Source organism: Anomaloglossus baeobatrachus, unplaced genomic scaffold (assembly GCF_048569485.1).
Source record: "Anomaloglossus baeobatrachus isolate aAnoBae1 unplaced genomic scaffold, aAnoBae1.hap1 Scaffold_125, whole genome shotgun sequence".
In the NCBI taxonomy this organism is placed as follows: Eukaryota; Metazoa; Chordata; class Amphibia; order Anura; family Aromobatidae; genus Anomaloglossus; species Anomaloglossus baeobatrachus.
The window spans coordinates 460539-532627 of NW_027441895.1; positions in this window are offsets into that span (position 1 = coordinate 460539).

Genomic DNA, 72089 nt, shown 5'->3' on the forward strand with positions numbered 1-72089 from the left:
GATTCCATGCGAAACCGCCTGGTTCTCACATGTCTGTTGAGCAATTTGAGGTCCAAAACGGGACGGAATGAGCCGTCCTTTTTTGGCACCACGAACAGGTTGGAGTAAAAACCGCGACCGCGTTCCTGAAGGGGAACGGGGATCAGCACTCCTTCTGACTTCAGAGTGTCCACCGCCTGAAAAAGCGCAACGGTTCGCTCGGGGGGCGGAGATGTTCTGAAAAAGCGAGTCAGAGGACGAGAGCTGAACTCTATCCTGTAACTGTGAGACAGAATGTCTCTCACCCATCGGTCTTGGACATGTGGCCACCAGGCGTCGCAAAAGCGGGAGAGCCTGCCACCGACCGAGAATGCGGTTTGGGGCAGCCGAGAGTCATGAGGAGGCCGCCTTGGAGACGGTGCCTCCGGCGGTCTTTGGAGGACGTGACTTAGACCGCCATGCAGAAGAGTTTCTCTGGCTCTTCTGTGGCCTGTTGGACGAGGAGGATTGGGATCTGGCTGAGGGCCGAAAGGACCGAAACCTCGCTTGAACTTTCCGTTGCTGAGGTCTGTTTGGTTTGGGCTGGGGCAAGGACGAGTCCTTTCCCTTGGATTGCTTAATAATTTCATCCAATCGCTCGCCAAACAGTCGGTCGCCAGAAAACGGCAAACCGGTCAAGAACTTTTTGGAAGCAGAGTCTGCCTTCCATTCGCGTAGCCACATGGCCCTGCGGACTGCCACAGAATTGGCGGATGCTACCCCTGTACGGCTAGACGAGTCCAGGACAGCATTCATGGCGTAGGATGCAAATACTGACGCCTGAGAGGTCAAAGATGCTACTTGTGGCGCAGCGGTACGGGTGACCGCATTAATCTCAGACAGACAAGCTGAGATAGCCTGGAGTGCCCACACTGCTGCAAAGGCTGGGGCAAAAGACGCGCCTATGGCTTCATAGATGGATTTGAGTAGGAGCTCTATCTGCCTGTCTGTGGCATCCTTGAGCGATGCACCGTCAGCCACTGCTACTACGGATCTAGCCGCCAGTCTAGAGACTGGAGGATCCACCTTGGGACATTGAGCCCAACCCTTAACCACGTCAGAGGGGAAGGGGTAACGTGTGTCATTAAGGCGTTTAGTAAAGCGCTTGTCCGGGAAAGCCCTGTGCTTCTGGACAGCATCTCTAAAGTTAGAGTGATCGAAGAAAGCACTCCGTGTACGTTTAGGAAACCTAAACTGGTGTTTCTCCTGTTGTGAAGCCGACTCCTCTACAAGCGGAGTTGGAGGAGAAAGATCTAGCACCTGGTTGATGGACGCTATAAGGTCATTTACTATGGCGTCCCCTTCAGGTGTATCAAGATTGAGAGCAACGTCAGGGTCAGAGTCCTGGGCTGCGACCTCCGTCTCATCCTCTATGGAATCCTCAAGCTGAGACCCCGAACAGCGTGATGAAGTCGGGGAAGATTCTAAGCGAGCCCGCTTAGCTGGTCTGGGACTGCGGTCCGTGCCGGAGTCCTCCACGTAATAACTAGAGGCCACACCAGGAGCACGCTTCGTCGCAGACCGAGAGGGGCCTGGGGGTGATCCCGCAGTGCCCGGGGCCTGTGTAAGGGCCGGTCTGGACTGCAAAGCCTCTAGAAACTTAGCAGACCATTTATCCATAGACTGAGTCATGGAATGTGAAAGCGACTCAGAGAGTTTGTCAGCTAAAACGGCAAACTCTGTCCCTGCTATCTGGACAGGGGGAGCTGGCAGTTCTACCTGGGCCGAGGGACCCCCTAGTGTCTCAGGCTCCGGCTGAGCGAGTGCCCCAGTGCCCGAGCATTGCTCACAGTGAGGGTAGGTGGAACCTGCAGGTAGCATAGCCGCACAAGAGGTACAGGTAGCAAAATAACCCTGTGTCTTGGCACCCTTGCTCCTTGTGAACGACATGCTGTTGTCTCCCAGGAGCGTGATCACTGAGGGTATATAGCCACAAGCTAATGGTACAGCCGAACCGGAAAATGTATACAAATATAATGTATCTATATACAGTTCAGCACTCTAGGGGGACCAGCACCGGGTGACCGGTGTGGCTTACCGACCGCTCCAGCGGTGTGTGGCCACCAGATTCCCTGCCTCGGGTCTCCCAGAGCTGCTGCCAGAAGTCCTCCACCGGCAGAATGTGTTAAAACATGGCTGTCGGCGTTCACAGGGGAGGAGGGAGCCGTGGGCGTAACTTACAAAAGTGCGGGAATCTGGTGCCCCAGAGTGATTAGTGAGGGGGGAGGAGGACAGCTACGTGTGCTCCAGCCCTCACTGTCGGCGTCAGACCGACCGTCCCGCCCTTACCCCTGACTGGCAGGCCCGGGGGCGGGAGTTTAATGCACTAGGCCGCAAAAGCCGGGGACTAAAGTAAAAACCGCGGCCGGCAAGCAGGCACGGTCGGCGCGGTAGTCCCGGTCAAAAATCAACACCGCAGTCGCTGCAGCGTCTGAGGCCAAGGTGCTCCATGCGCTGTCCCAAAGGGGACACAGAGTACCTGTAGATGCAGGGCCCTGTCCCTGACGATACTCAGTCTCCTGTCCAGCAGATTCCCCCAGGGGCTGTGGAGGGAGCCCGGTCCCAGTGCCTGGATGACCGGTTATGGATCCCACTTCACCCAGAGCCCCTAAGGGATGGGGAAGGAAAACGGCATGTGGGCTCCAGCCTGTGTAGCCGCAATGGGTACCTCAACCTTAACAACACCGCCGACTCAGTGGGGTGAGAAGGAAGCATGCCGGGGGCCCTGTTAGGGGCCCTCTTTTCTTCCATCCGATATAATCAGCAGCTGCTGCTGACTAAAATGTGGAGCATTGTGTGAATGTGTGCCTCCTTCAACACAAAGCATAAAAACTGATGGGCCCGTGATGCACGGGAGAGTGTATAGGCAGAGGGGAGGGGTTACACTTTTTAAAGTGTAATACTTTGTGTGGCCTCCGGAGGCAGAAGCTATACACCCCAATTGTCTGGGTCTCCCAATGGAGCGACAAAGAAAATTCCAACCGGCAAAAGTTAAGTTTTTTGGTCTTCGCAAATTTTGAGCAAAATGCAATACCAGGGAGTCAAAACGCAGCATCTGCGAAAAAATGGTTCAGCTAAAAATGCAAACAAATAAGCCATTAGTGAGCTCCATATCCCGAAAAATGGGAACACTATAAGTTGCAGAAAATGGCGCTGAAAGTGCTCCAATTTTTTAGACAAACCTTTTTTTAACCCCTTAGATAAAAGTAAACCTAAACATGTTTGGTATCAACGAACTCATACCAACCTGAAGTATCACACCCACCCATCAGTTTTACCATAAAGTGAACACGGTGAATAAAGTACCCCATAAACCATTGTCCAATCACACTTTTTTGTAATTTTTCCGCACGTGGAAATTTTTTTGCTGTTTTCCAGTACCATATATGTTAAAACTCATGGTTTCACTTAAAAGACCAATACGTCCCGCAAAAAACAAGCCCTCTTATGGCAAGATTGACGGGAAAAATAAAAAAGTTACGACTCTCGGAAAAAGGGGAGCAAAAAACAAAAACGGAAAAATCGTCCAGGGGTTAGGGGGTTAAAGGTGTGAGTCCGTGAGCGCATCAGGGACATTGAGAAAACAAAGACTCTGCATGAGACGGAACACCTAAAATCCCTACCAAAACATTTCCAATTGTACCATAAATCTGACTCAAGCAAATTAATTATAAAGGCCATAGATCAGAGGTTAGAGGTGGTAACCTATTTAAGGCCCTTGCGCAACTTGAGTCACTTTATTTATAGATTGGACACAAGGACTCCTATTGGGCTCAATGAGAGCTTTGGCTGCTTTCTTTAATTGGGTATTTTTATGTGGTGTGAGAATGGGACTGTTTGTGTTAAAATTATTTTTAATAGTTTTTTTTATCCATAATTTAGAGGTCTGTATATGCTAAAACCATACCTGTGGTGGTCTGCAAATTTTGAGGTACTTCACGCGACCCGCTCAGTAACTTAGATGTTGATTTTGATTGGGTCTTTTCCCTGAATGAAGTGCCTATGAGAAAATAAGAAAAAAGATTATTATCTAAGAAAAGTGGAGAAAAACATTGTACAACAATTTAATTATAGTTTGGATACAACTAATATTTAATACATTTACTCAATAATTTAGTTTCTTGCATTTCTTGATTTTGCTTGCCTAATGGCATGTCATTTTTAATTTTGAATATCATATTTCTGTTTACACAACTACATAAACACCATGCACTTTTTTGTTTGTCTATTGATTAGTGATGGACAGACCCGGACTGTAAAATTTAGGATCCGAGCGATTTTAAAAATACCCGAGTACCGGACCCGGGCCTGGAGTTCTCAGGGAACTCCGGATAATGATCCGGAACCTTTGGAAATAAAAAATAAATAAAGGAAAATTAAATAAAATAAGATTAAAGCAGGCGCGTTATAACAATAGCAGCCCACAGCCACCCAGGATTGTCACATCCATTATATGTGACAATCCTGGCACTTTACCCGGCTCTTCCCGATTGCACTGGTGCGGTGGCAATCAGGCTAATAAGGGGTTAATAACTGCTCACAGCTGCCACTAAGCTCTAGATTAGTAATGGCAGGGTCTATGAAAACCCTACCCCCATTACTAATCTGGAAGTGAAAAGAAATAAACACAAACACAAAATAAGATAAAAACAATACCCTATTTCACTCCTTTATTAACCCCAAAAACACGCAGGTCTGTGGTAATCCACACGAGGGCCCATGACTATTTCAATTGCCTTTCTACACCGCCATCGGAGGCCCCGTAACGCGATTATGGGAAGCCGATGGTTGCCATGGTAGCACAGGGTTATGTGATGACTCCTGTCGCTATCATGACTCACATCCTGTTACAGCCGGCTGGCTTTAACAGGACAGCAGCATTTCAGCTGATCAGAGCTCTGCCGCTCTGATCAGCAGAAATGAACAAGCGATCAGACGGCTAATCCTTACCCCTAGAGAGACTATTAAAATAAAAAAAAGTAAAAAAAAAGTTTTATAGAATTAAAAAAACTACTAAATGTTTAAATCATTCTCCATTCGCCCCACTAAAAATCAAAGGGTTAAAAAAATATACTCATTTGGTATCGCAGAGTTCAGAAATGCCCAGTCTATCAAAATATAAAATGAATCAATTAGATCGGTAGATGGCGTAGCCGTAAAAAAAAATCCAACTGGCAAAGTTACGTTTTTTGGTCTTCGCAAATTTTCAGCAAAATGCAATACCAGGGAGTCAAAACGTAGCATCTGCGCAAAAATGGTACAGCTAAAAATGCAAACAAATAAGCCATCAGTGAGCCCCATATCCCGAAAAATGAGAACACTACAAGTTGCAGAAAATGCCGCAGAAAGTGCTCCAATTTTTTGGACAAACCTTTTTTTAACCCCTTATATAAAAGTAAACCTAAACATGTTTAGTATCAACGAACTCATACCAACCTGAAGTATCACACCCACCCATCAGTTTTACCATACAGTGAACACGGTGAATAAAGTACCCCATAAACCATTGTCCAATCACACTTTTTTGTAATTTTTCCGCACGTGGAAATTTTGTGCTGTTTTCCAGTACCATATATGGTAAAACTCATGGTTTAACTTAAAAGACCAATACGTCCTGCAAAAAACAAGCCCTCTTATGGCAAGATTGACGGGAAAAATAAAAAAGTTATGACTCTCGGAAAAAGGGGAGCAAAAAACAAAAACGGAAAAATCGTCCAGGGGTTAGGGGGTTAAAGGTGGGAGTCCGTGAGCACATCAGGGACATTGAGAAAACAAAGACTCTGCATGAGACGGAACACCTATAAACCCTACCAAAACATTTCCAATTGTACCATGAATCTGACTCAAGCAAATTAAAGGAGTTGTCCGACATTAGCTTATCAAAAAATTTTGAGTTTATCTGTGCTGTATTGTCATATAAAACACCCCTATATTGTTATTTTTTGTTTTCTAACTTTTGTTCCACTTGAATTATCCCTTTATTCTCTGCAGTTCTTTGTTTACATTTTGCTCTAGCAAACTGACCACTTCCTGTGCAAAACCTCAGTTAGAGCTGGCACTGCCCGGCCTCAGTGTCCAGCCCCGTCCCCTGCCCGCCCCCTGCACACACATTCCCTGTCAGTATTCTACCCTAGCACCTGATCTGTTATCACTCTAGCAATGAAAATAACAGCCCCACATCGGGCTCTGTGCCACACACACACACACACACACACACACACACACATCGGGCTCTGCGCCACACACATCAGGCTCTGCAACCCTCACCCACACACACACACACACACACACGGCGCTCTGTACCGACCTCCCCCTCACCATCGTTCTGTACCGACCCCTACCCCCATAGGGAACACATGTAGGCTACATTCACATGACCGTTCCGTTTTTGCGGTCCGCAAAAAATGGCCAATTTTTTCACGGATACATCCATGTGTCATCCGTGTGCCTTCCGTTTTTTTTGCAGACCGCAAAAAACGGAAGCAGCAAGAAAGATAAATAGATGAGTAGATATAGAGATGAATAGATAGATATAGAGACTGAGAGATAGAGGGATGAATGAATGAACAAAGGGATAGACAGATAGATAGGTAGATAGATGAGAAAGACATATAATGTCCTACCCCTTGCATTTTCTAAGCTGGCACCCTTTAGTGACTTTCATGTGGCACTAAAGTGTGCTTAGCCTTGTATTTATCCAAAAAATAAATAAAAAATAATTAAAAAAAAAAACAAACGACAATGGGTCCCCCATACTTTAGTAGCCAGCTAGGGTAAAGCAGATGGCTGCAGCCTACAAACCACAGCTGGCAGCTTCAGCTTGGCTGGTAATCTAAAACAGAGGGCACCCCATGCTGTTATTTTAAATTAAATAAATAATTTAAAACAAAAAACATGGGGTCCCCCCAAATTGGATCACCAGCCAAGGTAAAGCAGACAGCTGTGGTCTGGTATTCTCAGACTAGGGAGGCCCACTGTTATTGGACACTCCCCAGCCTAAAATTAGCAGGCCACAGCCGCCCCAGAAGTGGCACATCCATTAGATGTGCCAACCCTGGTGCTTCGCCCCAACTCATCCCGTGCCCTGGTGCGGTGGCAAACGGGGTAATATATGGGGTTGATGCCAAATGTGTAATGTCACCTGGCATCAAGCACTGGGATTAGTGATGTCACGCGTCTATCAGATATCCGACATCAGAAACCCAGTCAGTAATAAAAAAAAAATAGACAACAAAAAAAAAAGTTTTATTTGAAAATACACTCATCAAAACATTCCCTCATTCACCAATTTATTCAAAAGAAAAACAAATCCAGGTCCAGCATAATCCAATAAGGGGGTCCCATGACAATCCATACCATAGTCAATGTCCCAGTCAATGAAGAACAGAATGTTCCTCATTGGCTGGGAGAGTAATGCAGTGACCTGAGCTAACATCAATAGCCCAGGTCACTGCAGGGGATGCCGAGCGCTGCTGTCAGGAGGTTAAATGAAATCATTACCTGCGGTGACGATCTTCGCTTCACTCCTGTCAGCGCTGTCCCTGACTTCTATGCCCGCCGCGTTCTCAGCATTATCGCCCGAGACGTCACCGCTAGTGACGTGAGAACGCAGCGGCATAGAAGCCAGTGACAGCGCTGACAGGAGTGAAGCGAAGATTGTCACAGCAGGCAATGATGTCATCTAACATCCTGATGGCAGCGCTCGTTATCCCCGCGGCTGCCTGCGCTGCAATGTGAGAGGCTGCTGAGCCTGCAATGAAGGCAGCCGCGGAGTATATCCTACAAGACTCAGTAGGAACACTGAAAAGCAGCAGATCCAAATGACAACCCCACTGGCATAACAATACAACAACCTGCAACCTCACGCTCCCTTTCTGAAGTAGAACAACAACTCCCAGCATACCCACACAACCCATCGGTATGCACCAAAGCGCACATTGCAGCTTTTTTTTTTTTGCTGCGTTTTTGTGGTGACTACAGATGCAGCATGTCAATTCTTTCTGTGTGTTTGAGCCCTTCCAGTCAATAGAATTGACTTTAAAAATACACTGGGCAAAAACGCAAAAAAATGCACGCCAGGGGTATGTTTTTTGGGACCAAAACCGTGCATCTTTGTGGTCTCCACAAAGATGCAGCATGCGCACATGGCAAATTGCTGCCCGTTAGTGTTTCCACACATTAGGAAATCCCTTTCATGACCCCCATAAAGTATGATCCCAACAAAAGTGCCCCCCAAACACTGTATGATACACCCAAAGTGAATTCCTGCACAGTACCCTCCACGCACAGTTTGATGATTCTACATCACCTCCCACCCAGCAAAGCATAATACACCCACAACAACCCCAACACAGTACGATGGCCCCAACACAGCCCTTCATACAGTAGAATGGCCCCTTTATATTCTATAACGGTCTGCACACAGTATAATGGGCCCCACATAGCCTTCCAAATAGTATAATGGCTACCATATAGGCCTTTAAACAGAATGAGGCTATGTGCGCACGCTGCATCTTTGTGGTGACCACAAAGATTCATGTTTTTAGGCCCAAAAAAACGCACTCTCGGCATGTATTATTTGCCACGTTTTACTGCGTTTTTGCTCAGTGTGTTTTTTAAGTCATCTATTGATTGGAAGAGCTCAAAAACCGCAGGAAAAAATGCAGTAAGAATTGACATGCTGCATCTTTGTGGTCACCACAAAGATGCAGCCAAAAAAAAAGCTGCAAAGTGTGAACAGAAAAACTGAAATCACATAGACTTTTCTGGGAAGGAAATGCAGGAAGTTTTGTTACCAAAACTGCACTCAAAAAACGCAGTGTGCATACAAGGCCTGTTACCCACACAGCCCTCCAGTGGTGCCCCTATAGCAATCAAAAATGTATAATGGCCTACATATAATAATAATATATAATATTTATTCATTTATATAGCGCTATTAATTCCACAGCGCTTTACATACATTGGCAACACTGTCCCCATTGGACTGCAATGTGAGAGGCTGCTGAGCCTGCAATGAAGGCAGCCGCGGGGCTGGAGCGGGTACACAGACTGCACGGGCACTCCTGCTATTCTGAGCAGGGGGCCTGGTGCTGACGTTGACACCGTGGGCGGGGAGAGTACGGGGTGCGGAGGAATGTGTGGGAGGGTGCAGGGAAGAGGTGCGGGGACCCCACGCACTGTACTCGCCCAACAGGGCGGCAACATGCTGTTCTAGATTTGCATGTCAACATGGTCCTGCCCATGTTGACATGAAATGACCGGAAGCAGCAAAATCGCGGCAGGAGCGATCACATGACCGCTCTGAGCCGGGGGAGAAAGGCTGACAGCAGGGCAGGTAAGTGATCACTAGCTACTTACCTGCCCCAATGTAGCCCAATAGGGTAATAATGAAGAAAAGTCAAAATAAGCCGGATAACCCCTTTAATTATAAAGGCCATAGATCAGAGGTTAGAGGTGGTAACCTATTTAAGGCCCTTGCGCAACTTGAGTCATTGGATTTATAGATTGGACACAAGGACTACTATTGGGCTCAATGAGAGCTTTGACTGCTTTCTTTAATTGGGTATTTTTATGTGGTGTGAGAATGGGACTGTTTGTGTTAAATTATTTTTTAATTGTTTCTTTTTCTTTTTATCCATAATTTAGAGATCTGTATATGCTAAAACCATACCTGAGGTGGTCTGCAAATTTTGAGGTACTTCACGCGACCCGCTCAGTGACTTAGATGTTGACTTTGATTGGGTCTTTTCCCTGAATGAAGTGCCTATGAGAAAATAAGAAAAACGATTATTATCTAAGAAAAGTGGAGAAAAACATTGTACAACAATTTAATCATAGTTAGGATACAACTAATATTTAATACATTTACTCAATAATTTAGTTTTTTGCATTTCTTGATTTTGCTTGCCTTATGGCATGTCATTTTTAATTTTGCATATAATATTTCTGTTTACACAACAACATGAACACTATGCACTTTTTTGTTTGTCTATTGATTAGTGATGGACAGACCCGGACTGTAAAATTTAGAATCCGAGAGGTTTTAAAAATACCCGAATACTGGACCCGGGCCTGGAGTTCTCAGGGAACTCCGGATAAAGATCCGGAACCTTTGGAAATAAAAAATAAAAAAAGGAAAAATAAAGAAAATAAGAATAAAGCAGGCGCGTTATAACAATAGCAGCCCACAGCCCACAGCCACTCAGGATTGTCACATCCATTAGATGTGACAATCCTGGCACTCTACCCGATTCTTCCCGATTCCCCTGGTGCGGTGGCAATCAGGCTAATAAGGGGTTAATAACAGCTCACATCTGCCACTAAGCCCTAGATTAGCAATGGCAGGGTCTATGAAAACCCTACCCCCATTACTAATCTGTAAGTGAAAATAAATAAACACAAAATAAGATAAAAACAACACCCTCTTTCACTCCTTTATTAACCCCAAAAACACCCAGGTCTGATGTCATCCACACGAGGTCCCATAACGATTCCAGATCTGCTACATCTGAAGTGACAGTGCGTGGGCATAGAATATGACCACCCGCTATGATCTTAAGGCAGAGAATGAGTTGCAGCGATGTGTGGTGACGTAACTTAGGTTATTTGCGGTCACAGCTGGAGCTGCCCATTGTCATCCACCTATGATCGCAGGTAACCTGACCTCAGGTGACCTCATTGAACTGAGTGACCACTACTATCCATAAAAGTGGCGTAATACTTTGGCAAAATTACTCCCAGAAATAAAATGTGAGTCAGAAATACATTCAGGCATCTTCCGCATGCTGTTGCCATTCAGTTTCAACAATTTTCCATCCATTGCAATATTTTTACAGCCCTCGCAGGCCTATTTCCAACGTCCTCTGGAAAATTATTCGAGTTTCCCATTGACTTGGATTGGGTTCGTTATTCGGTATGAATACACAAATGTAGAAATTATTGGATTTGAACAATCCGAACCCGAATATTTTAGCATTCGCCCATATCTAGTCATCACTAATGATAATTTTAAGGATGTCTAAAACTGATCAACTGGGAAAAGGTTGTTGCATTACTCGTAAATCAAATGCCATGTCCTTCTTCAATTTGTCCAATTATTAATACCAGGTTTTGGTTAAAATGAGGCTACCATTTCAAGGTTAATTTTTCATCAAGGAGAAACTACGCTGAAAATCTATCTTTTGAATCATGTGCATTGAATATTTTTTTGGTATGGTATCAGAAGACTCAGAAGGAAAAATGTATGTAACAAAATTAAAACATTGTCGTCCATTTGGCTTATCCCTAATCTATTAATTTTACACTAGGTGGTAAGATAGATGACATCTTTATTATCTGGAGGGGTACCGGTCCTGAACTGCAGAGCTTCATGACTTGGTTGAACAATAACCCATATAACATCAAACTAACCTATAAGGCAGATCGGGAGGCAATTGTTTTTCTGGACTATAATATAAGAATGGGGTACCAGACAGAAAAGGGTTCTCCACGGGTACAATTATTATCAACAAGTAAGAGGGAAGAATCTTTTGCCTCACAGATACATTTCATCTCCAAGTTAACAGTCAGAGGGGGGCGATCAGGCAGATCTTGAACAAACACTGGTCGTTACTGAAGACCGACTAGAGTTTGAACGACGTTTTACTCATCGCCCACTCTTACCTGTTAGAAGGGGGAAAAGCCTAAAGGATATGCTGGTGAAGAACCATTACGTACCTAGGGTGGTATCTCGCATTGAGAAAGGGAGTCCCAAATTTGGTTGTTTTCCTTTTGTCTGCCCAGAGATGTTGTCAGCTTGGGATGGACCTAAAGAGTATAAAATAAAAAGTTACAAATCATGCAGTAAAAGTCACGTTATCTATTATGCAGTATGTGGCTGTAGCCTAATTTATATTGGGTTAACATCAAGGGAACAACGCGTCCGCACGAGGGAACATGTTAGGGACATAATTGCGGTGTGTGATGTTGTGGATCTTGATTCCCTGAGGATGATCCAGAGACATTTCAAGCTGTGCCATGACTGTGGTCCCACAGGATTGAAAATTTGTGGTATCGCAAGGTCCATTTAGAATCTAGGGGTATATATATATACACATATTACTATATGAATTTTGTCTCTGCATGATATAGGGACATTAGAAAATCTTTTAAGGACTATACATGGTCATATTCTTTAGGCTAAGGCTGATTCTCCTTATGTTTGGATGATTTTCTTACCACCCTGGTCGTGCCCTTTCACTTGCCAGTAGTAGATATGGTCTCGTTGGGTGCGCATGTGCGGGGCTGCCTCAGCATGAGTCCCCACCAAGGGAGCTTCCTTAGAAGGATGCATGGGTTAACTGACGTTAGTGGAAGTATTCTTCCGATCCACGCTTCCCCTGGAATGACTGGATGAGGCGGACTCTATGTGCGGCGTCCCACCCCCTGCACGCGCCCAAACAGCGACGATCTCGCCCAAGACACCACATAATAAAACATGCACATTACACTTTCCTCAAGCGAGGAAGCCAGGTGAGAAACGCGTGTCAGGGCTACTCAAAACATCCAGTTATAAGTGCACTTTATAGGTGAGTCCGGATCACGATGATTCATGGCTGTTAGCTCTATCGGTAATAGTAATGGTAGCCTTTGAGGCTTAGGCTGCGTTACATGGGTGATATTAGATTTTTGTGTTGTTATAGCGCCACCAGGTGGCCATCTGTATTAGTACATGCAGTGGTACCTGCAATGTATTTCAATGACCCCGATCCTGCTGTACCGGAAGTCGCCGGATCCTGATAGACAGAATCCTGTTTTTTGTACTGAGCATGCCCAGAAAGCAGCTTGGCATGGTCAATACAGAAATCTCCCTCTCTCTCAGACAGAAGACCAGGATCGTGAAGGGGTGAGAGGGAGTAATAAAGATGGAGTCCCTAAGTGTGTCTGTGTATTTATTTCTAATAAAGTGTCTGTGTATTTTTTTCTAATAAAGTATTTTTTCTGTGTGATGTCTTTTTTTTAACCCTTTATTGGAGATTCTTAATGGCCGGGTCAAACTTGGCCTGACATTAGCAATCTCAGGCTTTATATATATATATATATTTATATTTAGGTCATATAAGCAGTGGGGGTTAGCAGCCAGTAGCTGCTTGGGTTACCTTAGCAATAGAAAATGCAGCGGGATTCCACACATTTTATTTTTTTTACCCCCTAACCCTAGAGTTAGGGTTATGTGTTTGGGGTTTTTGTTTATTTTTTAATGAATTTAAAAAAAAAAATACTCATGGGCTACCGAGAACCCGAGCATTTTAGTGCTCACTCATCCCTACTTCTAACCATACAGCCAGCAGATCAAGTAATCTGATCAGCTGACTCCAGTGTTGGCCGATTACTTGTTCTGGGTCCCCCTGCATCCATCGCAGCGTGTGCTGCCTGTGAGGTCAGCTGAATTCGGCCGACACTGGAGTCAGCTGATCTGAACTCTGTTGAACTCCAGCCCGAACACTCTGCGATAGATGCAGGGGGACACAGAACAAGTAATCGGGCAACACTGGAGTCAGCTGATCTGAACTCAGCTGAACTCATGACCACACAGCCCGAACATGGTCACACGTGATCGGCAGCAGGCAGTGATTGCTGTTAACCTGCATCCATCACAGCGTGTGCGGGCTGTGAGATCAGGAGTTCAGCTTATTCCCGATCAGCTGACTCCAGTGCCAGCCGATAAATTCTGTGTTCCCCTTCATCCATCACAAGTAGAAGTAGAAGCATACAATAAAATAACAATTGCGGTTGCATGCGTTGCACATTCAATCCACAGGATCCGGTCATATGCGGTTTGCATCCTGTCAAATGTGAAAGTAGCCTTACAGCTGGAGCAGGAAGAAGAAAGACAAGATGGCAGACTTACTTTGGGAGCTTACAGGAAGAAATCGCACAGACCAATTTTTGGGGCTCCACTCAAGGGGATCTGGGGCTGAGAAAAAAAGGAGACCGTCAGCTGATGATGAAATAGCTAGCAAAGTTATTGATCATTATCTCAAACCCATTGCCTCCTCTCTCTAGTCCGGCATTTCCTCTCTGCGGCGATCGCCATCCTCCTTCTTCTGAGGCCCATGTGCATGACGCGTCGTACATCATGCTCACTAGCTGGCATTGAGGTCCTGCGCAGGCGCACTTTGATCTGCCCTGCTCAAAGCAGATCCATGTATTGTAGTGCATATGCGTAAGAGATCTTTAACCCCTTAACGATCTGGTGGCTATCATGATAGCACAGGGTCATGTGATGACTCCTGTAGCTCACATGACTCAGGTCCTGTAAGAAAAAGCCAAATATTGGCTGTTACAAGAGATGATAATTTCTCCCAGTCTAAATTGTGCTGCTCTGATTGGGATAAATAAATGAGTGATCAGACAGCTGATCCTAATAGCCCCCTAGGGGTACTAGTCAAATTTAAAAAAAAATGTAAGAAAAAGTTTTGAAAAAGTAAAAAAAAAAGTAAAAACACCTAAAAGTTTAAATCATCCCTCTTTTGCCCCACTGAAAAATAAAGGGTTAAAAAAAATATATTCACACATTTGGTATCGCTGTCTTCAGCCTGATCTATCAAAATATAAAATCATTTGTTCTGATTTTTAAACGGCGTAGCAGCAAAAAAATTCCAAATGCCAAAATTACGCTTTTTGGTTGCCACAAATCTTAAGCAAAATGCAATAACAGGCAATGAACACATAGCATCTGCGCAAAAATGATACTGTTAAAAACGTCAGCTCGAGATACTAAAAAAAGCCACCACTGAGCCATAGATTTAAAAAAATGAGAACGCTATGGGTCTCAGAAAATGGCGCAAAACGTCTGTCACTTTTTTCGGACAAACTTCTGATTATTTTTTTAACCCCTTAGATTAAAGTAAACCTATTCATGTTTGGTGTCTACAAACTTGCAGTAACCTCAGGCATCACAGCAGCACATCAGGTTTACCATATAGTGAACACAGTGAATAAAATGTCTCAAAAACAATAGAGCAATCACACTTTTTTTTGCAATTTCTCCACATTTGGATTTTTTTTGCCATTTTACAGTACACTGCATGGTAAAACTCACAGTTTCATTTAAAATTACAGCTCATTCTGCAAAAAATGAGCCCTCACATGACCATATTGACTGAAAAATAAAAAAGTTACGTCTGTCAGAAGAATGGCAAACCCCCCACAAATACCGAAAAGTGTAAAGTCGGCCGGTCGTGAAGGGGTTAATCTTTCCTCGCGCCTGCACATTACAGTACTTTCATTAGCAGGGCAGATGAATGCGCCTGCGCAGGACCGCAATGTCGGCTCGTGTGGATGACGTAGACACATCATCCACACCGGACTGGGAAGAAGGAGGCCGAAGATCGCAGCAGAGAGGATGCGTCAGACCTGAAAGAGGAGGCACCGCACTGGAGAGCTGCGACACCCATTGGACTGGACCCACCCTAGGTGAGTATTATAAAAGTACTTTTTCCGTTTTACAGAGCGGCCTAGGCTCTTATATACAGTATTTTGGAATGCTGTATATAAGAACTCAGTGGTATTGGACACAGCTTGTAGTCCCCAAATCTGGTGACAGATTCCCATTAAAAAATCGGAAGGAACACAAACTTACACAATAAATCACCAACATATTTGTGCTTCTAAGGGCGTGATTTATTACGCCCAGTATCCATGCCAGAAAATCTACATAGGAATGACCACAAGAGACTTAACCTCTTACAGACATTGGACGTACTGGGTACATCGTAGATAATGGCGGTGTAATCATCGTCGGCTGCTGCTGCAGTCAACCGGCACCGATTTCCGCACATATATGCTGATCTGAACAGCAGACATGTGTAGCTTACAAGCAAGGGTGGATCCACGAATCACCCATGCCTTTTAATCTTTTAGACCGCGCTGTCAATTACTGACAGCGCAATGTAAATGGCCATGGCAGGGAAATTTCCTTTCCTCTACGCTATCGGAGTCCCCGTGACGCGATCACGGGAAACCGATGGTTGCCATGGTAGCACAGGGTTATGTCATGACTCATGTCGCTATCATGACTCACATCCTGTTACAGCCGGCTGGTTGTAACAGGACAGCAGCATTTCAGCTGATCAGAGCTCTGCCGCTCTGATCAGCAGAAATGAACAAGCGATCAGACAGCTAATCCTTACCCCTAGGGGGACTATTAAAATAAAAAAAGTTTAAAAAAAAGTTTTAAAGAATTAAAAAAAACAACTAAAAATTTAAATCACTCCCCATTCGCCCCACTAAAAATCAAAGGGTTAAAAAAATAATAAATATACACTCATTTGGTATCACAGAGTTCAGAAATGCCCAGTCTATCAAAATCTAAAATGAATTAATACAATCGGTAGACGGCGTAGCCGTACAAAAAAAATACCAACCGGCAAAGTTAAGTTTTTTGGTCTTCGCAAATTTTGAGCAAGATGCAATACCAGGGAGTCAAAACGTAGCATCTGCGCAAAAATGGTTCGGCTAAAAATGCAAACAAATAAGCCATCAGTGAGCCCCATATACCTAAAAATGAGAACACTACAAGTTGCAGAAAATGGCGCTGAAAGTGCTCCAATTTTTTGGACAAACCTTTTTTTAACCCCTTAGATAAAAGTAAACCTAAACATGTTTAGTATCAACGAACTCATACCAACCTGAAGTATCACACCCACCCATCAGTTTTACCATAAAGTGAACACGGTGAATAAAGTACCCCATAAACCATTGTCCAATCACACTTTTTTGTAATTTTTCCGCACGTGGAAATTTTTTGCTGTTTTCCAGTACCATATATGTTAAAACTCATGGTTTCACTTAAAAGACCAATACGTCCTGCAAAAAACAAGCCCTCTTATGGCAAGATTGACGGGAAAAATAAAAAAGTTACGACTCTCGGAAAAAGGGGAGCAAAAAACAAAAACGGAAAAATCGTCCAGAGGTTAGGGGGTTAAAGGTGTGAGTCCGTGAGCACATCAGGGACATTGAGAAAACAAAGACTCTGCATGAGACGGAACACCTAAAATCCCTACCAAAACATTTCCAATTGTACCATAAATCTGACTCAAGCAAATTAATTATAAAGGCCATAGATCAGAGGTTAGAGGTGGTAACCTATTTAAGGCCCTTGCGCAACTTGAGTCACTGGATTTATAGATTGGACACAAGGACTCCTATTGGGCTCAATGAGAGCTTTGGCTGCTTTCTTTAATTGGGTATTTTTATGTGGTGTGAGAATGGGACTGTTTGTGTTAAAATTATTTTTAATAGTTTTTTTATCCATAATTTAGAGGTCTGTATATGCTAAAACCATACCTGTGGTGGTCTGCAAATTTTGAGGTACTTCACTCGACCCGCTCAGTAACTTAGATGTTGATTTTGATTGGGTCTTTTCCCTGAATGAAGTGCCTATGAGAAAATAAGAAAAAAGATTATTATCTAAGAAGAAGGGAATTTTGTTTACTTACCGTAAATTCCTTTTCTTCTAGCTCCAATTGGGAGACCCAGACAATTGGGTGTATAGCTATTGCCTCTGGAGGCCACACAAAGTATTACACTTAAAAGTGTAAGGCCCCTCCCCTTCTGGCTATACACCCCCAGTGGGATCACTGGCTCACCAGTTTTAGTGCCAAAGCAAGAAGGAGGAAAGCCAATAACTGGTTTAAAGACCAATTCAATCCGAGGAAACATCGGAGAACTGAACCATACCACATGAACAACATGTGTACCCGAAAAAACAGAAAAAACCCAGAGAAAACAGGGCGGGTGCTGGGTCTCCCAATTGGAGCTAGAAGAAAAGGAATTTACGGTAAGTAAACAAAATTCCCTTCTTCTTTTTCGCTCCTAATTGGGAGACCCAGACAATTGGGACGTCCAAAAGCAGTCCCTGGGTGGGTAAAAGAATACCTCGTGATAGGGCCGTCAAACAGCCCTTTCCTACAGGTGGGCAATTGCCGCCTGAAGGACTTGTCTACCTAGGCTGGCGTCTGCCGAAGCGTAGGTATGCACCTGAAAATGCTTGGTAAAAGTATGCAGACCCAATCAGGTAGGTGCCTGACACACCTGCTGAGCCGTAGCCTGGTGCCGTAATGTCCAGGATGCACCCACGGCTCTGGTAGAATGGGCCTTCGGCCTTGAGAGAACCAGAAGCCCAGTAGAACTGTAGGTTTCAAGAATTGGTTCCTCGATCCCCCGAGCAAGGGTGGATTTGGAAGCTTGCGACTGTTTACGCCGACCAGCGACAAGGACAAAGAGTGCATCCGGGTGGCGCAGGAGCGCCATGCGGGAAGTAGAACCTGAGTGCTCTCACCAGAACCAACAGATGCAAATCTTTCTGAAATTGATGGACTGGACGAGGACACAAAGAAGGTGAGGTGATATCCTGATTGATATGAAAGTGGGATACCACCTTAGGGAGAAATTCCGGAACCGGACGCAGAACTACCCTGTCCTGGTGAAGGACCAGGAAGGGAGTTTGTATGAGAGCGTTGCTAGCTCGGAAACTCTCCTAAGAGACGAGACCGTTACTAGAAGGCCACTTCCCGTGAAAAGCGGGAAGGGAGACATCCTTCAAAGGCTCGAAAGGCGGCATCTGGAGAGCAATTAGAACCTTGTTCAGATCTCAGGGCTCTAACGGCCGCTTGTACGGAGTGCTGAGAAGACAAACTCCCCGTAGGAACGTACGTACCTGAGGAAGTTGTCGTTTCTGAAAAAATACAGATAGCGCTGAGACTTGTCCCTAAAGGGAACTGAGCGACAACCCATTTTCCTACCTAGATTGCAGGAAGGAAGGAAACATAGACGATGCAACCGGCCAGGGAGAAACACCCTGCGCCGAGCACCGAGATAAGAAAATCTTCCACGTCCTGTGGTCAATCTTGGCGGACGTTGGTATGCTAGCCTGTCTCATGGTGGCAACCACGTCCTGAGGTAATCCTGACGACACTAGGTTCCAGGACTCATACCACAACATCCTCGGCCAATTTGTAGCGACGAGGATGGCGCGGCCGCAGTCGGTCTTGATCTAGCGCAGTACTCTGGGCAACAATGCCAGAGGTGGCACCTAAGGTAGCTGGAACTGCGACCAATGCTGAACTAAGGCGTTTGCCGCCAGAGCTCGATGATTGTGAAACCGTGCCATGAAGCTGGCACATTGTTGTTGTGCCGTGACGCCATTAGATCGACGTCCGGCCTCTGTCAGCGGCGCCAGATCTCCTGAAACCCGTCCGGGTGAGGAGACCATACTCTTTCGGCCACACCTCAGCGACTTAGGAAGTCAGCTTCCTAGTTCCCACACTTGGGATGTGAATTGTGGATATGGTGGATGCCGTGTCTTCCACCCACATCAGAACCTGCCGGACTTCCTGGAAGGCTTGCCGGTTGCGCGTTCTTCCTTGGTGGTTGATGTATGCCACCGCTGTGGAGCTGTCCGACTGAAGTCGGATATGCTTGCTTTCCAGCCGCTGTTGGAAGGTTTGTAGGGCAAGATACACTGCTCTGTGTTCAAGAACATTGATCTGAAGGGTGGACTCTTGCTGAGTCCACGTACCCTGAGCGCTGTAGTGGAGAAAAACTGCTCCCCACCCTGATAGACTCGCGTCTGTCGTAACTATCGCCCAGGATGGGGATAGGAAGGACCTTCTTTTTGACCAAGAGGTGGGAAGAAGCCACCACCGTAGAGATTCCTTGGCCGCCTGAGAAAGAACGACGACTCTGTTGAGGGACGTCGACTCCTCGTCCCATTGGCGGAGAATGTCCTATTGTAGTGGACGCAGTAAAACTGCGCGAAAGGAACTGCCTCCATTGCTACCATCTTACGTAGGAAGTGCATGAGGCGTCTCAATGTGTGCGACTGGTTCTTAAAGAAGAGCTTGCAGCCCGTAGTGAATGCTGTTTGTCTAGCGGAAGCTTCACTATCGCTGAGAGAGTAAGAAACTCTATGCCTAGATATGTTATCGATAGGGCCGGGGTCGGATCTGACTTTAAAAAGTTGATGATCCACCCAAAAACTCTAGAGAGTCTCCAGCGCAACGTTCGGGCAGTGTTGGCATGTTTCCTAAGAGAGTGCCTTGACAAGTAGATCGTCTAAATACGGGATCACAGAGTGACCCTGAGAGTGCAGGACTGTGACTACTGCTGCCCTGACCTTGGCGAAGACCAGTGGGACTGTCGCTAGCCGGAAGGTAGAGCTACGAACAGAAGGTGTTCGTCTCCTATAACGAAGCGTAGAAACGCTAGTGCTCTGGATCAATCGGCACGTGTGGATAAGCATCCTTGATGCCTAATGATGCTAGGAAATATCCTTGGGACCTTGAGGCGATGACATGGCGGAGGGATTCCATCCGGAACCGCCTGGTGTCCACGAGCTTGTTGAGCATTCTTAGATCCAGAACGGGACGGAACGGCCCGTTGTTATAGGTACCGCAAAGAATTTGGGGTAAAAACCGTGACCTTGTTCCTGAAGAGGAACGGGGGTCATCACTCTTTCTGCCTATAGAGTGCACCCTGTTTGCAGAAGAGCAGCGGCTCGGCCGGGAGTGGAGAAATTCTGAAGAATCGAGTTGGAGGACGAGAAGTGAGCTCTATCCTGTACCCGTGAGACAGAATGTCTCACACTCAATGGTCATTGACCTATGGCAGCTAAATATCGCCAAGGCGGGAGAGCCTGCTACCGACCGAGGCCGCAAGTCATGAGGAAGCCGCCTTGGAAGCGGGTTTTCAGACTGTCGCTTTTTTGGGCGTGACTGAGCCCGCTAAGAATCTGAGCTCCTCTGATCCTTTTGAGTCCACATTGGACGAGGAAAAATGGGACCTGCCCGAGCCTCGAAAAGGCCGAAAACCCCGACTGCCTCTTGCTCTGTTGGGGTTTGTTGTGTCCGGGCTGAGGAAAGGATGAATCCTTACCCCTGGACTGTTTAATGGTTACATCCAACGCTCACCAAACAGTCGGTCAGCAGAAAAAGGCAACTGGTTAGGCAACCTTTTTTGGAAGCAGAATCTGCCTTCCATTCACTTAACGAGCAGACCAGGCTCTGCTTAAAAACACGGAGTAGCGGAGGCTACCGCCGCACGGTTCGCAGAGTCCAGGACAACCTGAATCGCGTAAGAAACAAATGCAGACATTTGAGAGGTTAAGGATGCCACCTGCGGCACAGATGTACGTGTAACCGTGTCAATCTGTGTAAGACAAGCTGAAATAGCTTGGAGTGCCAAAAGGGAGAGAATGCCGGAGCCAACGGTGCGCCGACAGCCTCATAGATGGCTTTCGACCAGAGATCCATCTGTCTGTCAGTGGCATCTTTGAGTGCAGTTCCATCTCCCATTGCAACTATGGATCTAGCTACCAGCCTGGAGATTGGAGGATGCCGCTTGGGACACTGGGTCCAGTCCTTGACCAAGTCAGGGGACAGGGATAACGTGTATCCTAAGCCGTTTGGAGAAGCGCATATCTGGATAAGCGTGGTGTTCCTGGACTGCCTCTCTGAAGGCAGAGTGGTCCAGAAAAATACGTGAAGCTGACTCCTCCCTGGAGGAGCTGTGAGAAATAACCCACATTCTATAGATGGACGCTATAAGATTATTTACTATGGCGTCACGATCAGGTGTATCCAGATTGAGAGCGGTCTCAGGATCAGAATCCTGAGCCGCTACTTCCGCCTCATTACACAGCGAGTCCTTCTGCTAGGACCCTGATGAAACCGAGGCCGCTCATAGTGAGCCCGCTTAGGCTGTCTGGGACTGACGTCCGTGCAGAGCCGTGACTCTGGGATGCGTGTGACATTCCCGGAGCTGTTAGTTGTTCACACTGAGGGGGGCCATGGATCAATGATTCAACAGTGCCCATATTGTGAGAGACATGTCCGGACTGCTAGGCTTCTAGTATCATAGCCATAGTCTCAGAAAAACTGTCAGTAAATACTGCAGACACCGTCCTCATCCCCTGGCCATTAGTGCATACAATGGGAGTCTATGTAACCTGCCGGCCGTATAGCCGTACATGCTGTACCAGCTGTATAGAAAAAACATGTGGTTCTGCACCTTTGTTTTACACAGAGAATATGCTGATAACTCCTCCGCATAATCCAGGAGGGTATATACAACGTGCGACCAAACAGTGCAATGTATATAGTACAAGCATATCTATAAGTGCACTTCTGCACTAGTGGGGTTAGCACCACAGGTGCTGCTTAACGCCTGTTGCAGCGATTGTGTGACTATCAGAATGCCAGGGTCTTCCACACTTGTCTCTGTATTACAGAAACTGACACTAATGGCTGCCGGCGTCCTTGTAGAGAAGGAAGCCGTGGGCGTGCCTGAGAAAGTGCGGGAATCCGGATTCATGCACACAGTGAGAGGGGTGGAGTATGCAAAACATACTCCAGCTCTCAGCGCTGCAGTGCTATGCAGCGTCACGCCCCTACCCTGACTGTCAGGGCTGTGGGCGGTAACGAAGGGAGACTAGGCCCAGAAGCCGGGGACTCGAGTTGACAGCGCGGCCGCCGTAAAAGCGCGGGCCGCGCTGAAGTCCCCGGCGCACCACAAGTGCCAGCCGCGCCGCAGTCCCAGCGGCCGGCGCGACCTATTGTAGAAGTGGCCAGCGTCCCGCCCCTCTCCTGACTGGCAGGTCTGGGGGCGGGAACGAACGGAAGCAGGCCGCAAAAGCCGGGGACTCTAGTTATCAGCGCGGCCGCCGTAAAAGCGCGGGCCGCGCTGAAGTCCCCGGCGCACCACAAGTGCCAGCCGCGCCGCAGTCCCAGCGGCCGGCGCGACCTATTCTAGAAGTGGCCAGCGTCCCGCCCCTCTCCTGACTGGCAGGTCTGGGGGCGGGAACGAACGGAAGCAGGCCGCAAAAGCCGGGGACTCTAGTTATCAGCGCGGCCGCCGTAAAAGCGCAGGCCGCGCTGAAGTCCCCGGCGCACTACAAGTGCCAGCCGCGCCGCAGTCCCAGCGGCCGGCGCGACCAATTCCCATAAGTGAGCCTGCTTCAGCGAAGCTGAATGAGGCCATGGCACAGGCGCCGCAGCGCTGATGTCCCCCGGCGCACTACAACACCCAGCATGCTGCGGTGTGAGCGCCAAATGCACGGGGACACAGAGTACCTTGAGGAAGCAGGGGCATGTCCCTGATGTACTCCGCTCCATCCAGCATCTTCTCCAGGGGCTGTAGATGGAGCACGGTCTCAGTGCCTGGAGACCGGTAAATCCCACTTCACCCAGAGCCCTGTAAAAAGGGATGGGGAAGGAATCAGCATGTGGGCTCCTGCCGCCGTACCCGCAATGGGTACCTCAACCTTACAAACACCTCCGACATACAGTGGGGTGAGAAGGGAGCATGCTGGGGACCCTTAGTATGGGCCCTCTTTTCTTCCATCCGACATAGTCAGCAGCTGCTGCTGACTAAAAAGTGGAGCTATGCGTGGATGTGTTGCCTCCTTCGCACAAAGCACAAAACTGGTGAGCCAGTGATCCCACTGGGGGTGTATAGCCAGAAGGGGAGGGGCCTTACACTTTTAAGTGTAATACTTTGTGTGGCCTCCAGAGGCAATAGCTATACACCCAATTGTCTGGGTCTCCCAATTAGGAGCGAAAAAGAAAAGTGGAGAAAAACATTGTACAACAATTTAATTATAGTTTGGATACAACTAATATTTAATACATTTACTCAATAATTTAGTTTCTTGCATTTCTTGATTTTGCTTGCCTTATGGCATGTCATTTTTAATTTTGAATATCATATTTCTGTTTACACAACTACATAAACACCATGCACTTTTTTGTTTGTCTATTGATTAGTGATGGACAGACCCGGACTGTAAAATTTAGGATCCGAGCGATTTTAAAAATACCCGAGTACCGGACCTGGGCCTGGAGTTCTCAGGGAACTCCGGATAATGATCCGGAACCTTTGGAAATAAAAAATAAATAAAGGAAAATTAAATAAAATAAGATTAAAGCAGGCGCGTTATAACAATAGCAGCCCACAGCCACCCAGGATTGTCACATCCATTATATGTGACAATCCTGGCACTTTACCTGGCTCTTCCCGATTGCACTGGTGCGGTGGCAATCAGGCTAATAAGGGGTTAATAACAGCTCACAGCTGCCACTAAGCTCTAGATTAGTAATGGCAGGGTCTATGAAAACCCTACCCCCATTACTAATCTGGAAGTGAAAAGAAATAAACACAAACACAAAATAAGATAAAAACAATACCCTATTTCACTCCTTTATTAACCCCAAAAACACGCAGGTCTGTGGTAATCCACACGAGGGCCCATGACTATTCCAATTGCCTTTCTACACCGCCATCGGAGGCCCCGTAACGCAATTATGGGAAGCCGATGGTTGCCATGGTAGCACAGGGTTATGTGATGACTCCTGTCGTTATCATGACTCACATCCTGTTACAGCCGGCTGGCTTTAACAGGACAGCAGCATTTCAGCTGATCAGAGCTCTGCCGCTCTGATCAGCAGAAATGAACAAGCGATCAGACGGCTAATCCTTACCCCTTGAGAGACTATTAAAATAAAAAAAAGTAAAAAAAAAGTTTTATAGAATTAAAAAAACTACTAAAAGTTTAAATCATTCTCCATTCGCCCCACTAAAAATCAAAGGGTTAAAAAAATATACACTCATTTGGTATCGCAGAGTTCAGAAATGCCCAGTCTATCAAAATATAAAATGAATCAATTAGATCGGTAGATGGCGTAGCCGTAAAAAAAAATCCACCTGGGAAAGTTATGTTTTTTGGTCTTCGCAAATTTTCAGCAAAATGCAATACCAAGGAGTCAAAACGTAGCATCTGCGCAAAAATGGTACAGCTAAAAATGCAAACAAATAAGCCATCAGTGAGCCCCATATCCCGAAAAATGAGAACACTACAAGTTGCAGAAAATGCCGCAGAAAGTGCTCCAATTTTTTGGACAAACCTTTTTTTAACCCCTTATATAAAAGTAAACCTAAACATGTTTGGTATCAACGAACGCATACCAACCTGAAGTATCACACCCACCCATCAGTTTTACCATACAGTGAACACGGTGAATAAAGTACCCCATAAACCATTGTCCAATCACACTTTTTTGTAATTTTTCCGCACGTGGAAATTTTGTGCTGTTTTCCAGTACCATATATGGTAAAACTCATGGTTTCACTTAAAAGACCAATACGTCCTGCAAAAAACAAGCCCTCTTATGGCAAGATTGACGGGAAAAATAAAAAAGTTATGACTCTCGGAAAAAGGGGAGCAAAAAACAAAAACGGAAAAATCGTCCAGGGGTTAGGGGGTTAAAGGTGGGAGTCCGTGAGCACATCAGGGACATTGAGAAAACAAAGACTCTGCATGAGACGGAACACCTATAAACCCTACCAAAACATTTCCAATTGTACCATAAATCTGACTCAAGCAAATTAAAGGAGTTGTCCGACATTAGCTTACCAAAAAATTTTGAGTTTATCTGTGCTGTATTGTCATATAAAACACCCCTATATTGTTATTTTTTGTTTTCTAACTTTTGTTCCACTTGAATTATCCCTTTATTCTCTGCAGTTCTTTGTTTACATTTTGCTCTAGCAAACTGACCACTTCCTGTGCAAAACCTAAGTCAGAGCTGGCACTGCCCGGCCTCAGTGTCCAGCCCTGTCCCCTGCACACACATTCCCTGTCAGTATTCTACCCCAGCACCTGATCTGTTATCACTCTAGCAATGAAAATAACAGCCCCACATCGGGCTCTGTGCCACACACACACACACACACACACACATACATCGGGCTCTGCGCCACACACATCAGGCTCTGCAACCCTCACCCACACATACACACACACACACACACACACACACACACGGCGCTCTGTACCGACCTCCCCCTCACCATCGTTCTGTACCGACCCCTACCCCCATAGGGAACACATGTAGGCTACATTCACATGACCGTTCCGTTTTTGCGGTCCGCAAAAAATGGCCAATTTTTTCACGGATACATCCGTGTGTCATCCGTGTGCCTTCCGTTTTTTTTGCAGACCGCAAAAAACGGAAGCAGCAAGAAAGATAAATAGATGAGTAGATATAGAGATGAATAGATAGATACAGAGACAGATAGATAGGTAGATAGATGAGAAAGACATATAATGTCCTACCCCTTGCATATTCTAAGCTGGCACCCTTTAGTGACTTTCATGTGGCACTAAAGTGTGCTTAGCCTTGTATTTATCCAAAAAATAAATAAAAAATAATTAAAAAAAAAAACAAACGACAATGGGTCCCCCATACTTTAGTAGCCAGCTAGGGTAAAGCAGATGGCTGCAGCCTGCAAACCACAGCTGGCAGCTTCAGCTTGGCTGGTAATCTAAAACAGAGGGCACCCCATGCTGTTATTTTAAATTAAATAAATAATTTAAAACAAAAAAACATGGGGTCCCCCCAAATTGGATCACCAGCCAAGGTAAAGCAGACAGCTGTGGTCTGGTATTCTCAGACTAGGGAGGCCCACTGTTATTGGACACTCCCCAGCCTAAAATTAGCAGGCCACAGCCGCCCCAGAAGTGGCACATCCATTAGATGTGCCAATCCTGGTGCTTCGCCCCAACTCATCCCGTGCCCTGGTGCGGTGGCAAACGGGGTAATATATGGGGTTGATGCCAAATGTGTAATGTCACCTGGCATCAAGCACTGGGATTAGTGATGTCACGCGTCTATCAGATATCCGACATCAGAAACCCAGTCAGTAATAAAAAAAAATAGACAACAAAAAAAAAAGTTTTATTTAAAAATACACTCCTCAAAACATTCCCTCATTCACCAATTTATTCAAAAGAAAAACAAATCCAGGTCCAGCATAATCCAATAAGGGGGTCCCATGACAATCCATACCATAGTCAATGTCCCAGTCAATGAAGAACAGAATGTTCCTCATTGGCTGGGAGAGTAATGCAGTGACCTGAGCTAACATCAATAGCCCAGGTCACTGCAGGGGATGCCGAGCGCTGCTGTCAGGAGGTTAAATGAAATCATTACCTGCGGTGACGATCTTCGCTTCACTCCTGTCAGCGCTGTCCCTGACTTCTATGCCCGCCGCGTTCTCAGCATTATCGCCCGAGACGTCACCGCTAGTGACGTGAGAACGCAGCGGCATAGAAGCCAGTGACAGCGCTGACAGGAGTGAAGCGAAGATTGTCACAGCAGGCAATGATGTCATCTAACATCCTGATGGCAGCGCTCGTTATCCCCGCGGCTGTCTGCGCTGCAATGTGAGAGGCTGCTGAGCCTGCAATGAAGGCAGCCGCGGAGTATATCCTACAAGACTCAGTAGGAACACTGAAAAGCAGCAGATCCAAATGACAACCCCACTGGCATAACAATACAACAACCTGCAACCTCACGCTCCCTTTCTGAAGTAGAACAACAACTCCCAGCATACCCACACAACCCATCGGTATGCACCAAAGCGCACATTGCAGCTTTTTTTTTTTTTTGCTGCGTTTTTGTGGTGACTACAGATGCAGCATATCAATTCTTTCTGTGTTTTTGAGCCCTTCCAGTCAATAGAATTGACTTTAAAAATACACTGGGCAAAAACGCAAAAAAATGCACGCCAGGGGTATGTTTTTTGGGACCAAAACCGTGCATCTTTGTGGTCTCCACAAAGATGCAGCATGCGCACATGGCAAATTGCTGCCCGTTAGTGTTTCCACACATTAGGAAATCCCTTTCATGACCCCCATAAAGTATGATCCCAACAAAAGTGCCCCCCAAACACTGTATGATACACCCAAAGTGAATTCCTGCACAGTACCCTCCACGCACAGTTTGATGATTCTACATCACCTCCCACCCAGCAAAGCATAATACACCCACAAAAACCCCAACACAGTACGATGGCCCCAACACAGCCCTTCATACAGTAGAATGGCCCCTTTATATTCTATAACGGTCTGCACACAGTATAATGGTCCCCACATAGCCTTCCAAATAGTATAATGGCTACCATATAGGCCTTTAAACAGAATGACATGCTGCATCTTTGTGGTCACCACAAAGATGCAGCCAAAAAAAGAAGGGAATTTTGTTACTTACCGTAAATTCCTTTTCTTCTAGCTCCTATTGGGAGACCCAGACGATTGGGTGTATAGCACTGCCTCCGGAGGCCACACAAAGCATTACACTAAAAAGTGTAAGGCCCCTCCCCTTCTGGCTATACACCCCCCGTGGGATCACGGGCTGCTCAGTTTTAGTGCTAAAGCAAGAAGGAGGAAAGCCAATAACTGGTTTAAACAAATTCACTCCGAAGTAACATCGGAGAACTGAAAACCGTTCAACATGAACAACATGTGTACCCGAAAAAAACCAACAATCCCGAAGGACAACAGGGCGGGTGCTGGGTCTCCCAATAGGAGCTAGAAGAAAAGGAATTTACGGTAAGTAACAAAATTCCCTTCTTCTTCGGCGCTCCATTGGGAGACCCAGACGATTGGGACGTCCAAAAGCAGTCCCTGGGTGGGTAAAGAAATACCTCATGTTAGAGCTGCAAAGACAGCCTTCCCCTACGGGGAGGTAACTGCCGCCTGCAGGACTCTTCTACCTAGGCTGGCGTCCGCCGAAGCATAGGTATGCACCTGATAATGTTTGGTGAAAGTGTGCAGACTCGACCAGGTAGCTGCCTGGCACACCTGTTGAGCCGTAGCCTGGTGTCGTAATGCCCAGGACGCACCCACGGCTCTGGTAGAGTGGGCCTTCAGCCCTGATGGAACCGGAAGCCCAGCAGAACGGTAGGCTTCAAGAATTGGTTCTTTGATCCATCGAGCCAGGGTGGCTTTTGAAGCCTGCGACCCTTTGCGCTTACCAGCGACAAGGACAAAGCCGTGCGGGAAATGTAGATTCTGAGTGCTCTCACCAGATCTAACAAATGTAAATCCTTTTCATACCGAAGAACTGGATGAGGACAAAAGGAAGGCAAGGAGATATCCTGATTAAGATGAAAAGAGGATACCACCTTAGGGAGAAACTCCTGAATGGGGCGCAGCACTACCTTGTCCTGGTGGAACACCAGGAAGGGAGCCTTGGATGACAGCGCTGCTAGCTCAGACACTCTCCCAAGACCGCCACTAGAAAGACCACTTTCTGTGAGAGACGAGAAAGTGAAACATCCCTCAGAGGCTCGAAGGGCGGCTTCTGGAAAGCAACTAGTACCCTGTTTAGATCCCATGGATCTAACGGCCGCCTGTACGGAGGGACGATATGACAAACCCACTGCAGGAACGTGCGCACCTGAGAAAGTCGTGCTAGACGCTTCTGAAAAAACACGGATAGTGCCGAGACTTGCCCTTTAAGGGAGCCGAGCGACAAGCCCTTTTCCAACCCAGATTGCAGGAAGGAAAGAAAAGTAGGTAACGCGAATGGCCAGGGGGATACTCCTTGTGCAGAGCACCAGGATAAGAAAATCCTCCACGTTCTGTGGTAGATCTTAGCAGAAGTGGACTTCCTAGCCTGTCTCATGGTGGCAACGACTCCTTGGGATAATCCTGAAGACGCTAGGATCCAGGACTCAATGGCCACACAGTCCGGTTCAGGGCCACAGAATTCCGATGGAAAAACGGCCCTTGGGACAGTAAGTCTGGTCGGTCTGGTAGTGCCCACGGTTGGCCGACCGTGAGATGCCACAGATCCGGGTACCACGACCTCCTCGGCCAGTCTGGGGCGACGAGTATGACGCGGCTGCAATCGGATCTGATCTTGCGTAGCACTCTGGGCAAGAGTGCCAGAGGTGGGAACACATAAGGGAGCCGGAACTGCGACCAATCTTGCACTAAGGCGTCTGCCGCCAGAGCTCTTTGATCGCGAGACCGCGCCATGAACGTCGGGACCTTGTTGTTGTGCCGCGACGCCATTAGGTCGACGTCCGGCACCCCCCAGCGGCGACAGATTTCCTGAAACACGTCCGGGTGAAGGGACCATTCCCCTGCGTCCATACCCTGGCGACTGAGGAAGTCTGCTTCCCAGTTTTCCACGCCCGGGATGTGAACCGCTGATATGGTGGATGCTCTGTCCTCCACCCACAACAGAATCCGCCGGACTTCCTGGAAGGCTTGCCGACTGCGTGTCCCTCCCTGGTGGTTGATGTATGCCACCGCTGTGGAGTTGTCCGACTGAATTCGGATCTGCTTTCCTTCCAGCCACTGCTGGAAGGCTAGTAGGGCTAGATACACTGCCCTGATTTCCAGAACATTTATCCGAAGGGTGGACTCCTGCTGAGTCCACGTCCCTTGAGCCCTGTGGTGGAGAAAAACTGCTCCCCACCCTGACAGACTCGCGTCTGTCGTGACCACTGCCCAGGATGGGGGCAGGAATGATCTTCCCTGTGATAATGAGGTGGGAAGACGCCACCATTGCAGAGAGTCCTTGGCCGTCTGGGAAAGGGAGACTTTCCTGTCCAGGGAAGTTGACTTCCCGTCCCATTGGCGGAGAATGTCCCATTGAAGTGGGCGCAGATGAAACTGTGCAAACGGGACTGCCTCCATTGCTGCCACCATCTTCCCTAGGAAGTGCATGAGGCGCCTTAAGGAGTGTGACTGACCATGAAGGAGAGACTGTACCCCTGTCTGTAGTGACCGCTGCTTGTCCAGCGGAAGCTTCACTATCGCTGAGAGAGTATGAAACTCCATGCCAAGATACGTTAGTGATTGAGTCGGTGACAGATTTGACTTTGAAAAGTTGATGATCCACCCGAAAGTCTGGAGAGTCTCCAGCGCAACATTCAGGCTGTGTTGGCATGCCTCTTGAGAGGGTGCTTTGACAAGTAGATCGTCCAAGTAAGGGATCACCGAGTGTCCCTGGGAGTGCAAGACTGCTACCACTGCCGCCATGACCTTGGTGAAAACCCGTGGGTCTGTCGCCAGACCAAATGGCAGAGCTACGAACTGGAGATGTTCGTGTCCTATCACAAAACGTAGAAAACGTTGGTGCTCTGTAGCAATCGGCACGTGGAGATAAGCATCTTTGATGTCTATTGATGCGAGGAAATCTCCTTGAGACATTGAGGCAATGACGGAGCGGAGGGATTCCATCCGGAACCGCCTGGCGTTCACATGCTTATTGAGCAGCTTTAGGTCCAGAACAGGACGGAACGAGCCGTCCTTTTTTGGAACCACGAAGAGATTGGAGTAAAAACCTTGCCCTTGTTCCTGAAGAGGAAGAGGGATCACCACTCCTTCTGCTCTTAGTGAGCCCACCGCCTGCAGAAGAGCATCTGCTCGGTCGGGATGTGGGGAAGTTCTGAAGAACCGAGGCGGAGGACGAGAACTGAACTCTATCCTGTACCCGTGAGACAAAATGTCTGTTACCCACCGGTCCTTGACCTGTGGCAGCCAAATGTCGCAAAAGCGGGAGAGCCTGCCACCGACCGAGGATGCGGAGGGAGGAGGCCGAAAGTCATGAGGCAGCCGCCTTGGAAGCGGTTCCTCCGGTTGCTTTCTTGGGGCGTGAGTGAGCCCGCCAGGAATCTGAGCCCCTTTGCTCCTTCTGAGTCCCTTTGGACGAGGAGGATTGGGCCTTGCCGGAGCCTCGAAAGGACCGAAACCTCGACTGCCACCTCCTTTGTTGAGGTTTGCTTGATCTGGGCTGGGGTAAGGAGGAGTCTTTACCCTTGGACTGTTTAATGATTTCAGCCAATTGCTCACCAAACAGTCTGTCTACAGATAGTGGCAAGCTGGTTAAACATTTTTTGGAAGCAGAATCCGCTTTCCATTCTTTTAACCACAAGGCTCTGCGCAAAACCACCGAGTTGGCAGACGCCATTGAGGTACGGCTCGTAGAGTCCAGGACAGCGTTGATAGCATAGGTCGCAAACGCAGACATTTGCGAAGTTAAGGACTCCACTTGCGGCACTGCTGGACGTATGATAGAGTCCACCTGTGCCAGACCAGCTGAAATAGCTTGGAGTGCCCACACGGCCGCGAATGCTGGAGCAAACGACGCGCCGATAGCTTCATAGACAGATTTCAACCAAAGGTCCATCTGTCTGTCATTGGCATCTTTAAGTGAAGCCCCATCCTCCACTGCAACTATGGATCTAGCCGCAAGCCTGGAGATTGGGGGATCCACCTTTGGACACTGGGTCCAGCGTTTGACCACGTCAGGGGGAAAGGGATAACGTGTATCCTTAAGACGTTTGGAGAAACGCTTGTCTGGATAAGCATGGTGTTTCTGGACTGATTCTCTGAAGTCAGCGTGGTCCAGAAAAGTACTCAGTTTACGCTTGGGATACCTGAAATGGAACTTCTCCTGCTGTGCAGCTGCCTCTTCTGCTGAAGGGGCTGGGGGAGAAATATCCAACAGTCTATTGATGGCCGCTATAAGGTCATTTACCATGGCGTCACCATCAGGAGTATCCAGATTGAGAGCGGTCTCAGGATTAGACTCCTGATCACCCTCCTCTGTCTCATCACGCAGAGACTCTTCTCGCTGAGACCCTGATCCGCGTGATGACGTGGAGGGTCTCTCCCAGCGAGCTCGCTTAGGCTGCCTGGGACTGTCATCTGAGTCAGAGCCTTCAGCCTGAGATGCCTGGGACCCCCTTGAAGCACGGATTAACTCCAACTGAGGGGGACCGGGGAACATTGACGCAGCAGTGTCCATGGTCTGAGTAACTGGCCTGGCCTGCAAGGTCTCTAGGATTTTTGTCATAGTGACAGACATCTTGTCAGCAAAAACTGCAAACTCTGTCCCCGTCACCGGGACAGGGTTCACCGGTGACTCTGCCTGGGCCACTACCACCATAGACTCCGGCTGACGAAGTGGCACAGGGACCGAACATTGCACACAATGGGGGTCTTTGGAACCTGCCGGTAGATCAGCCCCACAAGCGGCACAAGCAGCGTATACAGCCTGTGTCTTGGCACCCTTGCGTTTTGCGGATGACATGTTGTCGTCTCCTCAGAGCAATATAGGGTATACAGCCAAGAAGCGACCTTACAGTGCAATATATATATATATATATGGTACAGAGAAAAAAGTACACCAATAGAACACTGTGGCACTAGTGGGGCCAGCACTAATGTGCTGCTTACCGCCCGCTTAACGCGGGTGTGTGGTCGCCAGAACTCCCTTGTCTGGGTCTCCCAGAGCCTGTGTCCGTTCTCCAGCCAGACTGCATGTAGGAATGGCTGCCGGCGTCCTGTGGAGAGGGGCGGGCCCTGGGCGTGCTGCAGACAAAGAGCGGGAACTGGCGTCCCACTGTGCCCAGTGAGAGGGCTGGAGTATGTAAATAAGACTCCAGCCCTCAGCGCTGACTATCGTACAGCGTCTCTCCCTTGCCCTGATTGACAGGGTGGGGGCGGGAACGAAGCGGAGCTAGGCCGCAAAAGCCGGGGACTAGATTTATAAGCGCCGCCGTCGTAAAAGCACGGTCGGCGCTAAGTCCCCGGCGCACCACAAGTCTCAGCCGCGCCGCCGCTCCAGGGGCGGCCGGCGCGGCAGTCCCCAACACATAAAGTCCCTCAGAGAAACTGCAGTGACTGTAACCCCAGCGCGCAGCGCTACTGTCCCCGGCGCACTAGCACACCCAGCAAGTCTGGAGTGTGCGCGGCCTGTCCATACGGGGACACAGAGTACCTGAATGTTGCAGGGCCTTGTCCCTGAATGGTACCCAGCTCCGTATCCAGCAGGTTCTACGGGTCTGTGGATGGAGCCCGGCCTCAGGGCTTGGGGGCCGGTAAGATCCCACTTCCTCAGAGCCCCTCAGGGGGATGGGGAAGGAAAGCAGCATGTGGGCTCCAGCCTCCGTACCCACAATGGGTACCTCAACCTTAACAAACACCGCCAATAGGAATGGGGTGAGAAGGGAGCATGCTGGGGGCCCTAGTATGGGCCCTCTTTTCTTCCATCTGATATAGTCAGCAGCTACTGCTGACTAAACAGTGGAGCTATGCGTGGATGTCTGACCTCCTTCGCACAAAGCTTGAAAACTGAGCAGCCCGTGATCCCACGGGGGGTGTATAGCCAGAAGGGGAGGGGCCTTACACTTTTTAGTGTAATGCTTTGTGTGGCCTCCGGAGGCAGTGCTATACACCCAATCGTCTGGGTCTCCCAATGGAGCGCCGAAGAAAGCTGCAAAGTGTGAACAGAAAAACTGAAATCACATAGACTTTTCTGGGAAGGAAATGCAGGAAGTTTTGTTACCAAAACTGCACTCAAAAAACGCAGTGTGCATACAAGGCCTAACTGTTACCCACACAGCCCTCCAGTGGTGCCCCTATAGCAATCAAAAATGTATAATGGCCTACATATAATAATAATATATAATATTTATTCATTTATATAGCGCTATTAATTCCACAGCGCTTTACATACATTGGCAACACTGTCCCCATTGGACTGCAATGTGAGAGGCTGCTGAGCCTGCAATGAAGGCAGCCGCGGGGCTGGAGCGGGACACAGACTGCACGGGCACTCCTGCTGTCCTGAGCAGGGGGCCTGGTGCTGGCGTTGACACCGTGGGCGGGGAGAGTACGGGGTGCGGAGGAATGTGTGGGAGGGTGCAGGGAAGAGGTGCGGGGACTCCACGCACTGTACTCGCCCAGCAGGGCGGCAACATTCTGTTCTAGATTTGCATGTCAACATGGTCCTGCCCATGTTGACATGAAATGACCGGAAGCAGCAAAATCGCGGCAGGAGCGATCACATGACCGCTCTGAGCCGGGGGAGAAAGGCTGACAGCAGGGCAGGTAAGAGATCACTAGCTACTTACCTGCCCCAATGTAGCCCAATAGGGTAATAATGAAGAAAAGTCAAAATAAGCCGGATAACCCCTTTAATTATAAAGGCCATAGATCAGAGGTTAGAGGTGGTAACCTATTTAAGGCCCTTGCGCAACTTGAGTCATTGGATTTATAGATTGGACACAAGGACTACTATTGGGCTCAATGAGAGCTTTGACTGCTTTCTTTAATTGGGTATTTTTATGTGGTGTGAGAATGGGACTGTTTGTGTTAAATTATTTTTTAATTGTTTCTTTTTCTTTTTATCCATAATTTAGAGATCTGTATATGCTAAAACCATACCTGAGGTGGTCTGCAAATTTTGAGGTACTTCACGCGACCCGCTCAGTGACTTAGATGTTGACTTTGATTGGGTCTTTTCCCTGAATGAAGTGCCTATGAGAAAATAAGAAAAACGATTATTATCTAAGAAAAGTGGAGAAAAACATTGTACAACAATTTAATTATAGTTAGGATACAACTAATATTTAATACATTTACTCAATAATTTAGTTTTTTGCATTTCTTGATTTTGCTTGCCTTATGGCATGTCATTTTTAATTTTGCATATAATATTTCTGTTTACACAACAACATGAACACTATGCACTTTTTTGTTTGTCTATTGATTAGTGATGGACAGACCCGGACTGTAAAATTTAGAATCCGAGAGGTTTTAAAAATACCCGAGTACTGGACCCGGGCCTGGAGTTCTCAGGGAACTCCGGATAAAGATCCGGAACCTTTGGAAATAAAAAATAAAAAAAGGAAAAATAAAGAAAATAAGAATAAAGCAGGCGCGTTATAACAATAGCAGCCCACAGCCACTCAGGATTGTCACATCCATTAGATGTGACAATCCTGGCACTCTACCCGATTCTTCCCGATTCCCCTGGTGCGGTGGCAATCAGGCTAATAAGGGGTTAATAACAGCTCACATCTGCCACTAAGCCCTAGATTAGCAATGGCAGGGTCTATGAAAACCCTACCCCCATTACTAATCTGTAAGTGAAAATAAATAAACACAAACACAAAATAAGATAAAAACAACACCCTCTTTCACTCCTTTATTAACCCCAAAAACACCCAGGTCTGATGTCATCCACACGAGGTCCCATAACGATTCCAGCTCTGCTACATCTGAAGTGACAGTGCGTGGGCATAGAATATGACCACCCGCTGTGATCTTAAGGCAGAGAATGAGTCGCAGCGATGTGTGGTGACGTAACTTAGGTTATTTGCGGTCACAGCTGGAGCTGCCCATTGTCATCCACCTATGATCGCAGGTAACCTGACCTCATTGAACTGAGTGACCACTACTATCCATAAAAGTGGCGTAATACTTTGGCAAAATTACTCCCAGAAATAAAATGTGAGTCAGAAATACATTCAGGCATCTTCCGCATGCTGTTGCCATTCAGTTTCAACAATTTTCCATCCATTGCAATATTTTTACAGCCCTCGCAGGCCTATTTCCAACGTCCTCTGGAAAATTATTCGAGTTTCCCATTGACTTGGATTGGGTTCGTTATTCGGTATGAATACACAAATGTAGAAATTATTGGATTTGAACAATCCGAACCCGAATATTTTAGCATTCGCCCATATCTAGTCATCACTAATGATAATTTTAAGGATGTCTAAAACTTATCAACTGGGAAAGAAGGGAATTTTGTTACTTACCGTAAATTCCTTTTCTTCTAGCTCCTATTGGGAGACCCAGACGATTGGGTGTATAGCACTGCCTCCGGAGGCCACACAAAGCATTACACTTAAAAGTGTAAGGCCCCTCCCCTTCTGGCTATACACCCCCAGTGGGATCACTGACAGCTCAGTTTTAGTGCTAAAGCAAGAAGGAGGAAAGCCAATAACTGGTTCAAACAAATTCACTCCGAAGTAACATCGGAGAACTGAAAACCATTGAACATGAACAACATGTGTACCCGAAAACAACCAAAAAATCCCGAAGGACAACAGGGCGGGTGCTGGGTCTCCCAATAGGAGCTAGAAGAAAAGGAATTTACGGTAAGTAACAAAATTCCCTTCTTCTTCGGCGCTCCATTGGGAGACCCAGACGATTGGGACGTCCAAAAGCTGTCCCTGGGTGGGTAGAAAAATACCTCATGTTAAAGCTGCAAAGACAGCCCTCCCCTACGGGGAGGCAACTGCCGCCTGCAGGACTCTTCTACCTAGGCTGGCGTCCGCCGAAGCATAGGTATGCACCTGATAATGTTTGGTGAAAGTGTGCAGACTCGACCAGGTAGCTGCCTGGCACACCTGTTGAGCCGAAGCCTGGTGTCGTAATGCCCAGGACGCACCCACGGCTCTGGTTGAGTGGGCCTTCAGCCCTGATGGAACCGGAAGCCCAGCAGAACGGTAGGCTTCAAGAATTGGTTCTTTGATCCATCGAGCCAGGGTGGCTTTTGAAGCCTGCAACCCTTTGCGCTTACCAGCGACAAGGACAAAGAGTGCATCCGAGCGGCGCAGGGGCGCCGTGCGGGAAATGTAGATTCTGAGTGCTCTCACTAGATCTAGCAAATGTAAATCCTTTTCATACCGATGAACTGCATGCGGATAAAAAGAAGGCAAGGAGATATCCTGATTAAGATGAAAAGAGGATACTACCTTGGGGAGAACTCCTGAATGGGGCGCAGCACTACCTTGTCCTGGTGGAACACCAGGAAGGGAGCCTTAGATGACAGCGCTGCAAGTTCAGACACTCTCCGAAGAGACGTGACCGCTACCAGAAAGGCCACTTTCTGTGAGAGTCGAGAAAGTGAAACATCTCTCAGAGGCTCGAAGGGCGGCTTCTGGAGAGCAACAAGGACCTTGTTTAGATCCCACGGATCTAACGGCCGCCTGTACGGAGGGACGATATGACAAACCCCCTGCAGAAACGTGCGCACCTGAGAAAGTCGTGCTAGTCGCTTCTGAAAAAACACGGATAGTGCCGAGACTTGCCCTTTAAGGGAGCCGAGCGACAAGCCCTTTTCCAACCCAGATTGCAGGAAGGAAAGAAGGACAGGCAACGCGAATGGCCAGGGGGATACTCCTTGTGCAGAGCACCAGGATAAGAAAATCTTCCACGTTCTGTGGTAGATCTTAGCAGAAGTGGACTTCCTAGCCTGTCTCATGGTGGCCACGACCCCTTGTGATAATCCTGAAGACCCTAGGATCCAGGACTCAATGGCCACACAGTCAGGTTCAGGGCCGCAGAATTCCGATGGAAAAACGGCCCTTGGGACAGTAAGTCTGGTCGGTCTGGTAGTGCCCACGGTTGGCCGACCGTGAGGTGCCACAGATCCGGGTACCACGACCTCCTCGGCCAGTCTGGGGCGACGAGTATGACGCGGCCGCAATCGGATCTGATCTTGCGTAGCACTCTGGGCAAGAGTGCCAGAGGTGGAAACACATAAGGGAGCCGGAACTGCGACCAATCTTGCACTAAGGCGTCTGCCGCCAGAGCTCTTTGATCGCGAGACCGCGCTATGAAGGTCGGAACCTTGTTGTTGTGCCGAGACGCCATTAGGTCGACGTCCGGCACCCCCCAGCGTCGGCAGATTTCCTGAAACACGTCCGGGTGAAGGGACCATTCCCCTGCGTCCATGCCCTGGCGACTGAGGAAGTCTGCTTCCCAGTTTTCTACGCCCGGGATGTGAACTGCTGATATGGTGGAAGCTCTGTCCTCCACCCACATCAGAATCCGCCGGACTTCCTGGAAGGCTTGCCGACTGCGTGTCCCTCCTTGGTGGTTGATGTATGCCACCGCTGTGGAGTTGTCCGACTGAATTCGGATCTGCTTGCCTTCCAGCCACTGCTGGAAGGCTAGTAGGGCAAGATACACTGCCCTGATTTCCAGAACATTGATCTGAAGGGTGGACTCCTGCTGAGTCCACGTCCCTTGAGCCCTGTGGTGGAGAAAAACTGCTCCCCACCCTGACAGACTCGCGTCTGTCGTGACCACTGCCCAGGATGGGGGTAGGAAGGATCTCCCCTGTGATAATGATGTGGGAAGAAGCCACCATTGTAGAGAGTCCTTGGCCGTCTGGGAAAGGGAGACTTTCCTGTCCAGGGAAGTTGTCTTCCCGTCCCATTGGCGGAGAATGTCCCATTGAAGTGGACGCAGATGAAACTGCGCAAACGGGACTGCCTCCATTGCTGCCACCATCTTCCCTAGGAAGTGCATGAGGCGCCTTAAGGGGTGCGACTGACCATGAAGAAGAGACTGCACCCCTGTCTGTAGTGACCGCTGCTTGTCCAGCGGAAGCTTCACTATCGCTGAGAGAGTATGAAACTCCATGCCAAGGTACGTTAGTGATTGGGTCGGTGACAGATTTGACTTTGAAAAGTTGATGATCCACCCGAAGGTCTGGAGAGTCTCCAGCGCAACATTCAGGCTGTGTTGGCATGCCTCTTGAGAGGGTGCTTTCACAAGTAGATCGTCCAGGTAAGGGATCACCGAATGTCCCTGAGAGTGCAAGACTGCTACTACTGCCGCCATGACCTTGGTGAAAACCCGTGGGGCTGTCGCCAGGCCAAATGGCAGAGCTACGAACTGGAGATGGTCGTCTCCTATCACGAAACGTAGAAAACGTTGGTGCTCTGTAGCAATCGGCACGTGGAGATAAGCATCTTTGATGTCTATTGATGCAAGGAAATCTCCTTGAGACATTGAGGCAATGACGGAGCGGAGGGATTCCATCCGGAACCGCCTGGCGTTCACATGCTTGTTGAGCAGCTTTAGGTCCAGAACAGGACGGAACGAGCCGTCCTTTTTTGGAACCACAAAGAGATTGGAGTAAAAACCTTGCCCCTGTTCCCGCAGAGGGACAGGGATCACCACTCCTTCTGCTCTTAGTGAGCACACCGCCTGCAGAAGGGCATCTGCTCGGTCGGGATGTGGGGAGGTTCTGAAGAACCGAGGCGGAGGACGAGAACTGAACTCTATCCTGTACCCGTGAGACAAAATGTCTGTTACCCACCGGTCTTTGACCTGTGGCAGCCAAATGTCGCAAAAGCGGGAGAGCCTGCCACCGACCGAGGATGCGGAGGGAGGAGGCCGAAAGTCATGAGGCAGCCGCCTTGGAAGCGGTGCCTCCGGTTGCCTTCTTGGGGCGTGAGTGAGCCCGCCAGGAATCTGAGCCCCTTTGCTCCTTCTGAGTCCCTTTGGACGAGGAGAATTGGGTCTTTCCGGAGCCTCGAAAGGACCGAAACCTCGACTGCCACTTCCTCTGTTGAGGTTTGCTTGATCTGGGCTGGGGTAAGGAGGAGTCTTTACCCTTGGATTGTTTGATGATTTCAGCCAATTGCTCACCAAACAGTCTGTCTACAGATAGTGGCAAGCTGGTTAAACATTTTTTGGAAGCAGAATCCGCTTTCCATTCCTTTAACCACAAGGCTCTGCGCAAAACCACAGAGTTAGCAGACGCCATTGCGGTACGGCTCGTAGAGTCCAGGACAGCGTTGATAGCGTAAGTCGCAAACGCAGACATTTGCGAGGTTAGGGACGTCACTCGCGGCACTGCTGGACGTCTGATAGAGTCCACCTGTGCCAGACCAGCCGAAATAGCTTGGAGTGCCCACACGGCCGCGAATGCTGGAGCAAACGACGCGCCGATAGCTTCATAAACAGACTTTAACCAAAGGTCCATCTGTCTGTCATTGGCATCTTTAAGTGAAGCCCCATCCTCCACTGCAACTATGGATCTAGCCGCAAGCCTGGAGATTGGAGGGTCCACCTTTGGACACTGGGTCCAGCGTTTGACCACGTCAGGGGGAAAGGGATAACGTGTATCCTTAAGACGTTTGGAGAAACGCTTGTCTGGATAAGCATGGTGTTTCTGGACTGATTCTCTGAAATCAGCGTGGTCCAGAAAAGTACTCAGTTTAGGCTTGGGATACCTGAAATGGAACTTCTCCTGCTGTGCAGCTGCCTCCTCTGCTGAAGGGGCAGGAGGAGAAATATCCAATAGGCTATTGATGGCCGCTATAAGGTCATTTACCATGGCGTCACCATCAGGAGTATCAAGATTGAGAGCGGTGTCAGGATTAGACTCCTGATCACCCTCCTCTGTGTCATCATGCAGAGACTCTTCTCGCTGAGACCCTGATCCGCGTGATGACGTGGAGGGTCTCTCCCAGCGAGCTCGCTTAGGTAGCCTGGGACTGTCATCTGAGTCAGAGCCTTCAGCCTGAGATGCCTGGGACCCCCTTGATGCACGGATTAACTCCAGCTGAGGGGGACCGGGGAACGTTGCCGCAGCAGTGTCCATGGTCTGAGTAACTGGCCTGGCCTGCAAGGTCTCTAGGATCTTTGTCATAGTGACAGACATCTTGTCAGCAAAAACTGCAAACTCTGTCCCCGTCACCGGGACAGGGTTCACCGGTGACTCTGCCTGGGTCACTACCTCCACAGACTCCGGCTGACGAAGTGGCACAGGGACTGAACATTGCACACAATGGGGGTCTTTGGAACCTGCCGGTAGATCAGCCCCACAAGCAGCACAAGCAGCGTATACAGCCTGTGTCTTGGCACCCTTGCGTTTTGCGGATGACATGTTGTCGTCTCCTCAGAGCAAGATAGGGTATACAGCCAAGAAGCGACCTTACAGTGCAATTATATATAGATATGGTACAGTGAAAAAAGTACACCAATATAACACTGTGGCACTAGTGGGGCCAGCACTAATGTGCTGCTTACCGCCCGCTTAACGCGGGTGTGTGGTCGCCAGAAATCCCCTGTCTGGGTCTCCCAGAGCCTGTGTCCGTTCTCCAGCCAGACTGCATGAAGGAATGGCTGCCGGCGTCCTATGGAGGGGGGCGGGCCCTGGGCGTGTGCAGACGAAGAGCGGGAAACCTGCGCCCCACTGTGCTCAGTGAGAGGGCTGGAGCATGTAAAAAAGACTCCAGCCCTCGGCGCTGACTAAGCGTACAGCGTCTCTCCCCTTCCCTGATTGACAGGGAGGAGGCGGGAACGAAGCGGAGCTAGGCCGCAAAAGCCGGGGACTAAATTTATAAGCGACGCCGTCGTAAAAGCACGGTCGTCGCTAAGTCCCCGGCGCACTACAAGTCTCAGCCGCGCCGCCGCTCCAGGGGCGGCCGGCGCGGCAGTCCCCCATACATAAAGTCACTCAGAGTGACTGTAACCCCAGCGCGCAGCGCTACAGTCCCCGGCGCACTAGCACACCCAGCAAGTCTGGAATGTGCACGGCCGTCCAAACGGGGACACAGAGTACCTGAATGTTGCAGGGCCTTGTCCCTGAATGGTACCCAGCTCCATATCCAGCAGGTTCTATGGGTCTGTGGATGGAGCCCGGCCTCAGGGCTTGGGGGCCGGTAAGATCCCACTTCCTCAGAGCCCCTCAGGGGGATGGGGAAGGAAAACAGCATGTGGGCTCCAGCCTCCGTACCCGCAATGGGTACCTCAACCTTAACAAACACCTCCAATGGAAATGGGGTGAGAAGGGAGCATGCTGGGGGCCCTATATGGGCCCTCTTTTCTTCCATCCGAAATAGTCAGCAGCTACTGCTGACTAAACAGTGGAGCTATGCGTGGATGTGAGCCTCCTTCGCACAAAGCTTGAAAACTGAGCTGTCAGTGATCCCACTGGGGGTGTATAGCCAGAAGGGGAGGGGCCTTACACTTTTAAGTGTAATGCTTTGTGTGGCCTCCGGAGGCAGTGCTATACACCCAATCGTCTGGGTCTCCCAATGGAGCGCCGAAGAAAGGTTGTTGCATTACTCGTAAATCAAATGCCATGTCCTTCTTCAATTTGTCCAATTATTAATACCAGGTTTTGGTTAAAATGAGGCTACCATTTCAAGGTTAATTTTTCATCAAGGAGAAACTACGCTGAAAATCTATCTTTTGAATCATGTGCATTGAATATTTTTTTGGTATGGTATCAGAAGACTCAGAAGGAAAAATGTATGTAACAAAATTAAAACATTGTCGTCCATTTGGCTTATCCCTAATCTATTAATTTTACACTAGGTGGTAAGATAGATGACATCTTTATTATCTGGAGGGGTACCGGTCCTGAACTGCAGAGCTTCATGACTTGGTTGAACAATAACCCATATAACATCAAACTAACCTATAAGGCAGATCGGGAGGCAATTGTTTTTCTGGACTATAATATAAAAATGGGGTACCAGACAGAAAAGGGTTCTCCACGGGTACAATTATTATCAACAAGTAAGAGGGAAGAATCTTTTTCCTCACAGATACATTTCATCTCCAAGTTAACAGTCAGAGGGGGGCGATCAGGCAGATCTTGAACAAACACTGGTCGTTACTGAAGACCGACTAGAGTTTGAACGACGTTTTACTCATCGCCCACTCTTACCTGTTAGAAGGGGGAAAAGCCTAAAGGATATGCTGGTGAAGAACCATTACGTACCTAGGGTGGTATCTCGCATTGAGAAAGGGAGTCCCAAATTTGGTTGTTTTCCTTTTGTCTGCCCAGAGATGTTGTCAGCTTGGGATGGACCTAAAGAGTATAAAATAAAAAGTTACAAATCATGCAGTAAAAGTCACGTTATCTATTATGCAGTATGTGGCTGTAGCCTAATTTATATTGGGTTAACATCAAGGGAACAACGCGTCCGCACGAGGGAACATGTTAGGGACATAATTGCGGTGTGTGATGTTGTGGATCTTGATTCCCTGAGGATGATCCAGAGACATTTCAAGCTGCGCCATGACTGTGGTCCCACAGGATTGAAAATTTGTGGTATCGCAAGGTCCATTTAGAATCTAGGGGTATATATATATACACATATTACTATATGAATTTTGTCTCTGCATGATATAGGGACATTAGAAAATCTTTTAAGGACTATACATGGTCATATTCTTTAGGCTAAGGCTGATTCTCCTTATGTTTGGATGATTTTCTTACCACCCTGGTCGTGCCCTTTCACTTGCCAGTAGTAGATATGGTCTCGTTGGGTGCGCATGTGCGGGGCTGCCTCAGCATGAGTCCCCACCAAGGGAGCTTCCTTAGAAGGATGCATGGGTTAACTGACGTTAGTGGAAGTATTCTTCAGATCCACGCTTCCCCTGGAATGACTGGATGAGGCGGACTCTATGTGCGGCGTCCCACCCCCTGCACGCGCCCAAACAGCGACGATCTCGCCCAAGACACCACATAATAAAACATGCACATTACACTTTCCTCAAGCGAGGAAGCCAGGTGAGAAACGCGTGTCAGGGCTACTCAAAACATCCAGTTATAAGTGCACTTTATAGGTGAGTCCGGATCACGATGATTCATGGCTGTTAGCTCTATCGGTAATAGTAATGGTAGCCTTTGAGGCTTAGGCTGCGTTACATGGGTGATATTAGATTTTTGTGTTGTTATAGCGCCACCAGGTGGCCATCTGTATTAGTACATGCAGTGGTACCTGCAATGTATTTCAATGACCCCGATCCTGCTGTACCGGAAGTCGCCGGATCCTGATAGACAGAATCCTGTTTTTTGTACTGAGCATGCCCAGAAAGCAGCTTGGCATGGTCAATACAGAAATCTCCCTCTCTCTCAGACAGAAGACCAGGATCGTGAAGGGGTGAGAAGGAGTAATAAAGATGGAGTCCCTAAGTGTGTCTGTGTATTTATTTCTAATAAAGTGTCTGTGTATTTTTTTCTAATAAAGTATTTTTTCTGTGTGATGTCTTTTTTTTAACCCTTTATTGGAGATTCTTAATGGCCGGGTCAAACTTGGCCTGACATTAGCAATCTCAGGCTTTATATATATATATTTATATTTAGGTCATATAAGCAGTGGGGGTTAGCAGCCAGTAGCTGCTTGGGTTACCTTAGCAATAGAAAATGCAGCGGGAGTCCACACATTTTATTTTTTTTACCCCCTAACCCTAGAGTTAGGGTTATGTGTTTGGGGTTTTTGTTTATTTTTTAATGAATTTAAAAAAAAAATACTCATGGGCTACCGAGAACCCGAGCATTTTAGTGCTCCCTCATCCCTACTTCTAACCATACAGCCAGCAGATCAAGTAATCTGATCAGCTGACTCCAGTGTTGGCCGATTACTTGTTCTGGGTCCCCCTGCATCCATCGCAGCGTGTGCTGCCTGTGAGGTCAGCTAAATTCGTCCGACACTGGAGTCAGCTGATCTGAACTCTGTTGAACTCCAGCCCGAACACTCTGCGATAGATGCAGGGGGACACAGAACAAGTAATCGGGCAACACTGGAGTCAGCTGATCTGAACTCAGCTGAACTCATGACCACACAGCCCGAACATGGTCACACGTGATCGGCAGCAGGCAGTGATTGCTGTTAACCTGCATCCATCACAGCGTGTGCGGACTGTGAGATCAGGAGTTCAGCTTATTCCCGATCAGCTGACTCCAGTGCCAGCCGATAAATTCTGTGTTCCCCTTCATCCATCACAAGTAGAAGTAGAAGCATACAATAAAATAACAATTGCGGTTGCATGCGTTGCACATTCAATCCACAGGATCCGGTCATATGCGGTTTGCATCCTGTCAAATGTGAAAGTAGCCTTACAGCTGGAGCAGGAAGAAGAAAGACAAGATGGCAGACTTACTTTGGGAGCTTACAGGAAGAAATCGCACAGACCAATTTTTAGGGCTCCACTCAAGGGGATCTGGGGCTGAGAAAAAAAGGAGACCGTCAGCTGATGATGAAATAGCTAGCAAAGTTATTGATCATTATCTCAAACCCATTGCCTCCTCTCTCTAGTCCGGCATTTCCTCTCTGCGGCGATCGCCATCCTCCTTCTTCTGAGGCCCATGTGCATGACGCGTCGTACATCATGCTCACTAGCTGGCATTGAGGTCCTGCGCAGGCGCACTTTGATCTGCCCTGCTCAAAGCAGATCCATGTATTGTAGTGCATATGCGTAAGAGATCTTTAACCCCTTAACGATCTGGTGGCTATCATGATAGCACAGGGTCATGTGATGACTCCTGTAGCTCACATGACTCAGGTCCTGTAAGAAAAAGCCAAATACTGGCTGTTACAAGAGATGATAATTTCTCCCAGTCTAAATTGTGCTGCTCTGATTGGGATAAATAAATGAGTGATCAGACAGCTGATCCTAATAGCCCCCTAGGGGTACTAGTCAAATTTAAAAAAAAATGTAAGAAAAAGTTTTGAAAAAGTAAAAAAAAAAGTAAAAACACCTAAAAGTTTAAATCATCCCTCTTTTGCCCCACTGAAAAATAAAGGGTTAAAAAAAAAATATTCACACATTTGGTATCGCTGTCTTCAGCCCGATCTATCAAAATATAAAATCATTTGTTCTGATTTTTAAACGGCGTAGCAGCAAAAAAATTCCAAATGCCAAAATTACGCTTTTTGGTTGCCACAAATCTTAAGCAAAATGCAATAACAGGCAATGAACACATAGCATCTGCGCAAAAATGATCCTGTTAAAAACGTCAGCTCGAGATACTAAAAAAAGCCATCACTGAGCCATAGATTTAAAAAAATGAGAACGCTATGGGTCTCAGAAAATGGCGCAAAACGTCTGTCACTTTTTTCGGACAAACTTCTGATAATTTTTTTAACCCCTTAGATTAAAGTAAACCTATTCATGTTTGGTGTCTACAAACTTGCAGTAACCTCAGGCATCACAGCAGCACATCAGGTTTACCATATAGTGAACACAGTGAATAAAATGTCTCAAAAACAATAGAGCAATCAATTAAATAAAAAGAGAATTTTGTTTACTTACCGTAAATTCTTTTTCTTGTAGTTCCGACATGGGAGACCCAAACCATGGGTGTATAGCTACTGCCCCCGGAGGACACACAAAGTTACTACACTCAAAAACGTGTAGCTCCTCCCTCCTAGCATATACACCCCCTGCTAGCCAGATCTAGCCAGTTTAGTGCAAAAGCTGAAGGAGGACATCCACCCACAAGAAGAGACAGAGTAAAATCCGGAAGAACCGGAACCTCTGTCTACAACAATAACAGCCGGTGAAGACACACGGAACAAGAAACCTGCCAACAGGCAATAGGGAGGGTGCTGGGTCTCCCATGTCGGAACTACAAGAAAAAGAATTTACGGTAAGTAAACAAAATTCTCTTTTTCTTTATCGTTCCTTCCATGGGAGACCCAAACCATGGGACGTTCCAAAGCAGTCCATGGGTGGGAATAAACAGACAACTGAGAAGCAGGCAAACCTAACTTCACAAATGGGCGACAGACGCCGGAAAAATGCGTCTGCCCAAGCCCACGTCTGCCAAGGCATGAGCATGCCTTGGGAAGTACTTCGAAAAAGTATGCAGACTAATTCGAGCTGCAGTCTGACAGACCTACTGAGCCGTAACCTGGTGCCTGAAAGCCCAAAAAAAAGGCGCCGACAGGACTGACCAAATGTGCTCTGATCCCCGGCGGGGAAGGCACTTGAGTACACTCGTAGGTCTCGGAAATGGCCGACCTAAGCCAACATCAGGGTCGGCTTAGATGCCGAGAGACCGTTACGCTGACGAACAGTCAGCACCCGAGAGGTGCACCGCCTAATAACGGCGGTGAAGACACATAGATCCGGAGCGCCCGCACCAGATCCAGGAGATGCAACGCTTCCTCAAGCGATGAACAGGAGCCGGACCAAAGGAAGGCAGGAAAATTGCCCCGGATAAGGTGGCAGAGACCACCTTAGGGAAAAAAGGCCAGAGTCGGACGAAGACCACCTTGTCTTGATGCAAAAGACCAAAAACAAAGGGGGCGACTCCGAAAGAGTGCAGCCAGAACTCTCTGGCGGGAAATTATAGCCACTAGAAAGAGTACTTTCTGTGAAAGATGAAACAACGAAACCTCCCCAAGAGGCGCAAAGGGGGGTTTCCGGGAACCGGGAGGACCGGATCAAGGTCCCAGGTCTCCATAGGCCGCCGGAAAAGCGGAATGATGTGAGATGCGCCCTTAAAGGAGCGCACCGGAGCCAGCCGGACGATACGCCGCTGGCACATACTGACAGAGCCGAGACCTGTCCCTTAATGAGGGATAGTCCTAGCTGTAGACCGGACTGTGGAAGGGACAGGAGGGTCGGCAAGGCCAAAAAGGTCAAAGGACACTTTGGAGCTCGAGTCATAGCGGAGATGACTTCAGGAAGGATATTAGAAGTCGCCAAGATCCAGGACTCAAGAGCTACGCCGTCAATCTGAGAATCCAGAATTCTGACGGGAAAAAACGGACCTCTTGAGAAAAGGTCTGAACGGTCCGGAAGATGCCATGGCAACCCAACGGACAGAAGGAGCAGGTCAGAGTACGAAGCCTGCTTGGGTCAGTCTGGAAGAATGACCCGACGGCCCCCTTTACCGATCTTGCGCAGGACTCTGGACAAGAGGTAGAGGGTGAACTTCGAAAAGAGACAAAGCTGGGGTCAAACATGAACCAGTGTGTCTACCGCAAAACCTGAGGATTGTGGACCACGGTTGGACAGCTGAAATAGCCTGCCTCGTAGTTTTCACATCTAGGATGTGGACTGCGGATACGGTGGACTAGGAGTACCTTGTCCACTGAAGAATGTTGAGCCGCCAAGCTTGCCAGGCGGCTGAGTGTCCCGCCCTGGAAGCTGATGTAGGAAAACGCTGTCACGTTGTCCGACTGGACTCGAATGTGCCTAGCCGCCCACAGATGGTGAAGGCTTAGAGAGCCAGAAATACAGCTCTGATTTCCAGCACATTGATCCAGAGGGCTGATTCGGACAGAGTCCAAGCGCCCTGCGCTCCACGGTGGAGATATACTGCTCCCAAGGCGGATAGGCTAGCATCCTGGTGAAGATCACCCGGGACGGGCCAGAAAGGAGCGCCCCTGAGACAGAGTGGCCGAAGCCACCACTGAAACGAGCCCCTGGTCAGTGGCGAAGCCACCACCCCGTGGGAGGATTGAGTTCGCTTGTACAGCGGAAAACATCCAGTCTCAGAGGACGCAGGAGAAACTGGGCGAGGAACCGCTTCCATTGACGCCCTGTGAACCTCTGGTTCGAGTCAGAGTGGACTTGCCACCCGAATAGGTCAGAGTGGCGAGAGTGAACGAAGCACTCTGCTAAGAGTCAGCACTGGATGAAGCCCCGACAAGAAGGCCGTCCAGGGCAAAAGATCACTGCCAAACCCTAGGGGGGCAGGACCCTAAACACAGCTGCCCCAATGAGAATACTCGAGGGGCCTTGGCTAACCCCAAGGGAAGAGCCACGAATTGGACCACTCCGATTGTCAAAACGTAGTCAACGCTGGTGTGAAACTGCGATTGACTCCTGTCGATAGGCATCTCTGATGCCGATGGCTACTAGAGAATCTCCTTGGGTTCTTGATTGATCCGGTGAAGAAAACACACGGAACAAAACCGAGACTCCATGTGAAGACGCCCCACCTGGCTATGCTTGAAAGGCTAAAGATCCAGGTCGGAAGGCACCGCCCTCTTCGGGGACTAGGAATAGATTTAAGCAAAAATCTCAGAACCGTTCCCAGTCGGGAACCGGTACAATTACTCCATTGGCCAGCAAGAAATGCCACAGCCTGTGAGAAGGCGGCGGCCTTGTAGCCGGGAGGAGTTGACAGAAAAAATCTGTTTGGCGGCTGGACAGAAGTCCATCCTGTAGCCAAGGGAGATATAATCTCGCCCCCACTGAACGGAGACGTGTTAGAACCCTACGTCGCCAAGTGGAGAGGGCCTGCCACGACCAAGGGGCGTGGCTAAATAGCTCGGAGGAAGCTGAGTCAGTGACAGCATCTCCTGCGGTCTTCTGAAGACGCAGCTTCGAGCCATTTGGTTCTATGAACCTGGGCCGAGCTAGAGGACGATCAGATGGAGGAACGGAAACCACCGAAACCTCAACTGATTCCTGCCATGGACAGGTTCCCTGGCTTAGGTTTGTGGCAAGGAAGAACACTCCCCGCCAAGAGCTTCCTTATTTTCACCCAGTTGGTTCCGGGGAAACTGGTCCCACCAAGGGGGAGCCCAGCAAGGAACCTCCATAGAGGCATCTGCCTTCCAATTCCGAAGCCACAGGAGCCTGCGGATAGCGAGGAAGGTAGCCCAGACCACCGCCGTGCGGCGTCCAGCATGGCAGACCTGGCAGAGGATGAAAAGAGTGAAGTCTGGAAGTTCAGGCAACCGTTTTGGGCATAGAGTCCCTGTGAGAGAATGCATCTCCTCCAGAGAAGCAGAGAAGGTACAAAAAAACCGCACTGCTGTAAAGCTGAGGAGAACGAAGCTCCTGCCGTCCTTATACCGACTTGGCCCAAAGGACAACCGGGCGGACCGCAGAACCTTAAGTGAGGAGCCATCAGCCACTGACATAACGGTCCGGGCTGAGCCACCTGAGGTGAATGAGCCCACTTCTTGACCACCATTGGTGGACAGGGGAAACACAGTCCTCAGAATCACGCTTCATGGGAAGCGAGTGTCAGAGCGGACCCTGGGCTAGTCACAGGGACCTGAAAACTGGAGTGGTTAAGGAACACACGTTGTGTTCACCTAGATAAGGTAACACCGGTGGATTGAGGTCCAGTACAAAATTAATGTACCGTAGAATCCATATAGAGGTGCCGTCAGCCACTGATACAACTAACCGGGCTGAAAGTCTAGACACCGGAGTGGCTACCCTTGGCGAATGAGTACACTCCTTGAGCACCTCTGATGGGAGGGGGAGACAGGCCGCAGAACCCCGCTGTGGGGTCTGCAGGATAGGCTGTGGGCTTGGACGCAGCGGGCTGAAAACTGGAGTGGTTAAGGAACACACTCCTCGTCCTGTTAAAGGTATACTGATGCCTTTCTGTCAGCGGGGAATACTCCCCTGATCAGGCGGATGGAGGTCCAGTACAAGAATAATGGACGCATCCAATCATTCGCAGCTGCGTCACGTACGGACGGATCCGTCCGTGCCCGTGGTAGAGACATCCTCCTCGTCCAGTGAGTCAGCTCGAAATCGGAGCTGCGGGACGGGGAGGACAGGGGACCCTGCGTCTCCCTGTCAGGAGGACGGGGTCTGAGCCCAGAAGGAGAGTCCCTTGTGAGCTTTGCTGAGCGAAGCAGAAAACGCCCTGAGAAGGGGGCTGCATGCTCAGCAGATGCCGGGACAGCCGACTCCTGGAAATAGGATTCCCACGGGGGTCAGCCACCGAAACCGGAGCAGCTGGAGGGACCATTAATGAGCCCCCATGCTGAGGGGCCACAGTGGTTATGAGCTCGGTATAGCCGTACGAGACTACCTGCAGTGGATAATACAAAACAGCCTGCAGCCTCAGACATGCTGCAGAGGTGGGGGCTCTGTCTAGAATATCTAGAATACCCATCCACCACACAAGAACCATTACAGTGTGCCGGTTCAGGCAATATGAGGTTACATGCAGAACATGTAGTGTACAGCCTGGAGCTTTGCTGCTGGAGTGAGACATGCTGCTGAGGAGGAGGTTCTAAAATAAAGAATTAACTCCTACAGAATGCCCTGAGAGTGTATAAAAGTGCACAACCAGAGGTTGTGACTTATCAGGCCGCTATTATGAGTGCCATGCGAATTCCAATCCTGGACCCCCAGCCAGTATTCCCTCCCTCTGCTGCAGAGCAGCCAGCGCCGACCAGTGTACTAAGACGCTGAGAAAATGGCGCCAGAGTGAGGGGGGGGGGGCGGGGGTTAACCCAGGAGCGGGAATCGGAGGGCAAAGGAGATGTACAGGGGAGGGAATGATCTCCTCAAAAAGGAGCGTCCTCCCCTGTGCAGAGCGGCCGGCGGGCGGCGCTGCAGTGTCCCCCTGCATGACTGACATGCAGGGGGACGAAACGAAACTAGGCCGCGGCTGAAGCCGGGGCCTAGAGTTATGCATGCGGCCGAGAATCAGGCATCGTCGGCGCGGTTCTCAGTAAAAACCGTGGAACCGGCCGGAAACACAGTAGAAAAGCAGCATTATCAAGCAATCACTGTCCCCCACAATAAAAGTGCCCCACAATGCAGAAGGACCCTCTGAATAAAAGTCTCTATACTTAGCTTTTGAGACGCAGGGCCCAGTCCCTGTGGGGTGGGGGTCAGTGCTCCGTCCAGCAGGGTCCTGCACAAGGGCTGCGGATGGAGGCCGGTCTCCTGCAAGGCAGTGAGAACCGTGTTGGCTCCAACTTCAAGCCAGAGCCCCTAAGGGATGGTGAAGGAGCGCGGCATGAAGGGCTCCTGCCCTGAAGTCAACCTTAACAGCACTGCCGCCTGGGGAGTGTGAAGGGACATGCCGGGAGTCCAGTGGACCCGCTTTTCTTCCAAATCTTTAGAAAAAATGAAAAATCAAAAAAGGATGCATGCGTGTGTGTGATCCTCCTGACACAAAGCAAGAAACTGGCTAGATCTGGCTAGCAGGGGGTGTATATGCTAGGAGGGAGGAGCTACACGTTTTTGAGTGTAGTAACTTTGTGTGTCCTCCGGGGGCAGTAGCTATACACCCATGGTTTGGGTCTCCCATGGAAGGAACGATAAAGAAAATAAGATTAAAGCAGGCACGTTATAACAATAGCAGCCCACAGCCACCCAGGATTGTCACATCCATTATATGTGACAATCCTGGCACTTTACCCGGCTCTTCCCGATTGCACTGGTGCGGTGGCAATCAGGCTAATAAGGGGTTAATAACAGCTCACAGCTGCCACTAAGCTCTAGATTAGTAATGGCAGGGTCTATGAAAACCCTACCCCCATTACTAATCTGGAAGTGAAAAGAAATAAACACAAACACAAAATAAGATAAAAACAATACCCTATTTCACTCCTTTATTAACCCCAAAAACACGCAGGTCTGTGGTAATCCACACGAGGGCCCATGACTATTCCAATTGCCTTTCTACACCGCCATCGGAGGCCCCGTAATGCGATTATAGGAAGCCGATGGTTGCCATGGTAGCACAGGGTTATGTGATGACTCCTGTCGCTATCATGACTCACATCCTGTTACAGCTGGCTGGCTTTAACAGGACAGCAGCATTTCAGCTGATCAGAGCTCTGCCGCTCTGATCAGCAGAAATGAACAAGCGATCAGACAGCTAATCCTTACCCCTAGGGGGACTATTAAAATAAAAAAAAGTAAAAAAAAAGTTTTATAGAATTAAAAAAACAACTAAAAGTTTAAATCATTCTCCATTCGCCCCACTAAAAATCAAAGGGTTAAAAAAATATACACTCATTTGGTATCGCAGAGTTCAGAAATGCCCAGTCTATCAAAATATAAAATGAATCAATTAGATCGGTAGATGGCGTAGCCGTAAAAAGAAATCCAACTGGCAAAGTTACGTTTTTTGGTCTTCGCAAATTTTCAGCAAAATGCAATACCAAGGAGTCAAAACGTAGCATCTGCGCAAAAATGGTACAGCTAAAAATGCAAACAAATAAGCCATCAGTGAGCCCCATATCCCGAAAAATGAGAACACTACAAGTTGCAGAAAATGCCGCAGAAAGTGCTCCAATTTTTTGGACAAACCTTTTTTTAACCCCTTATATAAAAGTAAACCTAAACATGTTTGGTATCAACGAACGCATACCAACCTGAAGTATCACACCCACCCATCAGTTTTACCATACAGTGAACACGGTGAATAAAGTACCCCATAAACCATTGTCCAATCACACTTTTTTGTAATTTTTCCGCACGTGGAAATTTTGTGCTGTTTTCCAGTACCATATATGGTAAAACTCATGGTTTCACTTAAAAGACCAATACGTCCTGCAAAAAACAAGCCCTCTTATGGCAAGATTGACGGGAAAAATAAAAAAGTTATGACTCTCGGAAAAAGGGGAGCAAAAAACAAAAACGGAAAAATCGTCCAGGGGTTAGGGGGTTAAAGGTGGGAGTCCGTGAGCACATCAGGGACATTGAGAAAACAAAGACTCTGCATGAGACGGAACACCTATAAACCCTACCAAAACATTTCCAATTGTACCATAAATCTGACTCAAGCAAATTAAAGGAGTTGTCCGACATTAGCTTACCAAAAAATTTTGAGTTTATCTGTGCTGTATTGTCATATAAAACACCCCTATATTGTTATTTTTTGTTTTCTAACTTTTGTTCCACTTGAATTATCCCTTTATTCTCTGCAGTTCTTTGTTTACATTTTGCTCTAGCAAACTGACCACTTCCTGTGCAAAACCTCAGTTAGAGCTGGCACTGCCCGGCCTCAGTGTCCAGCCCCGTCCCCTGCCCGCCCCCTGCACACACATTCCCTGTCAGTATTCTACCCCAGCACCTGATCTGTTATTACACTAGCAATGAAAATAACAGCCCCACATCGGGCTCTGCGCCACACACACACACACACACACACACACACACACACATACATCGGGCTCTGCGCCACACACATCAGGCTCTGCAACCCTCACCCACACACACACACACACACACACACACACGGCGCTCTGTACCGACCTCCCCCTCACCATCGTTCTGTACCGACCCCTACCCCAATAGGGAACACATGTAGGCTACATTCACATGACCGTTCCGTTTTTGCGGTCCGCAAAAAATGGCCAATTTTTTCACGGATACATCCGTGTGTCATCCGTGTGCCTTCCGTTTTTTTTGCAGACCGCAAAAAACGGAAGCAGCAAGAAAGATAAATAGATGAGTAGATATAGAGATGAATAGATAGATACAGAGACAGATAGATAGGTAGATAGATGAGAAAGACATATAATGTCCTACCCCTTGCATATTCTAAGCTGGCACCCTTTAGTGACTTTCATGTGGCACTAAAGTGTGCTTAGCCTTGTATTTATCCAAAAAATAAATAAAAAATAATTAAAAAAAAAACCAAACGACAATGGGTCCCCCATACTTTAGTAGCCAGCTAGGGTAAAGCAGATGGCTGCAGCCTGCAAACCACAGCTGGCAGCTTCAGCTTGGCTGGTAATCTAAAACAGAGGGCACCCCATGCTGTTATTTTAAATTAAATAAATAATTTAAAACAAAAAACATGGGGTCCCCCCAAATTGGATCACCAGCCAAGGTAAAGCAGACAGCTGTGGTCTGGTATTCTCAGACTAGGGAGGCCCACTGTTATTGGACACTCCCCAGCCTAAAATTAGCAGGCCACAGCCGCCCCAGAAGTGGCACATCCATTAGATGTGCCAATCCTGGTGCTTCGCCCCAACTCATCCCGTGCCCTGGTGCGGTGGCAAACGGGGTAATATATGGGGTTGATGCCAAATGTGTAATGTCACCTGGCATCAAGCACTGGGATTAGTGATGTCACGCGTCTATCAGATATCCGACATCAGAAACCCAGTCAGTAATAAAAAAAAATAGACAACAAAAAAAAAAGTTTTATTTGAAAATACACTCCTCAAAACATTCCCTCATTCACCAATTTATTCAAAAGAAAAACAAATCCAGGTCCAGCATAATCCAATAAGGGGGTCCCATGACAATCCATACCATAGTCAATGTCCCAGTCAATGAAGAACAGAATGTTCCTCATTGGCTGGGAGAGTAATGCAGTGACCTGAGCTAACATCAATAGCCCAGGTCACTGCAGGGGATGCCGAGCGCTGCTGTCAGGAGGTTAAATGAAATCATTACCTGCGGTGACGATCTTCGCTTCACTCCTGTCAGCGCTGTCCCTGACTTCTATGCCCGCCGCGTTCTCAGCATTATCGCCCGAGACGTCACCGCTAGTGACGTGAGAACGCAGCGGCATAGAAGCCAGTGACAGCGCTGACAGGAGTGAAGCGAAGATTGTCACAGCAGGCAATGATGTCATCTAACATCCTGATGGCAGCGCTCGTTATCCCCGCGGCTGCCTGCGCTGCAATGTGAGAGGCTGCTGAGCCTGCAATGAAGGCAGCCGCGGAGTATATCCTACAAGACTCAGTAGGAACACTGAAAAGCAGCAGATCCAAATGACAACCCCACTGGCATAACAATACAACAACCTGCAACCTCACGCTCCCTTTCTGAAGTAGAACAACAACTCCCAGCATACCCACACAACCCATCGGTATGCACTAAAGCGCACATTGCAGCTTTTTTTTTTTTTGCTGCGTTTTTGTGGTGACTACAGATGCAGCATGTCAATTCTTTCTGTGTTTTTGAGCCCTTCCAGTCAATAGAATTGACTTTTAAAATACACTGGGCAAAAACGCAAAAAAAATGCACGCCAGGGGTATGTTTTTTGGGACCAAAACCGTGCATCTTTGTGGTCTCCACAAAGATGCAGCATGCGCACATGGCAAATTGCTGCCCGTTAGTGTTTCCACACATTAGGAAATCCCTTTCATGACCCCCATAAAGTATGATCCCAACAAAAGTGCCCCCCAAACACTGTATGATACACCCAAAGTGAATTCCTGCACAGTACCCTCCACGCACAGTTTGATGATTCTACATCACCTCCCACCCAGCAAAGCATAATACACCCACAACAACCCCAACACAGTACGATGGCCCCAACACAGCCCTTCATACAGTATAATGGCTCCTCCATATTCTATAACGGTCTGCACACAGTATAATGGGCCCCACATAGCCTTCCAAATAGTATAATGGCTACCATATAGGCCTTTAAACAGAATAAGGCTATGTGCGCACGCTGCATCTTTGTGGTGACCACAAAGATTCATGTTTTTAGGCCCAAAAAAACGCACTCTCGGCATGTATTATTTGCCACGTTTTACTGCGTTTTTGCTCAGTGTGTTTTTTAAGTCATCTATTGATTGGAAGAGCTCAAAAACCGCAGGAAAAAATGCAGTAAGAATTGACATGCTGCATCTTTGTGGTCACCACAAAGATGCAGCCAAAAAAAAAGCTGCAAAGTGTGAACAGAAAAACTGAAATCACATAGACTTTTCTGGGAAGGAAATGCAGGAAGTTTTGTTACCAAAACTGCACTCAAAAAACGCAGTGTGCATACAAGGCCTGTTACCCACACAGCCCTCCAGTGGTGCCCCTATAGCAATCAAAAATGTATAATGGCCTACATATAATAATAATATATAATATTTATTCATTTATATAGCGCTATTAATTCCACAGCGCTTTACATACATTGGCAACACTGTCCCCATTGGACTGCAATGTGAGAGGCTGCTGAGCCTGCAATGAAGGCAGCCGCGGGGCTGGAGCGGGACACAGACTGCACGGGCACTCCTGCTGTCCTGAGCAGGGGGCCTGGTGCTGGCGTTGACACCGTGGGCGGGGAGAGTACGGGGTGCGGAAGAATGTGTGGGAGGGTGCAGGGAAGAGGTGCGGGGACTCCACGCACTGTACTCGCCCAGCAGGGCGGCAACATTCTGTTCTAGATTTGCATGTCAACATGGTCCTGCCCATGTTGACATGAAATGACCGGAAGCAGCAAAATCGCGGCAGGAGCGATCACATGACCGCTCTGAGCCGGGGGAGAAAGGCTGACAGCAGGGCAGGTAAGAGATCACTAGCTACTTACCTGCCCCAATGTAGCCCAATAGGGTAATAATGAAGAAAAGTCAAAATAAGCCGGATAACCCCTTTAATTATAAAGGCCATAGATCAGAGGTTAGAGGTGGTAACCTATTTAAAGCCCTTGCGCAACTTGAGTCATTGGATTTATAGATTGGACACAAGGACTACTATTGGGCTCAATGAGAGCTTTGACTGCTTTCTTTAATTGGGTATTTTTATGTGGTGAGAGAATGGGACTGTTTGTGTTAAATTATTTTTTAATTGTTTCTTTTTCTTTTTATCCATAATTTAGAGATCTGTATATGCTAAAACCATACCTGAGGTGGTCTGCAAATTTTGAGGTACTTCACGCGACCCGCTCAGTGACTTAGATGTTGATTTTGATTGGGTCTTTTCCCTGAATGAAGTGCCTATGAGAAAATAAGAAAAACGATTATTATCTAAGAAAAGTGGAGAAAAACATTGTACAACAATTTAATTATAGTTAGGATACAACTAATATTTAATACATTTACTCAATAATTTAGTTTTTTGCATTTCTTGATTTTGCTTGCCTTATGGCATGTCATTTTTAATTTTGCATATAATATTTCTGTTTACACAACAACATGAACACTATGCACTTTTTTGTTTGTCTATTGATTAGTGATGGACAGACCCGGACTGTAAAATTTAGAATCCGAGAGGTTTTAAAAATACCCGAGTACTGGACCCGGGCCTGGAGTTCTCAGGGAACTCCGGATAAAGATCCGGAACCTTTGGAAATAAAAAATAAAAAAAGGAAAAATAAAGAAAATAAGAATAAAGCAGGCGCGTTATAACAATAGCAGCCCACAGCCACTCAGGATTGTCACATCCATTAGATGTGACAATCCTGGCACTCTACCCGATTCTTCCCGATTCCCCTGGTGCGGTGGCAATCAGGCTAATAAGGGGTTAATAACAGCTCACATCTGCCACTAAGCCCTAGATTAGCAATGGCAGGGTCTATGAAAACCCTACCCCCATTACTAATCTGTAAGTGAAAATAAATAAACACAAACACAAAATAAGATAAAAACAACACCCTCTTTCACTCCTTTATTAACCCCAAAAATACCCAGGTCTGATGTAATCCACACGAGGTCCCATAACGATTCCAGCTCTGCTACATCTGAAGTGACAGTGCGTGGGCATAGAATATGACCACCCGCTGTGATCTTAAGGCAGAGAATGAGTCGCAGCGATGTGTGGTGACGTAACTTAGGTTATTTGCGGTCACAGCTGGAGCTGCCCATTGTCATCCACCTATGATCGCAGGTAACCTGACCTCATTGAACTGAGTGACCACTACTATCCATAAAAGTGGCGTAATACTTTGGCAAAATTACTCCCAGAAATAAAATGTGAGTCAGAAATACATTCAGGCATCTTCCGCATGCTGTTGCCATTCAGTTTCAACAATTTTCCATCCATTGCAATATTTTTACAGCCCTCGCAGGCCTATTTCCAACGTCCTCTGGAAAATTATTCGAGTTTCCCATTGACATGGATTGGGTTCGTTATTCGGTATGAATACACAAATGTAGAAATTATTGGATTTAAACAATCCGAACCCGAATATTTTAGCATTCGCCCATATCTAGTCATCACTAATGATAATTTTAAGGATGTCTAAAACTGATCAACTGGGAAAAGGTTGTTGCATTACTCGTAAATCAAATGCCATGTCCTTCTTCAATTTGTCCAATTATTAATACCAGGTTTTGGTTAAAATGAGGCTACCATTTCAAGGTTAATTTTTCATCAAGGAGAAACTACGCTGAAAATCTATCTTTTGAATCATGTGCATTGAATATTTTTTTGGTATGGTATCAGAAGACTCAGAAGGAAAAATGTATGTAACAAAATTAAAACATTGTCGTCCATTTGGCTTATCCCTAATCTATTAATTTTACACTAGGTGGTAAGATAGATGACATCTTTATTATCTGGAGGGGTACCGGTCCTGAACTGCAGAGCTTCATGACTTGGTTGAACAATAACCCATATAACATCAAACTAACCTATAAGGCAGATCGGGAGGCAATTGTTTTTCTGGACTATAATATAAAAATGGGGTACCAGACAGAAAAGGGTTCTCCACGGGTACAATTATTATCAACAAGTAAGAGGGAAGAATCTTTTTCCTCACAGATACATTTCATCTCCAAGTTAACAGTCAGAGGGGGGCGATCAGGCAGATCTTGAACAATCACTGGTCGTTACTGAAGACCGACTAGAGTTTGAACGACGTTTTACTCATCGCCCACTCTTACCTGTTAGAAGGGGGAAAAGCCTAAAGGATATGCTGGTGAAGAACCATTACGTACCTAGGGTGGTATCTCGCATTGAGAAAGGGAGTCCCAAATTTGGTTGTTTTCCTTTTGTCTGCCCAGAGATGTTGTCAGCTTGGGATGGACCTAAAGAGTATAAAATAAAAAGTTACAAATCATGCAGTAAAAGTCACGTTATCTATTATGCAGTATGTGGCTGTAGCCTAATTTATATTGGGTTAACATCAAGGGAACAACGCGTCCGCACGAGGGAACATGTTAGGGACATAATTGCGGTGTGTGATGTTGTGGATCTTGATTCCCTGAGGATGATCCAGAGACATTTCAAGCTGCGCCATGACTGTGGTCCCACAGGATTGAAAATTTGTGGTATCGCAAGGTCCATTTAGAATCTAGGGGTATATATATATACACATATTACTATATGAATTTTGTCTCTGCATGATATAGGGACATTAGAAAATCTTTTAAGGACTATACATGGTCATATTCTTTAGGCTAAGGCTGATTCTCCTTATGTTTGGATGATTTTCTTACCACCCTGGTCGTGCCCTTTCACTTGCCAGTAGTAGATATGGTCTCGTTGGGTGCGCATGTGCGGGGCTGCCTCAGCATGAGTCCCCACCAAGGGAGCTTCCTTAGAAGGATGCATGGGTTAACTGACGTTAGTGGAAGTATTCTTCAGATCCACGCTTCCCCTGGAATGACTGGATGAGGCGGACTCTATGTGCGGCGTCCCACCCCCTGCACGCGCCCAAACAGCGACGATCTCGCCCAAGACACCACATAATAAAACATACACATTACACTTTCCTCAAGCGAGGAAGCCAGGTGAGAAACGCGTGTCAGGGCTACTCAAAACATCCAGTTATAAGTGCACTTTATAGGTGAGTCCGGATCACGATGATTCATGGCTGTTAGCTCTATCGGTAATAGTAATGGTAGCCTTTGAGGCTTAGGCTGCGTTACATGGGTGATATTAGATTTTTGTGTTGTTATAGCGCCACCAGGAGGCCATCTGTATTAGTACATGCAGTGGTACCTGCAATGTATTTCAATGACCCCGATCCTGCTGTACCGGAAGTCGCCGGATCCTGATAGACAGAATCCTGTTTTTTGTACTGAGCATGCCCAGAAAGCAGCTTGGCATGGTCAATACAGAAATCTCCCTCTCTCTCAGACAGAAGACCAGGATCGTGAAGGGGTGAGAAGGAGTAATAAAGATGGAGTCCCTAAGTGTGTCTGTGTATTTATTTCTAATAAAGTGTCTGTGTATTTTTTTCTAATAAAGTATTTTTTCTGTGTGATGTCTTTTTTTAACCCTTTATTGGAGATTCTTAATGGCCGGGTCAAACTTGGCCTGACATTAGCAATCTCAGGCTTTATATATATATATATATTTAGGTCATATAAGCAGTGGGGGTTAGCAGCCAGTAGCTGCTTGGGTTACCTTAGCAATAGAAAATGCAGCGGGAGTCCACACATTTTATTTTTTTTACCCCCTAACCCTAGAGTTAGGGTTATGTGTTTGGGGTTTTTGTTTATTTTTTAATGAATTTAAAAAAAAAATACTCATGGGCTACCGAGAACCCAAGCATTTTAGTGCTCACTCATCCCTACTTCTAACCATACAGCCAGCAGATCAAGTAATCTGATCAGCTGACTCCAGTGTTGGCCGATTACTTGTTCTGGGTCCCCCTGCATCCATCGCAGCGTGTGCTGCCTGTGAGGTCAGCTGAATTCGGCCGACACTGGAGTCAGCTGATCTGAACTCTGTTGAACTCCAGCCCGAACACTCTGCGATAGATGCAGGGGGACACAGAACAAGTAATCGGGCAACACTGGAGTCAGCTGATCTGAACTCAGCTGAACTCATGACCACACAGCCCGAACATGGTCACACGTGATCGGAAGCAGGCAGTGATTGCTGTTAACCTGCATCCATCACAGCGTGTGCGGGCTGTGAGATCAGGAGTTCAGCTTATTCCCGATCAGCTGACTCCAGTGCCAGACGATAAATTCTGTGTTCCCCTTCATCCATCACAAGTAGAAGTAGAAGCATACAATAAAATAACAATTGCGGTTGCATGCGTTGCACATTCAATCCACAGGATCCGGTCATATGCGGTTTGCATCCTGTCAAATGTGAAAGTAGCCTTACAGCTGGAGCAGGAAGAAGAAAGACAAGATGGCAGACTTACTTTGGGAGCTTACAGGAAGAAATCGCACAGACCAATTTTTGGGGCTCCACTCAAGGGGATCTGGGGCTGAGAAAAAAAGGAGACCGTCAGCTGATGATGAAATAGCTAGCAAAGTTATTGATCATTATCTCAAACCCATTGCCTCCTCTCTCTAGTCCGGCATTTCCTCTCTGCGGCGATCGCCATCCTCCTTCTTCTGAGGCCCATGTGCATGACGCGTCGTACATCATGCTCACTAGCTGGCATTGAGGTCCTACGCAGGCGCACTTTGATCTGCCCTGCTCAAAGCAGATCCATGTATTGTAGTGCATATGCGTAAGAGATCTTTAACCCCTTAACGATCTGGTGGCTATCATGATAGCACAGGGTCATGTGATGACTCCTGTAGCTCACATGACTCAGGTCCTGTAAGAAAAAGCCAAATACTGGCTGTTACAAGAGATGATAATTTCTCCCAGTCTAAATTGTGCTGCTCTGATTGGGATAAATAAATGAGTGATCAGACAGCTGATCCTAATAGCCCCCTAGGGGTACTAGTCAAATTTAAAAAAAAAATGTAAGAAAAAGTTTTGAAAAAGTAAAAAAAAAAGTAAAAACACCTAAAAGTTTAAATCATCCCTCTTTTGCCCCACTGAAAAATAAAGGGTTAAAAAAAAAATATTCACACATTTGGTATCGCTGTCTTCAGCCCGATCTATCAAAATATAAAATCATTTGTTCTGATTTTTAAACGGCGTAGCAGCAAAAAAATTCCAAATGCCAAAATTACGCTTTTTGGTTGCCACAAATCTTAAGCAAAATGCAATAACAGGCAATGAACACATAGCATCTGCGCAAAAATGATACTGTTAAAAACGTCAGCTCGAGATACTAAAAAAAGCCATCACTGAGCCATAGATTTAAAAAAATGAGAACGCTATGGGTCTCAGAAAATGGCGCAAAACGTCTGTCACTTTTTTCGGACAAACTTCTGATTATTTTTTTAACCCCTTAGATTAAAGTAAACCTATTCATGTTTGGTGTCTACAAACTTGCAGTAACCTCAGGCATCACAGCAGCACATCAGGTTTACCATATAGTGAACACAGTGAATAAAATGTCTCAAAAACAATAGAGCAATCACACTTTTTTTTGCAATTTCTCCACATTTGGATTTTTTTTGCCATTTTACAGTACACTGCATGGTAAAACTCAGTTTCATTTAAAATTACAGCTCATTCTGCAAAAAATTAGCCCTCACATGACCATATTGACTGAAAAATAAAAAAGTTACGTCTGTCAGAAGAATGGCAAACCCCCCACAAATACCGAAAAGTGTAAAGTCGGCCGGTCGTGAAGGGGTTAATCTTTCCTCGCGCCTGCACATTACAGTACTTTCATCAGCAGGGCAGATGAATGCGCCTGCGCAGGACCGCAATGTCGGCTCGTGTGGATGACGTAGACACATCATCCACACCGGACTGGGAAGAAGGAGGCCGAAGATCGCAGCAGAGAGGATGCGTCAGACCTGAAAGAGGAGGCACCGCACTGGAGAGCTGCGACACCCATTGGACTGGACCCACCCTAGGTGAGTATTATAAAAGTACTTTTTCCGTTTTACAGAGCGGCCTAGGCTCTTATATACAGTATTTTGGAATGCTGTATATAAGAACTCAGTGGTATTGGACACAGCTTGTAGTCCCCAAATCTGGTGACAGATTCCCATTAAAAAATCGGAAGGAACACAAACTTACACAATAAATCACCAACATATTTGTGCTTCTAAGGGCGTGATTTATTACGCCCAGTATCCATGCCAGAAAATCTACATAGGAATGACCACAAGGGACTTAACCTCTTACAGACATTGGACGTACTGGGTACATCGTAGATAATGGCGGTGTAATCATCGTCGGCTGCTGCTGCAGTAAACCGGCACCGATTTCCGCACATTATTATTATTATTATTATTATTTATTTATAGAGCACCATTAATTCCATGGTGCTGTACATGAGAAGGGGGTTACATACAAAATACGTATACAAGTTACAGTAGACAGACTAGTACAGAGGGAAGAGGGCCCTACCCTTGCGGGCTTACACATATATGCTGATCTGAACAGCAGACATGTGTAGCTTACAAGCAAGGGTGGATCCACGATTCATCCATGCCTTTTAATCTTTTAGACTGCGCTGTCAATTACTGACAGCGCAATGTAAATGGCCATGGCAGGGAAATTTCCTTTCCTCTACGCTATCGGAGTCCCCGTGACGCGATCACGGGAAACCGATGGTTGCCATGGTAGCACAGGGTTATGTCATAACTCATGTCGCTATCATGACTCACATCCTGTTACAGCCGGCTGGTTGTAACAGGACAGCAGCATTTCAGCTGATCAGAGCTCTGCCGCTCTGATCAGCAGAAATGAACAAGCGATCAGACAGCTAATCCTTACCCCTAGGGGGACTATTAAAATAAAAAAAGTTTAAAAAAAAGTTTTAAAGAATTAAAAAAAACAACTAAAAATTTAAATCACTCCCCATTCGCCCCACTAAAAATCAAAGGGTTAAAAAAATAATAAATATACACTCATTTGGTATCACAGAGTTCAGAAATGCCCAGTCTATCAAAATCTAAAATGAATTAATACAATCGGTAGACGGCGTAGCCGTACAAAAAAAATTCCAACCGGCAAAGTTAAGTTTTTTCGTCTTCGCAAATTTTGAGCAAGATGCAATACCAGGGAGTCAAAACGTAGCATCTGCGCAGAAATCGTTCAGCTAAAAATGCAAACAAATAAGCCATCAGTGAGCCCCATATCCCAAAAAATGAGAACACTACAAGTTGCAGAAAATGGCGCTGAAAGTGCTCCAATTTTTTGGACAAACCTTTTTTTAACCCCTTAGATAAAAGTAAACCTAAACATGTTTAGTATCAACGAACTCATACCAACCTGAAGTATCACACCCACCCATCAGTTTTACCATAAAGTGAACACGGTGAATAAAGTACCCCATAAACCATTGTCCAATCACACTTTTTTGTAATTTTTCCGCACGTGGAAATTTTTTGCTGTTTTCCAGTACCATATATGGTAAAACTCATGGTTTCACTTAAAAGACCAATACGTCCCGCAAAAAATAAGCCCTCTTATGGCAAGATTGACGGGAAAAATAAAAAAGTTACGACTCTCGGAAAAAGGGGAGCAAAAAACAAAAACGGAAAAATCGTCCAGGGGTTAGGGGGTTAAAGGTGTGAGTCCGTGAGCACATCAGGGACATTGAGAAAACAAAGACTCTGCATGAGACGGAACACCTAAAATCCCTACCAAAACATTTCCAATTGTACCATAAATCTGACTCAAGCAAATTAATTATAAAGGCCATAGATCAGAGGTTAGAGGTGGTAACCTATTTAAGGCCCTTGCGCAACTTGAGTCACTTTATTTATAGATTGGACACAAGGACTCCTATTGGGCTCAATGAAAGCTTTGGCTGCTTTCTTTAATTGGGTATTTTTATGTGGTGTGAGAATGGGACTGTTTGTGTTAAAATTATTTTTAATAGTTGTTTTATCCATAATTTAGAGGTCTGTGTATGCTAAAACCATACCTGTGGTGGTCTGCAAATTTTGAGGTACTTCACGCGACCCGCTCAGTGACTTAGATGTTGATTTTGATTGGGTCTTTTCCCTGAATGAAGTGCCTATGAGAAAATAAGAAAAAAGATTATTATCTAAGAAAAGTGGAGAAAAACATTGTACAACAATTTAATTATAGTTAGGATACAACTAATATTTAATACATTTACTCAATAATTTAGTTTCTTGCATTTCTTGATTTTGCTTGCCTTATGGCATGTCATTTTTAATTTTGAATATCATATTTCTGTTTACACAACTACATAAACACCATGCACTTTTTTGTTTGTCTATTGATTAGTGATGGACAGACCCGGACTGTAAAATTTAGGATCCGAGCGATTTTAAAAATACCCGAGTACCGGACCTGGGCCTGGAGTTCTCAGGGAACTCCGGATAATGATCCGGAACCTTTGGAAATAAAAAATAAATAAAGGAAAATTAAATAAAATAAGATTAAAGCAGGCGCGTTATAGCAATAGCAGCCCACAGCCACCCAGGATTGTCACATCCATTATATGTGACAATCCTGGCACTTTACCCGGCTCTTCCCGATTGCACTGGTGCGGTGGCAATCAGGCTAATAAGGGGTTAATAACAGCTCACAGCTGCCACTAAGCTCTAGATTAGTAATGGCAGGGTCTATGAAAACCCTACCCCCATTACTAATCTGGAAGTGAAAAGAAATAAACACAAACACAAAATAAGATAAAAACAATACCCTATTTCACTCCTTTATTAACCCCAAAAACACGCAGGTCTGTGGTAATCCACACGAGGGCCCATGACTATTCCAATTTCCTTTCTACACCGCCATCGGAGGCCCCGTAACGCGATTATGGGAAGCCGATGGTTGCCATGGTAGCACAGGGTTATGTGATGACTCCTGTCGCTATCATGATTCACATCCTGTTACAGCCGGCTGGCTTTAACAGGACAGCAGCATTTCAGCTGATCAGAGCTCTGCCGCTCTGATCAGCAGAAATGAACAAGCGATCAGACGGCTAATCCTTACCCCTAGAGAGACTATTAAAATAAAAAAAAGTAAAAAAAAAAGTTTTATAGAATTAAAAAAACTACTAAAAGTTTAAATCATTCTCCATTCGCCCCACTAAAAATCAAAGGGTTAAAAAAATATACACTCATTTGGTATCGCAGAGTTCAGAAATGCCCAGTCTATCAAAATATAAAATGAATCAATTAGATCGGTAGATGGCGTAGCCGTAAAAAAAAATCCAACTGGCAAAGTTACGTTTTTTGGTCTTCGCAAATTTTCAGCAAAATGCAATACCAGGGAGTCAAAACGTAGCATCTGCGCAAAAATGGTACAGCTAAAAATGCAAACAAAAAAGCCATCAGTGAGCCCCATATCCCGAAAAATGAGAACACTACAAGTTGCAGAAAATGCCGCAGAAAGTGCTCCAATTTTTTGGACAAACCTTTTTTTAACCCCTTATATAAAAGTAAACCTAGCTTCCGGTTCCGGCGCTGTGATGTGAGGACGCGGGAGACAGAGCTCCGCACATTCCTCAGCCCCACACACCGACTACAGGAGCCCCACGGCCGGGGGAGGAGGCGGAGAAGGCGAGGCGAGGAGCGGGAGGTGACCGTGCATGGAGCGTTACCTCCTCCGGAGCGGTGGCAGACAGCTGGAGCAGGGTGCTGCAGAGAAAGCAGTGCACATGGAGTGCAAAATGGCGGCCGCGGGCCGCGGCGGTGTGCAGGGAGGTGAGCGGGGACGGATGGAGGAGGAGGAGGGGGAGCAGCTGAGAGAGCAGCAAAAAGCTCGGCAACACGTGTAACAGGCAGCCGAGCAGCACGAACAGCAGACAGCCCAGCAACTCCAACAGCAGACAGCCCAGCAACTCCAGCAGCAGACAGCCCAGCAACTCCAGCAGCAGACAGCCCAGCAGCACCAGCAGCAGACAGCCCAGCAGCACCAGCAGCAGACAGCCCAGCAGCACCAGCAGCAGACAGCCCAGCAGCACCAGCAGCAGACAGCCCAGCAGCACCAGCAGCAGACACCCCAGCAGCAGATAGCCCAGCAGCACCAGCAGCAGACAGCCCAGCAGCAGACAGCCCAGCAGCAGACAGCCCAGCAGCACGAGCAGTTCCCAGGCCTGCAAATTGATTATGACCGTCTGGCTGGAGCAGTGGCAGTGCACCTGGCAGACAAGATCAAAGACTCTCTAGAGGCTATGGTGGGGGCAGTGCTAGCACCCTTAAAGGAACAGATCGCACAGCAGGGAGCCAGGATGTCAGAGATGGAGCAAAGAATCTCTGACACAGAGGACGAGGTGGCAGCATTAAAGGGGCAGCTGCAGGAGATGGTGGAGGGATCCCAGGCCATGAGAGACAAACTAGAGGATCTGGAAAACCGCTCCAGAAGAAGCAATTTAAGGCTGGTGGGCTTGCCGGAATCTATAAGTATGCGGCAATTGGACAACATATGTGAAGCAGAGCTCCCCAAGGCGCTAGGTTTAACGCACAAATGCAGGGTGGAAAGAGCGCACAGAGTGGGCCCTGTAAGAGAGCGTCCAGGCACAGGAGGAACAAATGGGAAGGAAGACAGCACGGGAGTGACAAGACCGCGCCAAGTGATAATAAAATACTTGGAATACAAAGACAAAGAAGAGATACTGCGAGCGTTTAGAGGAAGGAGGACCCCACTGTCTCTACAAGGGCATAAGGTGCTGATCTTCGGTGACTACTCGGCGGAGGTTACACGCAAAAGGAAAGCCTTTAGTAAGATTTGTACCGCGCTGTATCGTAAAGGCATAAAATTCCAACTGCTGTATCCTGCAATACTGAGAGTAACAAGACGTGATGGATCCCTTTTTGCGACGAAAGACTTGGGTGAGGCGGAGAGATGGATGGAGAAGATGGAGAATAGAAACCAGACGGAGGACTTCCTGGAGAGGCAACATACTCGGCAAGGAAAAGAGGAGGAGAGCCGGGCATTGGGCCGGAACGACTGGATGGAGGGGAAGGAGATACATGCAGGAAGTCCAAAAGCAAGGAGGTCGCCGTCACGTTGGCCTGGAGGCCAGAAGAGGGGAGCGCCATGAGAGAGGCTGCAGGGAGAAGAATCGATATTTTTGAACTGAACCGAGGGGCCCAAGAGAGAGGGGACTGACAGAATGCAGGGGATGAGAAACATCTACTGTCTATTATTGCATCTTTACTTTCTGCTTCCGCTTCCTACTTCCTCTTCTGCCTCCCCTTCCGCTTCCTGCTTCCCCTTTCACTACCTCTTTCACTTCCTACTTCCACCTCATACTGCCTCTTCCACTTCTCTTGCACTTCCTTTACCATCCCATCTACCTCTTCCTACTTCTTTTTCCACTTCCTCTTCTAATTCCTACTTCCTCTTCCACTTCCTACTTCCTCTTCCACCTCCTACTTCCACTTCCTCTTCCACTTCCAACTTACTTCCACTTCCTCTTCCACTTCCTACTTTCACCTCCTGTCCCACTTCCTCTTTCACTTCTTACTTCCTTTTCCACTTCTACTACCTCTTTTACTTCCTTTTCCACTTCCTACTTCCTCTTTCATTTCCTCTTCCACTTCCTATTTCCTCTTCCACTTCCTTTTCCACATCCTACTTCCACTTCCTCTTCCACTTCCTACATACTCTTCCACTTCCTTTTCCACTTCCTACTTCCTCTTCCACTTCCTATTTCCTTTTCCACTTCCTCTTCCACTTCCTACTTCCTCTTCCACTTCCTTTTCAACTTCCTACTTCCTCTTCCACTTCCTTTTCCACTTCCTACCTCCTCTTCCACTTCCTTTTCCACTTCCTACTTCCTCTTCCACTTCCTACTTCCTTTTCCACTTCCTACTTCCTCTTCCACTTCCTTTTCCACTTCCTACTTCCTCTTCCTTTTTTTCCCCCCTCTTGTAGGCTTTTCCTTTCTTTTCTCTTCAGTTCCCCTCGCCTTTTCAATCTATATGGACCAAGGTGCCCTGCCCCATGGGGGGTGTAGGGGGAGCCTAACATCTATGGGGGACCGGGTTTCTCTCTTTTTAGTATCTACTGATAAATCGCTTTTCTGGTAGCCAGGTTACTTATGCTGATGGGAGGTGAAGTGAAATTGAGACCAGAGGCAACAAATAATAGGTATGGGCAATGAGGGAGGGGTCATTGTATGCTGGCACGGTTATTGACCAGGAAGGCCTTGCTCTGGTGTGTTAGATAACAGAACAATGGGGGACAGGCCATATGTAAATGTTAATTAGGGGGCTGAGAGGGGATTGCGGAGCCAGGAGCATCACAGAAAAAATGGAAGTGACGAGACGATTGATTGTAAAGGGGGGGACAGTTGAGGGGTTGTTAGTTGACCATAGATTTAGGTTGAATACTTGGGTTCATGGAAAGCAACGCTATAAAAACACCGAAAGAAAACTGAGGGCAGTTGGGGGGTAGCCAACAGGTTTATAGTTAATGCCAAGAAGAGGACACAAGGTTGCGCCCAGGCAATACATAGTTGTCAGTACGCAGCGGAGTTAAGGCAGGGAAAAGACCAGGGAAAGACGCCAAGACACACACAAGTGAGAACATATAGCGACACAAATGTCCCGAGATGTTGGGATAATGGTTAAATTAGTCACTTGGAACGTAAAAGGTTTGAAGTCTCCACATAAGCGCATGATGATATTACGACACCTTAAAAGACTGAAGGTAGATATCGCACTACTGCAGGAGACCCACCTGCAAAAAGGGGATTTTTTTCGTATGCAAAAATTATGGGTGAGGGCGGTAGTCGGGTCAGGATCCCAGGGAAGGAAGGCAGGGGTAATGATCTTAATAAACAAACACTTTACTCACGAAATAGTGTCCCAAGACAGTGATGATGGTGGGAGGTACATACATATCAAATTAACTAGCCCGCAGGGAGAGTTTAGTATACACAATATATACGCCCCTAATACCGAACAAAAAGCCTTCTTTGACTTTATCACCAACAAATTGGGAGTGGATGTAGACCCAAATAAGATAGTGGGGGGAGATTTTAATGCAGTAGTTTCGATAAAAGGAGGATAGGAGGTGTGGAGACACGGGGCTCAGTGGGTGCTCTCGTCCACTAAAACCCGCCGCCTTTAGAAAGACAGCGTGGCTCAGGGCTCATCCCAACTGAACGCCGGCCTCCTTAACCGTGCGCGTAACACTACTCAGACAACACAGGGTGAGGGAACCACAATAATTAGACTTTATTGGATCCCCAAACAATTAACGGCACATATCACATAACCAGCAAAACACACAAATGTAACAGGCAACAGAGTCTCACCCTTCCGCTGGCTCACCAGGGATTTAGAATGTCCATGCCTCACAGGTTCCAAGCTGTCTGAGGTCTGCAAAGTCTGTAACAGGTGACTGAACTGTCCCAACCTGAGTGTCCTCCTTAGGTAGTCCTGGTTTGATGTTAAAATCCTGGCAGCCGGAGTCGAAATCCCTAGGCTGTGGATATGGTCTCCAACCGGGTCCGGAGTCCCTAGATTGAAGCCATAAGATATCCTGATCCTCTAGTCAGCTCCAAAGAGCTTAGACTGGATCCATCAGCATCCATCAACAACCCCTGGTGGCTTAAAGAAGTCCTTTTTATAGCCACAACCTTCCACTTGGATACACTGCGTCCTCATCGATTGGTTGGACAAGATTGCTTCTCCCATTGGAGGAATTTCAAGCTGCATGGACAATGTTCATTTAAATGATGTGCATAGAAAGACTGAGGGTGTACATGTAAACTGGGAGTCACCGACTAGACAATGGCTACTAAGATAATTACATTATCAATACACAACTACAATACAATGGTTACTGGAAATGTCTGGAGAACAATACGTCTAGCTTTCAGTGGCCAACACAATTACATTGAGTCAACAAGAGTCTTGTAAAAACAACGAGGGACTTCTCCCCCATCTATAGACAATCTATCATGCTGTCTGGCTGGATTTTAAGAAACTTTAACCCATGAGAGTCCATGTCGTCACATTCCTCCCCCTTCTTAATATTAGCCAGACATGATAGGCTTCCGATCATCCTTCTCCTCTTGACGGCATTGTCCTTTTTAATGGTGAGGTCAGCAACAGAGGCTTGCATCTATACACCTCCCCCTGATTACCTCCCCCAAGTTGAGCAGCCATATTGTGGGGTCCATGAGTTGGGCCTGCACAAATCTCCCACTATCAATCCTCCCCCAGTCAAAAGCCACAGTGTGGTTAGGCTTACTCACGGTTCTTGGCTCAGAAGTCGATGATGGAGACCGGGAATGCAAACCATCCCTGGAAAAGATGTTAGAAAGATCCACATCAGGGTCCTGCTTGGCTTGGAGGTGGGTGATGGCTTCTTCAAACTGACTGGATAGTCCTTGTACTAGGTCATTCTCCAAAATGACTGGTGTGAGGAGGTAATTCACAAGCCCCACTTTCACTTCCCTTTGAGTGGTATCCGAAACAGGCTTGGTGGGGCCATCTATGAACCCCACTTCAACTTCCTCCTGGCTAGTCCCCGAAACAACAGGTGTGTGGACGGTGTCCATAAGCTCCACATCAGCCTTGCTCTGGTCAGTCTCCACAATGTCAGGAATGGGGAGGCTGTTCACAATCCCCACATCGATCACTTCCTGGATGGTCCCCAAAATACCAGGTGTGGGGAGGCTATCCACAAGCTCCACCTCGACCTCTCCCTGGTCGGTTTTTAGGTCCAACTGCACACATGCCAGAGGGACGTCTGAGCGCTGGCCCTCAGCCAGGGAGATGGGTAA